The 64915-nt window shown below is 35.8% G+C and overlaps 2 protein-coding genes across 2 annotated transcripts; one reads left to right on the forward strand and one right to left on the reverse strand.

Moving 5' to 3' along the window:
• The first annotated feature begins 11069 nt into the window (after positions 1–11069).
• LOC149155675 (BTB/POZ domain-containing protein At3g50780-like) lies at positions 11070–53975 on the forward strand. Its single transcript, XM_089445876.1, has 2 exons — positions 11070–11989; positions 52752–53975. Exons 1-2 carry the CDS (start codon positions 11201–11203, stop codon positions 53730–53732), a joined length of 1770 nt encoding a protein of 589 aa, XP_089302002.1. The 5' UTR covers positions 11070–11200; the 3' UTR covers positions 53733–53975.
• LOC149155676 (alcohol dehydrogenase class-3-like) lies at positions 33426–35614 on the reverse strand. Its single transcript, XM_089439437.1, has 9 exons — positions 35575–35614; positions 35324–35460; positions 35149–35195; positions 34559–34884; positions 34356–34438; positions 34143–34218; positions 33928–34001; positions 33607–33690; positions 33426–33443 (listed from the first exon to the last, which is right to left on the reverse strand). Exons 1-9 carry the CDS (start codon positions 35612–35614, stop codon positions 33426–33428), a joined length of 885 nt encoding a protein of 294 aa, XP_089295563.1.
• Positions 53976–64915: the final 10940 nt, after the last annotated feature.

Raw genomic sequence — 64915 nt, forward strand, 5'->3', positions numbered from 1 at the left:
TAGACTAGGATTTCTTCTTTCAGTGGAAACAATTACTTGTAGGGTTTTGTCCATAACCCTTAGGGTTTTCTTATCAAGCCTTGGTACTTGCTAGGGTTTACAAACTCTAGAATCGAAATGTATTTGATCCATCAAGAATGTCTAATAACGATCCAAGAAAATTCTACTACAATGATGTCTTGAAGAGAGTGATCTTCAAGCTTTCTCCTTTCACCTTAGCTCCAATACCATGTTGAAATTCAAGTGCAATCTAGAATTTATGATCTTGATAATTACTTGTGACTTATTTATATGTTTCCTTAGAGCATTTACTTCATTCAATTATGTCATCAAACAACTATACATTTAAATATGCAAGAAAGTAGAGATAACAATACATAAGAGACATAAGAAATTAGGCCAAAGGCCAGGGAAAAACCCACAAGGGGAAAACCCAACAATCTTCTTTCCTTAGAGAACCAATCCAACAAGAGATATCAAAGTCAAGTTACAACTTCACCAAGTTTTCAAGTCAGCCCTCTGTCACAACTAACCACAAGTTCATACCTCTATCATAGGTTCATATATTTGTCCCAAAATTTACCACAGGTTTGGACCTCTGTTCATCACAGGTTTGGATTACAGACTCAAATTAGGTGTTATCACAGGCTCAAATCACATACTTGGATCTTTGTTCACAAGTGACATCACAGGCTCGACCTTCTAGCCCATATTTTAGACCTCTCTTCTAAGAATCGAACCACATAACATAATTTCGACTTGCATATATGAGATAGTATGTTATCTTCGTCCTTCTAGATTAGATACCAATTAAAAATATACTTTATAACTTCTACGATCTACTTCTTCTTGATTCATATGCCGAGAACTATGTATTTCTTGCTTGTGTGAGTTGTTCCTTTGAGTGGGACAAAGTACCTTTATTTATAGTCATTTATGAATTCGAATGGGTGTGTGTATTAGCTGAGCCAATTCTTAGAAGATGGAGAGCCAACTTTCACACTTGGGAGCCAAAACCAAAACTTTCAAACATTTAAATTTTTGTTCTTTTGATAGATTCAAAATTTTGATTTTCTTATGAACAAGTATATCAAATATGAAGATCGGCCATAGCTATAAATTCAACAGGCACAACATACATATGCTTGGAAAAACAACATAGGCACACACCAAATCTATGATAAACCATATTATGATTCAATGAGGTTCTCTTAGATTGCTTCCAACTAGATAACCACCTTGACATATCTTCAGACTTATTTGGATAGAAATAAGTTGCATGTTATGGGAAATCAATTCACTAACTACTTCTCTCATTCGATGGATTGTAAGTACAACCAAATAGGTACTTGTCAAATCTATATTCGTCGAGCAAGGGAAGTTCAGGTAGAGTTCAAAAAGTTATATCTATTGTCATTTTTCATTTTTAACGAGTAAATAAATGAATATATAGCTAAATTTTTATAAGAATGTGTATATATGATCCAACTAACCATAGTCCAAATTTGGTTTTCATCTGCTTTATTATGTATTTATTAAGCCAAAAAATTTATTAAAATGTGGTAGGATGAGCGTGGAACAGTGCTAACAGAGTTAGAACAAGTAAATGATTAACAATTTCAATTTACATTGATGTCCTCCTTTCTCAATTCATGTCCAAAAATAAAAAAATAAAAAATAAATATTTGAACTAGTTATATAACTAGAACCGTCATGTACCATATTATGAAACATACTTTTTATGATAAAATTTATTGAGATGAAGTATTTTGTGGCTATGATTAATGAATGAATGAATGACTGTTATATGTTCATGAATGATTGCTATATGTTTATTTATGTACAAAACCACATATATTTCTTTATGAATTTTTTATTTTGCTAGTGTTTATGCATGAACCTTAATGTGTTTCTTTCAACTATTTTCTAGTAGATAGATTGGGTACTGGGGAATTGAGATTGATGTGAAGAGGGGGGGGGGAGGAGCTATAAGAGCTTCCACCTTCACGTGGTTGGCCCTATTTAGTAGTGAATAAATTAGGATTCGAATAATTTTGTAGCAAACGTCTCTTGATCCAATAGAGCAACAACAAAGTCAATGTTGAGTTTGACTTCATTGCTCCTTCGTCAAATCGAGGGAGGTTTGCTCAAAGATTAGACTGCTCCAATAAATTATTCTTGAAACCAAGAGGAGCTCATTCAGGTATTCATGCACTCAAGCCTTTTTAATTATTATTTAACCATAAATATGTTTGTTAATTTATTTCATTATATTGTTAATTCTTTAAGTGTTGGTTGAATCTGAGTAGAACAATTACTAGGTGACATTGCACTAGGAAGTATGGGCGTTGATTATTTTATACAAGCCCCTGTTATCTATCCCCTAAACCCTGTAACTTCAAAATGGCAGAACGGGCATAAGGAATCTCCATATCTCCTTTGTTGTCCTCTCCCTAACAAATACTTCATTCAACCATTATATCATCTCCACAATCATTATTGATAAATTCATGAGATATCATAAGCTCTTAATAAATTCTACCTTAAATTTTAACTCAATTTGCTTGATTTTTCTCAATCAACTAGTAAGATTTCATTCCTTTCTTTTCAAATCACTAAATAGTTTATTAGGAAAAATCACTATCAACCTTTATTACAAATATTTAATTTGATAAAATATAAATTCTAGGTATCTTGTTAGGAAAAATCACTATCAATCTTTATTACAAATATTTAATTTGATAAAATATAAATGCTATGTATATTCCAACCCAATTTTTTTCTTTTGTTTCATAAAGTTAAATACTTTTCCCCTTCTTTTATTTTTTCATGTCTTGAAACTTAAAAGTTTACATAGAGAGCTTTGTGTGTCACCATGAAAATATATGCAAGCCTTTTGTTAATTCTTTCCTTATTTTTAAATTTCTTATTTTTTTCTTTCTCTTCTTTTTTTTTAAATTATATATATATATATATATATATATATATATATACAAAGTTTTTAAATTATATATGAAAAATTTTAAGCAAACCAAAAATATGCATGACTCATATGTTATAATTACTTTTTCCCTATTTTATATTTTTTCTTTCTTTTATATTTTTATTTATTTTCTTTACCTTTAATATTTAAAATTTTCTATTTACCTATTTATCTTTAATCAACATAAATAAATAAAATATTACAATGAATTAATACTTTTGCATATTAAAGAATATATACATTAATTAAATGATTAAAAATATATAGTTTATTAAAATTAGCTTAGATGTATTTTAATTCCAGATCTACCAAGTGTGGAGAGAGATTAAATCTCTTTTCATTCTAAAAGATGTTTGCATCTCAAAGGATTTGATCTTAGACTTAGTGAATCCAGAATTAAGGATTTGATCCTCCCACTTGGTAGATCCGAATTAAGATGGATCTAAGCTGACTTAATTTCCCCCTTTAAATAGGCTATATTCCACATAAATACCATGGATTCTCAATACCATCAATTATTTTTATTTCTATTATTACTTAGTTTTATAAGATTATTTTATTTTGACAAAGTTAAAATATTTACATTATATTGCATTACATCTCTACCATAGAAGACTACATAACTACCCTTACCCCAACCCAATTGTCTTTACACTTAATTTCAATTACATTAAACTATTAAAAAAAAAAAACCCACTAAGTTTTAATAGAAAAATAAAAGCACCCCACTTTTTCAACCAACCAACTAAACTTTCATCAACAATTTTAATTCAAGAGACCCATGCTATTTTCAATCTTGTACCAAATTCTAGAATATTTATTTAAAAAGCCTCACCTTATTCTTTTGGCTTTTCATTACTTATGTGATTTTTAAATTTGTATAGACAGTAAAGCCATACCTAAGTAATATTTTAATTAATCCTTTTAATTATTATGTCCTTTTATTTGAGGATATCACATCTAATGATTACAAATCCGGTTCACCACCATGGAAAGGTCAATGGCATTATGATGCTTTGGTATAATGGTTCTGTCACCAGGGGAACAACTCTTCATGTGGGGTTTTGATGAATAACAGAGCATATAACATTGTCGGTACAGTACAAATCAATTTGTTAATGAATTATACTATTTATTTATTTTAATTGGGTAATTATATGGAAAATAATTAAATCTATATAAATTTATAATTAATTTTATTAAATATATACTTAATATAAAGTATAATTAAAATTACATAGGATGATAACCATGGATTAAACTCATATATATATAAATTAAATAACTTGTATTATGGTTTAAGGAATTAGTTTAATTAATAATTAATATGATTGAATATTTAATTAATTTGATGAAAATAAGTATTTTATTCAAAATTTTAAATTATTGATATTAATTTAAATTAATAATTTTATTAAGAACATTATTCATAAATTGAGATTAAGTATTGTTTTTAGAAATATTTTTTTTTCTTTTTTGAATGTGCAAATTTTTTTTTTTTTTTTATTAACGAATTTTTGTCTATTATAATTCACAAATGACTAATTATTTGATCCTTTGTATATTTTTATTCACAAAGATAATGATAGTTTATTTACGATAGATTAGAATTTTTTTCTAAAATAACAAAGTTTTGTACATTAATTTGGTAGAGTCTACGTTATTTGAGTTGTAATCAACATTCTCTTAACATGGTTTGGTGTAAGTGTCATTTATAGATATCTATCTTGATATTTATTGTATGTTTTATTTTGATGTTAAGATCTCATTCTTGTGAGTAAAAGTTATAAAGTTATGAGTCTGAGCTATATTCACTAATTAAAAATGCAAGTTAAGTAGAAATTCTTTTCCAAATCCAATAAGAATTTTCCTAAAAATTATTGTCATGCTTTATTTATGGGAACATTGGCCAAAGAACTTTGGCCTCATAGAATGAAAACCATTTCAAAATGACATCATTAGAATTAAAAAAAAAAATAGTGAATCATACCCATAAATCATTACATGCGAAGATAAAATCCTATACGTATTTAGAGATCAAGAAAAATTAATTGCTTAATATCATTAACACATGTTTTAGGTAACCTGAAATAAATAGCAAGTGTATTTGATACAATAGACTAAAAATACCTAAAAACAATGTAAAGAAATATATATAAAAATAGACTAAAAATACCTAGAAACAATACAAAGAAATAGATATAAAAAACACTAGCCATAGTTATAATTCCATCTATTTTATAACAATTTTCTCAATAAAATTTAACTTTTGTATTCAAGTTTCTATGATCCATAATGAATTAAGCAAAGTCTTTTAGTAGAAATCACATAAGAGAATTTTTTGGCCAACGCGTTTCGAACCAACAAGTGTGGTTTATCATCTGGTTCTCATGATGAACCACACTTGTTGGTTCGAAACACCTTGGCCAAAAAATTCTCTTATGTAATTTTTACAAAAAATTTTTGCTTAAAAATTAACTTAAAAAATAAAATAAAATAAAATAAAAGATAATATTCCATTTTTAAACTCAATCTTCAATTTAAAAATAAAAATAAAAAAATAATATCTAATTTTAAACATTTATGAATTATTTATAAAAATACATATTATAAATGTCACAAGTCAATCTAAAGGTGTCAAAGGCCCTACACTCCCCTAATACATACTGTCAACACATGGTTTCACTATTTTCGCTATGCAAAGTCAATATCATTTCACTGCTCAAACCAAACGAAAGTACAGTTTCCTGAATTTTAATTAAAAAACTATAATTCATTAACAACTTTTCCTACTTTACTTCACTTCAACCGAAATTGTCCACTGGTCCAACGTACATTCCATACGAAACCAAAGTCCCAAAAGGGTTAGTAAATGAATATAAAGTAAATATGATAAATATTTCTTTTATATAGTTTCTTTTATTTAAGCCTTTCAAACCTTTGAACACATTGAAAAAGCAGGCGTTGCATTGCATTGCAAGGAAAATATCCCATATTTGAAGATTCCTCCATGCAAAAAAATATTGTGGCGCATTTTATGATAAATATTACATTTTATTTGTTTACTTTATTTTATAGTTTTAATTTTTGTTTAAATAAATGGTTATGAATTTAATTAATATATATATAATTTAATTAATTAAAAAATCTAAAATATATGCAATTTTATTTATATAAAGAATAGACATAATTTTGGATTTTATTTATATAAAGAATAGACATAATTTTGGATGATAAGAAGGAGTTTAACTAAATGAAAGCCTTTTCTATTTTAATGGGGTAATATTAGGTAAGAGAACTGTTATTATATGGGGTTATTTTCTAACATGGATTTCTTTGTTTTACAAAGTCATATGAGTAAATTGTAATAATTTGATCACCAAATAAATCTCTAAATCAATACATACTAGAATAAAGTTTTGTGTTAGTGTCTAGTCATGTACATTGACATTGTTGGTCTAGGTTTGGGATTTTCTTTTTTAGTCACTTCTACCTAGTGTCCTTGTTGTCCCTAGAGGGGTGTCATGAGCTCATGCAATTGGTCTCCTCCATGGCTCCTTCTTTTGGGCCATTGTCAAGATGATGTCTTCCTTTTCTTCTTCTTCCATAATTTTTACCCAACTCCCTCTTCCTTTTGATTTGCATAGGCAAGAAATGGTTTGAGTGACAAGGGCATAATTTGAGGAGAGGACATCAATAAAATTTGTTGTGAAGTTTCTTATTTGGACCTTTCCCTCGCTGACTTTGTTGGGTCTCTTAATGAGGGGGCGTTGATTGGAGTACCACACCCCCCTTCTTTCCGTGATGTGAAGCTACGAGGGATTCTTAATGGGTTGTATGGTGAGCTTGCTTATCTTCTTCCTTTTGGGGAGATACATCCTCATTGATGAGGCAATGTTTCTTCAGGGCATTAACCCACTTAGTTAACAAGTTTTGGGGGTTCTTCTTAATCAACATTCTTTTCAAGCCTTTGCACAATTGGTTGCTAGGTGTCCTCTTTCAAAATCAAGTCTATACTTGAATGCAACTTGCTCATACTAGTGAATATTTTAGGGGCTAATATTTGTAGGTAGGCTAATTTTCCATGCTTTTTCCAAAAAAAGATTTGTTTATCTTCATTCTTTCTAAAAATGATTTCCCCAAAATTTATAGTATGAAATTATTTTATGTTAAAAATAGCCAAAATTGTATGCATATTATCTAAAATCATTAGAAATTTGAATATTTTAACAAACAAATTTTCGCATTTCACAATTTGCATATTAAGGACTAGTAAGATTCGATAATGTTTCTAAACTCTAAAATAAATTTACATCCTTAAAATTTTCCTTGGCTCATACTTAAGAGGTTGAGTGCATGTGTAAGCTTTGGCCACCAACTTGACTGTTAGTAGAAAGCATTTAATTAAGTCCATGTGTAGTCTTTTGCCACCAATGTAACGTTTCCTCTCACATTTACAAACTCTCCAGAGTAAACATGAGCTAAGTGTCATTATGATATGACTCGACCTCCAAGTTCCAATTATGAAAGTGGGGCCTACTAACAGGAAGTAATCTGGCATCCCTCAGAGACTACAAATTACTCAGGAGCCTACAAACCACCCCAGGTGATCAATCCCTGAGTTGGAACTCTTTGTCACTAGGTGTACACCCCAACTGCTAGGGAAAATTTTAAGGATGGAAGTTCTGCTTAAAGTTTAGAAACCTTGGTGGATATTACTAGTCCCTAATATGCAAATTATAAATTTTTGGGTGATATTTTTGTAGAAATATTTAGATTTCCAATGATTTTATATTAGCCGATATAATATTTTGGCGATTTTTAAGATAAAATAATGATGTACTATAAAATTTGGGCGAATCATTTTAGAAAAAAATGGAAACTGGAGAATCTTTTTTTTGGAAAAGGCATGGAAAATTAGTCCACCTACAAATATTAGCCCCTAAAATTTTCCCTGCAAACTACACCCTTGGCACACTGTGCATGTGGTTATGAGGCTCCAACCACACCCATAAGCCTGCCTGCATGTGATTGTGACCTAAATTCCTCAGTTCAATGCATGCAGTCTCAAGATCTATGCCACTTTTTCAGGCTAGCCTCCAGACCACTGCCCAAAACTTCTTGTAACTTTCCATAATCATGACAATGATGATAACAATGCTAAACAATAAAAACTTGAGCAAGATCTTGACCTAGACATGCCTAATGCAAGATAGACATTTTGTCAAACAAATGGTAAACATATAAGCTACAGGTCATGAATGCATATCATATCATAAACTTTTGAATTTCATTTGAAAATCACCAAGAAGGCTCAATTCCCTCTCAAGGTAGTTGCAAGAACACTTCTTAGTCCATGTATTCATCAACCATCGAATAACTTATCAAATCAAAAGAGCCATAACTAGAGCACATCATAAAATCATGCATATAACTGAAATAGAAACTATGATAAATCAACCACAAGATCACCATAATAACGAGTATAAGTGCTCATAGATCACAATAGGAAAATAACACATATTAACATATGAAAAATCCAACCAAGTCAAGGACTTCTATGTACCACCCGACCATAGATTGGGCTGAACCAAATCTTTCTTTCATCCAATCACCCCCATGCCATATTCTAAGCATGAATATGGTATCATAACGGTTGAACCAGAATAAACCAACTAGGGCTTCCAGAGGCCAAACCACCTCAACCCTCAACCATAGTGATTTCACCTATACAATCCATAAATCATTAACATCAATCAGATTGGTCTATACCCAAGCTTTCTATGACTCCAAGAACTGGTAACTCAACCCACAACCTCCAGGGAACCTAAGTTGTTTTAGAGCTCCAAAGAATTTGTCCTAACCCACAGGCTCTAGGGACTAGTAACTCAACCCACAACTTCTAGGGAACCCAAGTTGTTTAAGTGCTCGAGAGAATTTGCTCTAACCCACGGCCATAGGGAACTTGAGAACTAATCAGAAAAACCAAGTGGAGAACCCACTATACCATGGCTATCTAGGAAATGGCAAGGCAAGGATGAAACCACTATCAATATAGGAAAATATCATGTCAATGACCACACATAACCAAGGAACCACATGCATATACCATGCATATATGATGAAGGAGATCACACATGTAACCCGTTACCTACGAAGTAAGGTTGTTGTAGCTGTTGATCCAACTGTCTCCTTGTGCTTCCTTGCTTTCTTTGCTTTCTTTCTCCAAATCCAAGTGAATGCTAAAAATGCTCTAAGTGTGTAAGAGTATGAGAGAATGAACAAGAGATCAACTCAAAACTGTCAAAATGTTGTACCAAAAGCTAAGCCAAAAGCTGAGCAAAAGTTGTGAATTGTTTCTTTGATGCCTTTTTATCATTGATGTCTCCCTTTTCTTTCATTTTTCCTCTAATTTCCCTTGCATGCAAATTTGTGTCTCTTCACCTTCCTCTTCTCCTATCTTCCTTTATTTTCATAATTAAATGTCATTTATTGTCTCTCTGCCTTTGTCAATGCCTTTGCCAGTTTCCATAGGCATTAATAACCACAAGTGATGCCCACTATAATGTTTGTCCACCATTCGGCTTGGAATATGTGTCCCATGACCTTGGTCTTATTTTATTTACATGAAAAATCAACCAGGGGATGTTACAACCAACTTGACCTTCACTAGAAAGCCTTTATTTAAGTCCATGTGTAGTCTCTAGCCACCATATTGACCTTCACTAGAAAGCCTTTATTTAAGTCCATGTGCAGCCTTTGGTCACCAACTTGACCTTCACTAGAAAGCCTTTATTTAAGTCCATGTTCATATAATCCAAGGGTACATGGTGATATGCCTCCTTGTTGTTTCTACTACTCTAAAGGAGAACTTATCAATGGTATTGTTGATGCCTTGCAACAAACTTGAATCCCCAAAACTAGAGAGGGAAGTTGGGGAGTCTAATCCATACTGGGGTTGAGGAGAGAGTACCCATGGTACAATCAAGAGGTCAAGGCAAAACTTCATGCATAACCTTACCTTGACTTAGAACCAAGACCTAGATTTGAAGATATGATCTGTTTGTTTTGGCAAAGTGAACTCTATATGAAGAACCATTTTGCATAAGCTTTAAATCAAAACCTCTTCTTTCATTTTTGACTTCCATGTGTGGAGTTTTACGAGCTTTGGCCAAAAGCCATTGAATATGAAAATGAGGTCATTGTCCTTGAAATATATAGCTTGATTAATAGTAATTAAGATTCTCTAGTGAATCCTTGCTAAATCATTATGATAGCAATCACCAATGTTAATGTTGCTGCAAAAGGGGTGGGGAGAGGAATACAATGGAGTAAGAGATCATGGAAAGTGTTGAATTTCAACAAGAAAATGAAATTTTGCATATAGGTAGATCAAAGTTGAGTCTTCTTTGATTTTTGACTTTCATATATTATTATTATTATCCAATTTTAAGGTCACGACCAAGCCAGACACCAAATTGGTATATGAGACCTCCTTGTTTGTGGGACAAGGGACCCACCTCCACTAACTCTACGAAGGCATACATACTCTATGCCCCTTTGATTTTGAACCTGTAACCTCTTAGGAAGAAACACATACTCTTAACCATTAAGCCCTATATAAAATTTTGAACACAAATGATTGAATATGCAAATGAAGTCATTAACATTTGAAATAGAAGGTTGCGAAAAAGTTGATAAAAAAATAAAAAAACAAAGTTGAAAAAACCATAAGGCAATAACTATATAGCTAAGATGAAATCCAACGAGCACTATCACAGCTCCACATGTCTCTATGTTGCTCAATTTTTTATTTTTTTTTGGTTAAATTTTAAATTTTTATTTCAAGAGATGAAGCATACACACTCAAAAGAAATTGAAATCCCCACATCTCTAAAGAAATTGAAAAGCCTAGAAAATACCCCATCTCCTCTAACGAACTGTTCTAAAGTCACGACAACAATAATTTTATGACAAAGTGGGAAGCAAAGTGGGTAGACAAAGCTAGTGGAATCAATGATGAGGGCAAAAACAATAAAAAAATTGAAATCGCAATCATAAAAGGGGTTTACCAAATAAACATTCAAACCCACCCAAAAATCAATCCCTCATGGTCGTTCAAACAAAATGATTTCAACGTCAACCGACGGGAATTATTAGACAGAAGCACGCAAGTCTTACTTCTGTCAATTTCCTCGGCCGGCATCGCATTCATTCATGGCCGCTGCGGCTTGCTCTGAAGGCGAGCGCAGAGTTCGAATTAAAAGACTTCAGAAAAGAGAAGCAGCAGCATATCCGTCAATAGCCGGAAGGACAGAGCGTCGAAGCAGTAGCAATAACAGCTCATCCACCAAGGTTCGAAACGCGCCCCTTGCAGTAGATCCTGAAGGCGTCTGGTGCTGCGCTCCATTCCCTTCTCCCATCTCTGTCAACACAAATAACATCAAATCCCTTCATCGTCGCTCTTCACAGAATTCGAAGCCAAAGCAGAAGCCGAAGCCGAAGGCAAATCCTCCACCTGTGCAGCCCCCGGAGTCGAACCTGGGACCTCCTCAAGATGAAAGTAGGCCGACAAGAATGGATTCCGAGGGGCCGCCGTTGAGAATTACGGTGCCCTCAAAGATGCAAACCGAAGAGCAGACCAAGATCAAGATGACCAGAAATGGCAATAACGACAATAATAACATTTGTTGTTATAAATTCAATGACCCAGAGACCAGCGATGCGAGGGTGTCGCTGTCGACATCATCGTCATGCTCGTTGAATTTGAATCTTCATACGCAGATTCTCATTAATTGCAGCAATTTGTTCGCGGCCAAGCTTTCTGATCAACAGAAACACAATAATTCTCTTCCTTATTCAATCGAAATTGTGGACTGCGTTGATGTGGAGATGTATGTTGAGACTCTGCGTCTCATGTACTCGTACTGCTGCAGCGGCGGGGATTTGAATTTGAAGCGGAGGTTGATGGGAGAAAGTGTTTACAGAGTCCTGCGGATTTTGCAGGTACGCCCTTCAAACCCCATTCCCAGATTTAATTTCTAATAAGTTAATTGTTTAGTGCTAGCACATGATCAGAGTAGTATGTGATTAGTATATAGCTAAATATGCTTCTAGTTTGTTGATTAAGATCAATTTAGAGATTAGAAATAAAATAAATTTTATTTACAAATTTTTAGTATGCTTAAGTTCTATTTTATTATCAAAATTGAAATTTTGTTTCGTTAAAATAAAAATTAAAAAAATCTTAAAAAAATAATTATACAAAATATTTAAATAATATACCCTGTTTGAAAAAAATATTTACGATGAAAAAATTGAATTTTTTTCGTTTCTGTTAGATTTATATTTAAAATAATCTAAAACTATCTAAAAAAATAATAAAAATAATAAAATAAATATTAAATCTGTATTTAAGATAATCTAAAACGATTTAAAAAAAATAATAAAACTAATAAAGTAATGTATAGTATATGACCTATTTTATTTACATCTTTATCTTTTTAAAGTTAGTTGTGCTGCAGAAACATAAATCTTTATTTTTTTAAGTTAGCTGTGCTGTAGAAACATAGGAGCTAATCTGCACTTATTTAACCTTTGCCTCAACCATGTCCAGAGAAATACTTAGACAGCATAGATTATAATCCATAATATTGATCAGATCAGTCTAAGATTATAGAAATTTTAGTAACAAAATTTGAGCTAATCTTCACTTTTAGTAACAAGGTTTTAGTTAATTTTCACTGATTTAACCTTTAACCATGTTGAGAGTACTTTAACAGAATAGATTTATTCCAAATAAATTTAAGAGTATAAATTACAGTGGCCAGATTTGAATCTGAATAAAAATAAAAATACGGGAATAGGTAAAGGAATTTATTTATTTATTAATTTAAAAATATTTATTTATTAAAAAATATATTTTTATATATATATATATATATATATATTTTAATATATTTTAAAGTTGGGGAAGAATTTTTATTTTTATTTTTTAAAATGAAAAATCATTTATTTCTTTAAAGTAGATAATTTATTTTTAATTTGAATAAAATTATAATTTTGTTGTTGTCCTAAATTTAGTGTTTTGATTTGTATTTATTTATTTATTTTAAATAAAATTAAAATTTTGTTGTTGTTGTCATAAATTTAGTGTTTTGATTTGTATTCATAAATTTATTTTTTATTTATAATATAATTTTTATAACATTTTAAATATTTTATTATTAAAATAATTTTCATTAAATATATTACTAAAAGATATTTAAATATTCATAATATATATTATACAACATAATGATTTTTTATATTATTAAATTTAATAAAAATTAAAAATAAATTAACTTTTTTATCCATAATGAATTAAGTAAAGTCTTTCCGTAAAAATTATATAAAAGAAATTTTTGGCAGCTAACCAATAAGTGTGATTCATTATCAAGATAAACTAATTTCTTTGTAATAATATTAATAATAATAAAATAAGTCAACAACTCAATCTTACTTCAATCTTACTTCTACATGACGATAAACCGTATTTTTTTTTGTCAAGTAAGAGTGGAACCTTCAATTAACCTAACAAAGATTACATATGGTATACATCTTTACAAGTGCAAAGCCCAAAAAGACAGATCCGTTGATGATCAACAAACAACAGGGTTGACAAACCCAAAACCTTCCACATATAACACAAAAAGCCCCCTGGGCAATAAACCTAAGTGTTCAGAACGCTGATCTCATTGTAGTTCTTCTCCTTCAATTCTTGTCACTCTACCTCCCCAATTCTTATCCCCTCGTCTCCACCGTTTATCTAACCTTCAATCAGATGGGTTATAAATTCTCTGATCAATGGTGATCCACCGTCGCTCTTATCTCTAATTGGACGGTTGAAAATCGCTCCGATCAACTAATTTGCATGGTGATCCTGCACCATAGATCAACACCCCCTTAATTTGACAGTCCTTGAGTTATCACTTCAGAACCTTGCACAATACTTACCTGCTTTATGGATCCGATAAAGATTAAACCCTTGATCTATAAAGAATTCAGGTCCGCTCTCCGACTTAACCTCCGATCATGTTGGAACCCGATATCCATTCGATGTCAAAGACCATCAGATCCTATGGCCTGCGACCCTTCAACTAGCACACTGTTTATCACCTCCTCAACCCTGTAGTTGACTATGACGTGAGCATTGACTGCAGGATCGACAGTTAGGATTTACTGCAGCACTTCGACCCGGCTCCAGTACTTCCGCTCTGTCCTACTCCCGCTAGTCTACCTCCTGCCCATTATTCATGATCTGGAAGTACTCAATGTCTTTGGCTGCCTGTCGATGACAATCTTCCCTCAGTTTACCAGAGGGTATAGACTCCCAGTCGTACCAGATATAGTTTTCCTTGCATATCACGCCTTCATTCGCCAGATGATCAGCTAACATATTGGCTTTTCTTCGTACATGAACAAAACTGACGGTTCTCAGGGTTCACAAGTGGGAATGAATACGTTGAAAGACCTGCGAGAGCCTCCAGTGTTTCAACACTTTTCCAGGTGCCGTTCCATTACACATTCTCTTGGCCGCATTAATGACCAACTCCGAGTCAGCTTCAATGATGGCATTGTGTAAATTTAACTCATTCAGGATTTCCAGGCACTATTCTAAGGCCATGAGCTCCGCCATGTTATTAGTGGCAGTCCCCAAATGACTGTGGAAAATATCCTTTATGCTCCCCTGCTCATCTCTTATAACTCCTCCAAATCCAGCCATCCCTGGGTTGCCCTTAGAGGCCCTGTCTATATTGATTTTCAAAAAACCATGAGGGGGAGGCTACCAAATATCTTTACCAGTAGTTGTTTTGCTCACACCCTTAACAGTGCCTAGGGGAACCAGAGAATGTAGACCCAACTGCCTCAGTATGCGTGCCTCCTAGGCCGTAGGGGGGTTCTCAGAATTTTCCACATTAGGGCTCCTACTATATCTTTGATCTGTCGTAGAATTTGGACAATGATATTCTGGGTTGATCCTGTTTTGTTCTTGAAAATCCTACCATTGTGTTCTTTCCAAACATCCTAGATAATAAAGCCTGGAACCAGAGTCCAAGCTTTGTTGATGATTTCATTACCTGAGAAGTCTTTCCTCCAATTCTTTAGCGTGTTGGTGATGTTGAGTCTGTCCCTATCAGTTTGCCTGAAGACTGAGCCCACCCAATCCAACAAGGTAGAGGTGAAGGGGCAAAGGTTTCGTAAATGCTCCATCGTTTCTTCCTGTAAACCACATAGATGACATTTGGATGAGCCAACAAATCCCCTTTATAGAAGTGTTGACACCTAATCCTCATGATTGGGTGAATATATGTAAATAGATAAATAAGTAATATGAACAGTCATCGAGAGATGAATTGAACAGTCTCTCCCTCATGTATATAATGAAGACCTACCTGATGGAATAAGACACACGAATCATTTTTTCCTTATGGAGTTACTGCCTGGCCTGACATGGTATCAGAGCCAGCTCATTTTTTAGCTTTTATGTCCTTTGTAACTCCCTATTTTGCTCCTCTACTCTCCATTCAAAAGCACTGTCCATACTGCCATTTTCCCTGTCTAATGTCTGTCCCAATTGCTATTTGTGTAGCCTGAATGACCTACTCCACGCAGTAGCCTGAACCGTTATCAGCACGAAATGACCTGCTCCGTTTGTTCAATGGATGAATTGATCATCCCATTCTTTCTCTTTTTTGAGGGCAGTGGCTGATCTTCCATAAACTTGACATTCTTCTCCACCATTTCTCGGCCATAAGTACTGTGATCTTATTCTTGTGACCTTCCATCTCATCTCATCTTCAATTTTCAGAAACTGCCTGCGAATTTAATTTAAGCACACCTGCGTGCTTCATTGTGTGGTAGTGCTTCTCAAGTGGTGTTGCTACGGAAACGTGGGATAGAATACAAGCTTAGGTGGTGGTCTGTTATGTATTTGCATGGATTGTATGAACGCTTGTCTGAACTTAAACCTGTCACTTGAACCAAGAGGAACCCATGCGTTGATATATCTCCTGGTGCATGGTGCATTGATCAATGGTGCATTGAGAGTGTTGCTGTGAGTGTCATGCGGGTGAACCCACGACCTATTACATACAAGCACTCCGACTTGCCAATACACTACACCGGTGAATCTTGGGACCGCACCTTTGACAACGCAGTGTTTTACTATTAGCGCCGGGCCCGAGCTCCTACGTGGAGGCACCATGGTGCACTAGCCGGCAGTGTCAACTGCGCCTTACAATCCACGCTCACTGCCCCTTGGTGATTGTGAGAAGACTTGTCCGTTGTTAGTGTGTTTTTGATTATGAGAAGATGCAATCGTACCTTTGTTGGAGCGCTGTCCAGTTGAATGCCCTATACAGTTTTGTGTATTTACGCTGTCCAATTCAGAGCGCTGTTCAGTTGAATGCACTGTATAGTTTTGTATATTTACAAAGTTTTGTGTATTGACACTATATTTTTCTTTCCCATTAAGAGTAAAATTTTGCAGCAGAAGTTTTTTTGTTACAGTATGCATTCAATCATATCCATGGTAGGAATAGTTCTCACTGGCAAGGAGAACTATCCTGAATGGACCCAGATGATAAAACACACCCTCATTTTCAATGAGTTGTGGAAGGAGTATGTGCCGGAGACGGAGACAATGAACCTGTACAACCTACCTCAGACAAAGAGCTCGTCATTTGGGAAAACAAGAACAACAAAGCTTATGCATTAATCACAACATCTGTAAATGAAGAGGTGAGTCGCCATATTTCGTCATATTCAACTGCCTTTGAAGCCTTACAAAAGCTGAAAGAACTCTATGACTCACATTCTGCACTTGAAGTTGTTCAACTCATGATTAAACTCTTCACTCTTGAACTGCAAAATAATGATCCTCTTGCTCTTGCATCTGAAGTAAAGTCTATAATGCATGATATCAAATCCACTAAGGTTGAATTGGATATTCCTCTTATCGCTTTTCTCAAGGCAATTTATCCTACTTACTCCAATTATCTTGAATCATTGCAAGCAAATGGAAATCTCAAAGATATCACCTTTGACTCTCTTGTGAAAAATTTTGCTGAAAGAGAGAAAGCTTTTGGAAAGAAGACAACCCCTGAATCTTCTGAAGAGGCTGTGTGCCTTGCTCATAAAGAAAAGCATCATGCTCAAGATTCTACAAGAGGAAGAGGTGGTCGAAGAGGAAGAGGAATATATTTCAGAGGCAGGGGGTAGACATTCTCAAGGAGAAAAGACAGATTTGCACTGCATTCGCTGCAAAAGAAATGGATCACATGATGCCTCTACATGCAAACTACCATGGGAAAAAATTGAGCAGAAAAGAAACCAACAGAAAGGTAAAACTGATGATACAAACAAAGGTAAAGCACCTGAATCCGCTCACTATGTTGTGGCACAATGTAACATTAGAGTAAATGAAGATTTGTTTAATGCTTCACTTGCTTCTTGGAAAAATGATTGGTTGCTTGATTCAGGAGCAACCTGCCACATGACTCATAGAAAAGATTTTTTTGAAGATTTCACTGACAATGTTGATGGAGCAGTATACTTTGCAGACCAATCAAAAATCAAGCCATCAGGGCTTGGCACAATCAGGCTTAAACTGCCTGGTCTTCCAGACTTTCTTTTGCATCATGTTCTATATCTCCCACAACTCAAGAGAAACTTGTTGTCCTTGGTCCACATCCGCTAGCAAGGTCACTCCATTCATATGTTTGATGGCAAGCTTGAGGTAAGAAAAGCATCTGACCACTCACTTGTCATGAGGGGAATAGAAGAAGAAAGGCTTCTCAAGCTGCAAGGAACCTCTGCTCGTGCACAACATTTCTCATACAATTCTTATCATGAAGAAGGTACACTTCCATCAAGTTTATTATGGCATCCTAGATTTGGACATTTAAACTATGACAATCTCCACTTGTTGAAGAAAAATGGTGTTGCTGGTTTGCCTACAATTCCTAGGAAACTTAAGCAATGTGATGCTTGCATTCTAGGAAAGCATAGCAAACAGTGTTTTCATGATTCACATTCAAGAGCACATAGAAAACTTGAACTCATTCATTCAGATTTATGTGGTCCAATGCCTGTTCCTTCTGCAAATGGAAATAAATATATCATGACATTTATTGATAACTACACCAGAATGTGTTGGGTTTATTTATTGAAGAACAAATCTGATTCTTTTCAAACATTCAAGAATTTTCATAAATGGATTGAAAATGATGCACAATCTCATATTGGGTCTATGCGCATTGATAATGGAAAAGAATACACATCAAATGAATTTGAAAACTATCTTCGCCAACATGGGATCAAACATCAAACAACTGTGCCTTATAATCCCCAACAAAATGGTGTAGCTGAAAGAATGAATAAGACAATCTTAAATATGGTACGATCCATGCTTTTCTTAAAAAATGTAAAGATAATGTTTTGGACTGATGCTGTTCTATGTGCTGCATATATAAAGAATAGATGTCCATCTAATGCTATAAGAAACAAGACTCCATATGAAATGTGGTATGGACATGTTCCTTCGGTAAAGCATCTCAGAGTCTTTGGTTCCACCTGTTATGCCTTGATACCAAAGGTACATAGAAACAAACTTGGTGCTAGAAGTCGTAAGTGTATCTTTCTGGGGTATTCAAACACCTCCAAAGCATACCGCCTCTATGATGAAGTAAATAAAAAGTTTGTTGTATCTAGAGATGTAATTTTTCTTGAATCATCCAAAACTAACAATGTTGTTGAGCGACAACTTGATCGCTTGGATAGATTCGCAAAAGCAAAATCATTTCAAGAATTTGATAATCAAATTCCACATCTTGAAGGGGGGATTCCTATACTAGATCAACATGTGGAATCTTCTTTTGAAGAATACTCTCCCCTGCATGAAACTCCAACAATGGATGATGCTTTAAGTGATGTGATTGATAGAATTGGGAGACTCAATCTTGATTCAGTCCCAACTCAATCAACGGAGCAGCCTGGACCATTTGAGAAAGGTCCCCCAAAGTGGCTAACAAAGGCACTTGAAAGTATTCATCCTGATGAGGTTGGAAAGACAAGAACTAGAAATTCAAACCGGCAAAACGGAGGTGATGTGGATGACTCTAATTCACCTGTTGATATGGATGTTTCTTATGATTGTGAATTGAACTTGTCTACAGATTTTGAACCAACTTCTTTCAAAGAAGCTGCTTCTCATGATGAATGGAAAGAAGCAATGCAAAAGGAGTATGATGCCCTCATTAAGAACGACACTTGGAAGTTGGTTGATCCTCCATTAAGAACCAAACCAATTGGCTGCAAGTGGGTCTACAAGAACAAGTATAAAGCTGATGGCTCACTTGACAAGCACAAAGCTAGGCTTGTGGCAAAAGGTTTTGCACAGAAGGAAGGGGTCGATTATGAGGAGACTTTTGCCCCCACAGCAAAATGGGCTACCATCCGGACACTCTTTGCATTAGCAACTCAGAACAGTTGGAAAGTCTGTCAAATGGATGTAAAAATTGCTTTCTTAAATGGAGATCTAAAAGAGAATATTTTTATGTCTCAGCCTGAAGGATTTGATGTGAAAGGACATGAACATAAAGTATGCAAACTTGTGAAGTCCTTGTATGGCCTCAAACAAGCACTGCGAGCCTGGTATGAAAAATTAACTGAGCATCTTTTGAAACTCAATTTCAAACATTATGATCTTGATGATGCAACTTTATTTGTCAAGAAAGTTGGCAAAACAATTGTATATCTTATGGTATATCTAGATGATCTTTTGATGACAGGGAACAATGAAAGCTACATTGCATCCATAAAGAAGGAATTGGGGAAAAGTTTTGAAATGACTGATTTGGGCTATGTTCATTACTATCTTGGCATTGAAGTAACCCAACATCCGAAGTCCATAATTCTTTCTCACAAGAAATACATTGGAGATCTGTCGAATGGGTTTGGCATGATAGAATGCAATCCTCTTACTACTCCAATGGAACAAAACTTAAAGCTCACATCTATTGAAGGAAAAGAATTTGAGGATACAACAAAGTATAGACAACTTGTAGGAAATCTCAACTACCTAACTACTACTAGACTAGACATTTCATTTGCTGTTGGAATCCTCTCCAGGTTTATGCAAAAGCCTTGTGAGGGACATTGGTCTATTGCAAAAAGAGTTCTAAGGCACTTGAAGGGAACTCAAGACTTTGGACTCAAGTATACACAGGTGGATGACTTCAACTTGATTGGATACTCTGATTCAGACTTCGATGGAGACAAAGAAACTGGGGTATATACTTCAGGATATGCTATGAGTCTTGGATCAGGAGCTGTCTCCTGGACATCACACAAACAATCAGTTCCAACAGATTCCACAACAGAAGCAGAATATGTGGCAACAGCTGAAGCAACAAAAGAAATTGTGTGGCTCAGGAAAATTCTTGAAGATTTGCAGGTAAAACAAGTACAATTAACTCCACTCATGATTGACAATACCTCTGCAATAAAGTTGGCCAAGAACCCAAAGTTCCATGATCGAACGAAGCACATCAATACTAAATATCATCTAATTCGACATCATGTTGAGGCCAAAACAGTCCATCTCTGTCATTGTTCCACAAATGAGCAAATTGCAGACATCTTCACCAAAGCGCTTGGAAGAGAAAATCTTGAACGATTCAGAACGATGCTTGGACTCACCAACATCCCTTCAGATTAAGGGGGGGAATGTTGACACCTAATCCTCATGATTAGGTGAATATATGTAAATAGATAAATAAGTAATATGAACAGTCATCGGCAGATGAACTGTACAGTCTCTCCCTCATGTATATAATGAAGACCTACCTGATGGAATAAGACACACGAATCATTTTTGCCTTATGGAGTTACTGCCTGGCCTGACAAGAAGATTCTCCCATGTGAGAATTTTCTTTTGGTGAACCAACCTCATAAACAACTTGACTTTCATCCATTGCGAGTTCCTCTAAAGGTCATTCCAAACCTGGTCAGGGTTTGGATAATCAAAACCTAGAACCTTGTGTCTGGCTTCTTTAAGGTTAAAGGTGTCTTCGGTGTTTCTACCCCATCTCAGTTGGTTAGATGAGGAAGACACTAAAATCTTCCTCTTCTCCAAGTCAAGAGCAAGGGAATCCGCCTGGGCTTTCAAAGGACTCTCTTCACTGTAACCAATATTCTTCCACAGTCTCCATTTACCATTATCCCTTACCTAATCCCAGAAGTCACTTACCATGAGTAAACCTTCGCTGTCAGTGTCATTTTTGAGAGCGATTAGTTCTTCTCTAAACACATTTGGTTCCTGCTACTAGTTATCCTCCCAAAACTGTGCTAGGTTCCCAACTCTGATCTCTTAGAAACTATGCTGTTGGACAATGGCTCTACTCTCCTAGGCAAGGTTCCAAATGGGGGAGCCCTTGATGAGCCCTGACATTTTGATATGATCCCCCTCCTGCCAATTATTTGCATATTTCTGCTTCCAAAGATTAGCCCAAGGGGTTGCTGATTCCTTGAGCCACCTCCACCAAAGTTTGGCTCCTGATACTTTGCTGAGGATTTCAGGGTCATGAAGCCCCAAACCACCATGGTCCTTAGGCTTGCAGAGCTTGTACCAAGCTACCAAAGCAAACTTCTTTTTATCTTCCCCTTTTCCCCAAAGAAAATCTCGTTGAATACTCCTGATTTGTTGTATAACTCCTTTGGGATCAGGAAGAGCTGAAAACATGAAAATGGGTATAGCCTGCAGGACAACCTTTGTAAGTACAAGACGCCCCGCTAGATTCAAAGACCTGCAGGTCCATTTCCTGACTTTATCCTGAAGTTTATTAGTTACCGGCTCCCACACTCCCTTACTCAGAGGTTTGTCAGTAAGAGGCATTCCAAGGTACTTGGAAGGTAACTGAGCCCTTTGAAACCCAAGAATTCTGGTGAGGTTCCTCTGAATAGCAATGTCAGTATTGAAAAAAGAAAAACCTTTGATTTATCAAGGCTTACCTCTGTACCAACAGCCAATGCAAAGTCATTCAGGATTTGTTTGAAAGCTCTGGCTTCCTTGACCGTAGGAATGCCTTGTAGCATTGTATCATCCACAAATTGTTGATGAGTAGAGGCAGCCCCAGCCGGGGTAAGTTCCAGACCCTGGATTCTTCCTTCAACATTTGCCATTTTGATCGCTCTGCCTAGTCCTTCCATCATGAGAACAAAGAGGAAGGGGGAGAGCGGATCCCCTTGTCTGAGGCCCCTAGAGGGTATAAAGGTTCTAGAAGGAGAGCCATTAAGCAGAATGGAGAAACTAGTCATGGATACAAGGGCCATAACCCATCTTATCCAGTTGTGGTCGAAGCCATAAGCTCTTAGCACTTCCCTGATGTACACCCAACTTAGCTTATCATAAGCTTTCGCTAGGTCCAGTTGCATGATCATACCAGCTTGCTTATTGCTCTTAAGAGAGTGTACTACCTCGTGAGCTTGTATGATGTTGTTGAGAATCTGTCTTCCTTCCACAAAACCAGTTTGCTCCTCTGAAACGAGAGCAAGAAGAAGAGACTTGAGTCTGTTAGTAATCACTTTGGAAATAATTTTGTACACCACATTACATAAGGTGATGGGTCTGAATCTGTCCAGTGTCATAGCTTTTTCCTGCTTTGGAATCAAAGCTATGAAAGAGGCATTAAGAGCTTTCAAAATCAGTTTTGGATCTCCTAGAGTCTTCCACAACCTCAAGGATATCTTGTTTGACTGTTTTCCAGCAAGCTTTGAAGAAATCCACATTGAACCCATCCGGGCCAGGGGCTTTCCCATTTTGCATCTCATTGATAACTTCACTGACCTCCTCTTTAGACACTGGCCTGTTAAGATTGTGGTTGTCTTCCCTGGTTACAAGCTTAGGAATGAACTTTGTGAATTTGTTAATGAATCGAGATCTGTCAACGAGAGGCTCCTCTACTATGCTAAGGAAGTGTTGAACTAGGATAGATTCTATATCTTTGTGAGAGACGAGCTCTTTCCCTTGAGAGTCTTTAAGTTTAGAAATTTTGTTGTGAGATCTGTGATCCAAGGTTGATCTATGAAAAAACTTCGTGTTTCTTTCTCCTTCTCTAATCCACTGCACCCTCGATTTCTGTCTCCAGAAAATCTCCTCTTGCATGCACCGATCTTCCCATTCGTTCTGAAGAGAGTCAGCCTGAATTTTCCATTCCTCGGTAAAACCCTCTGTGATGATGATCTGATTAATCTCCTGGAGTTTTTGCTCAACTTCTTTTTTGGCTTTAAAAATATTTCCAAACTCTTGTTTGTTCCAATCTTTAAGCCTAGATTTGATGTGTTTGAGTCTCTGCTGCAGCATGAACATTTTAGTGCCTTGAACGGGCCTATCTTCCGTCCACCATTTGTCAATATTGTTGGTGAAATCAGGGTGAGAGAGCCAGATATTTTCAAACCTAAAAGGTCTGTTCCTCGGTGTACCCATAAAAGTGGCTTCCAGCTGGACAGGCCAGTGGTCCGAGCCTCCAAAGGGAAGGATTAAAGCTGACATATCAAGGCTTGTGATAAGGAGGTCCTCTGAGATTATGAATCTGTCTAATTTAGAGGCAACTTGAGAAGCCCCTCCCCTCTTATTATTCCAAGTAAAAATTCCATTTACTGTTTCTGTGTCCACTAGCCCCATGTTATTCATGAAGTTCTGGAAAGTAAGGGAATCCATGCCTAGTTTTCTGGTCTCGCCTTTTTTCTCTATAAGAGATCTGATCATGTTGATATCCCCTGCTAGAATCCAAGGTATATCAAGATATCTCTCCCTCAGTTCCTCAAGGGAGGTGAGAAGCTTTAGTTTGTCTTCTAGTTTTTGAGGACCATAGACGTTAGTGGTCATGTAGATCTCCTTATTCCCCAAAGGTTGAATCACCATTGATAGATAATTCCTAGAAGCTTCAACATCCAAGATTCCAAGTTTTTAAGGATCCCATAGAGTGAGGATCCCACCCACCGAGTTATTCGCTTTAACCTTTAGATATTCATACTTGATTAACCATTTGTTGTGTATCTCTCTGATCTTGTCCATCGAACATTTTTTTTCTTGAATAAAAACCATATCTGATTTTTCTTCCTTTATTCTACTACTAAGGTTTCTTTGTTTCCTTTTACTTCCCAGGCCCCTAATGTTCCAGGTTGTAAGCTTCATTAAGATAGGTTTGTAAAGGAGTAACTGGTAAGATCCCTTATCTTACCTAAGTTAATCATAAGTTTCCCACATTCGGACAACAACTCATTCTGTTTTTTCCTTCCTCTTTTCCTACGGGGTTTTGGAAGAAAGCATCGATGTATCCTCCATCGTTTTCACTCCCCTATTCTCCTGGCTGTCATGGTTTCTTTTGACTCCAGAACACTTTGTTTGTGCTCTCCAGAGGAAGAGCTGTTGAACCCTATCAAACTCCTCTTTTGGCAGAGAGTCTACCCCTTTGGTGATTCCCTGCTCCATAAACTTTTCAAGATCTAAATTCTCCCTCTCTAGAATCTCTTGCAGTTCATGGTCTTCCGTTCCTGCCTCACTTGGGGTTATCTCGTTGTCTCTGCTGAGCTCCATCATGCTCGGCAAATCATCCATTTGTTTGTTGTTTTCTGGTATATCCTCCATATCAGCATCCCTTTCCTTCTCGGTGGGAATATTCTCCACTTCCTGGTTCATCCCATTGTTTTCAACTTCTTCTTCTAAGATCTTGAAACTATTGTGGTTCAGTTGTCCGTCTTCAGTAATTTTCTTTTGGTACTGCTTGCCTCCTTTCCCTTTACCCCAACCTTAGTAAAACCTTCGGGATCCTTGTTTGTAGTGGCTTTTATATTTCTCTCCGTCTTGTTCATTGGGTAGTCCCTATATAAGTGCCCGTGTTCATGGCACTTACAACACCGAAATGGGACGTGTTCATAGTCCACCGCTTGCACCCATTCCTCGTCATACACTTCTAAAATGATTGCATCTGGAAGTGCCCCCGATAAGTCCATTTCCACACATATCCGGGCGAAGGAAGTGTATTTGCCTCTTAGAGTAGCATCTGAGATCTTTATAAAATGCCCTAGTTTGTTGCCAATAGCCTTTAGAGACTCCAACAGCCAATAATCTAAAGGGAGGGAGTAGAGTCTTATCCATACCGGTACCGAGGTGAAAGTCTCTCGTTCTGGGATGAAGTTCATTACCCATGGTCTCATGTAGAGGCCTGCAGAAGCGTAAAAATAGGGTCCTCCCTCGAACACTCTGTCTTTGTCCTCTAAGCTTGTGAACACCACCGTGAAGAAGCCCTTGGACCCAAGGTGAAGGTCAATTTTCCCTTTTGGTTTCCAGTGGTTCCTGATCCATGCTTGTAAAGCCTTCTCCGTCGGCCAAATCCCCATAAATTTGCAGATAACAACATATTCCGCCATGTGTTCTCTGTGCACCTGCAGCGCTGGGTCACTTAAAACAACTCGAGGAATGGTAGTCGACTTGGGTTTACAGGCCCAAGATGTGCTTGGAGGAGCAACTTTCTTACTGCTACCCTCTGTTCTCTTCTCCTTGCTAGCTTCCTCATGCTTCTCTTCCTGTCCTTGAGGTCCAATGGTTCCCGATTTTTCTTTATTCTTATCCTCTGCTACTATCTCCGTTGGTTTCTTGAAGCGATGCGATCCACCTCCCTTGCTTCTGTCCGCAACCACTTGACTGTAGGAGGGAGCCGAACTCCCCCCTCCGCACCCCGCCATGGTGACCAGTGACAAAACCCTAGTTCAGATTTTCTTTTCAAGACCAAAAAACCGACAAGCGACAATAAACCGTATTATGCTAATATAAACCAAGTACAAACAATAGAAGGTACAAATATGTGGCTGATGAATGGCTAGAAACCTATAATCTTTGTTTTGATAAAAGAACCAGTTAGATAGGTTTTAATGGATCTTAGTTTTCCTTTGATTTGTGCATATTTATTTTATAAGAAAAGGTGATAAAGTGTAAATGGTCATTAAAAGTTTGATTATAAATGGTTATTTTTAAATTTGATTGGAAATAGTTATTTTTAAATTTAATTGTATTTTTGCAGTATTGAAAAATTAGTTGTTTTTAGTGTGATTTTTTGGAAGTTTTTTTGGTGGGTTTTTCTGGTCAAATTTCTCTAAAATCTAGTAGCAATTTATTGAAATCACAAGTTTGATGGGTAATCATTGCACAATGAAAGTGTCCTAGGAGTTTTTAAGGGTGTTGAATCCATATATATAGTCAAAAAAACCAGTTTAAATAACACAAATTAAAATTTCACCTTAAATATAATAAAAAAATATTATTAAATAATAACTTATCAATAACTCTCTTTCAAATTATTTTCTGATTCTAATGTAAATCTGAATTATTAAAAATAAAAGAATATTATTAAATAATAACTTGTAAATAGCTATCTTTCAAATTATTATTACTAATTCTATTGTAAATCTGAATTATTAAAAAGTTTATTGAAGAAAAATGATAATGCGTAAATGGCTAGCTTTAAAATGCAAATGGACATTAAATGGGTCTGGATCGTAGATCTGAGCCATTTAAAAGCCAAATCGTTATCAGAGGACCAGCCAATTCTTTTTATCACTAGACTTTCTATTAATCTGTATATATATATTCGTGTGTGTCGAATTTATTTCTTTTAAAAAGATGGGATGGAAAATTATATATATATATATTTTTGTGAGTGTCGAATTTATTTCTTTTAAAAGATGGGATGGAAAATTATATTGTTCAAAAATAATCATCTTAAATTTTTTTATAGCTTTATAAAATTTGGTTAGTTAAATTTTTTTTCAGTAGTTAAATTTATGTCCATTCTTTTTTAACTTTTCTACGTTTCACCGTATAAAAATGTTAAATATATTTTAATTTTTTAGAGGTGATATTATTCCTGTCTCTATATTTGCTCACTGGAAAATCTTTAAGAGTGTTAGGCTGGTCTTATTATAACTAATTCGTTTTAATAATAATAATATTTTTTTAGTAATAATAATAATTATTAATATTTATTAAAATTAAATATGGTTTAACAAATTATTTTTAATATAAATATATAATTAAAGAAGGAAAATAAATTTCTTATAATATTTATATTTATTTTTTAATTATTATTTAATTATAAATTTTATAAACAAATTTAATTATTTTTTTTATAAATTATATTTATATTCAAATTAATAATAATAAATATAATTTTAAATTTTAAAATATTAATAAAATAAGTTATATACAACCAATTATATATATATATATATACAAAATCCAGCTCGAGAGATGTTACTCTCAAGTTCACCTTAAAAAAGACTTATTTAATTTTTGCTTTTATCTTTTATTTATATATTATTATAAATATTAAAAATAATTAAATTAAAATTAAAATAAATAAACAAATACATAAATATTATAATAAATAAATATATAAATTAAAAATTAAAACATTAATTATAATAACTTATAATTATTAAAAATTTAAATAATTTATTAAGGGAGGTAAGAGTAGGGGACAATTTTTGGCTTTGAGGAAGAAATGAAGTCAAAATTTGCCAGGGATTAAGAAGAGCCACCAATAATCAAGCGGAGCTCCAATGTCTGGCAGTTTATGGGGATTCCATGATCGTAATACAAAAAATATACAAGTCTAGAGAGATCTCAGAAAAAGATCTCCCTCCAATGATTCTTAGAATTCGAATGCAAATTCAGAAATTTAAAACTATTGAGGTTTTCCACATCAAGAAGCAACATATCCAAATAGCGGATTCACTGGCTAATCAAGGTGCAACTTTAGAACAATGAGAGATTATCATGAATCATGGTGTTACAACCATAGTAAACATACCATGAATCAAAGTTCAAGGACCAAGGAAATCCAAATATATGATATATTCCATGATCACGAAATTAAATTTATTTTGGGATACCATGTCCCAATTAAATTTATAGGGAATATGATTAGACTGGAAACAAAGATTGTTAGGCCTCTTAATGATGGTTTCAATTGTACTAACATGAAGAGATTCAACTTTATAAAATAAGTGTTACAGAACTGTAATTAGAAAACAACAAGATAGGAACAAAATTCTTTAGAACAAACTTCTTTTTGTGCAATTATAGGAACAAAATTCTTTTTGTGCGATAAAAAGATCTAAGTCTAATTATAAAGATATTAGTCTACATTCCAATTGACTTAATATAAAATACTTGTTTCCTTAAAAACAATTAAATAATTTATTAATATTAATATAAAATAATATATAATTGCTAATAATTTTTTTATTTTAATTTAATAATATTAATATGAAATAATTTATAATAATTAATAGAGTTTTTATTTTATTTTAATAATATGATATTTAGAATATAATAAACTTTCACTTATTTTCTTTTTGTTTTAATCCCATCATTATCTATAATTACAATTTCACTAAAACATTTTTATGATTGTTTGAGATTATTATATAAATAGTTATTTAGAATGACAATTTCATCACAACAATATCATATTGCTTGGGATTATCCAATAAATAATATATTATAATAACATAAATCACAAATTAACATGGTGAAAAGATTTTAACTAGAGCTTATGTATCATGGTTTGATATTATCCCACTCTTTAAGATGCTTCTTATCGAAAATTGTGTGATTCAATATTATCTAGTTTTGAAAGGGATGAAAATGAAAGGAAGTGTTGAATAGTTGATATTAGAATGGAATGTTGAATTGAAGCCAAAATTGAAGGTAAGAATTGCAAGTTGGAAATGAAAGGAAGTGTTGAATAGTTGATATTAGAATGGAATGTTGAATTGAAGTTAAAATTGAATGTAAGAATTGCAAGTTGGAATATGAAATTTAGAATTGTTAGAAGTTGAAAAAGTTGATGTATATATTCAAAATTGGAACAAATTATTTCTATAATACAAAAATTTAATTGCAAGGAACCATTATAAGTGTAATCCATTAAATCAAGCTAAACTACAATGATGAAGCTAGCGTGCAACAAGGCCAAGATAACTTGAAAAAAACTAGATAATGTGATTGATTTGGGTAGTCACAAAGAAAACATTTGATAAATTTTAGTTGAGTTTGAAAACAATTCTCATCTTTTCCAAAAGTACAAACATTTGAACATATTGTTGGCCATATGCAATTGATATGATGTCGTTGGGATGCATAATGGCGATTGTTGAAAAAAATTACATTTTCATTTTCAATAATAATTTGAAGTGCATGTACAAATATAAATGTGGTCATGGCATGGGACAACTACTCCTTTGATAACTACTATAACTTATGAGCATGGATGCATGTATACTCGTATTAGGTTAGCAGACATGATTAAGACAACCTTCTACAAATCAATCTCAAAATTTTCAAGTCATTAGTGTTGAATATCAAAAGTTACAATGATAGTGAGGCAAGTAAGCTATTATAAAACCTCAATTTGTTGTTGGGTCTCTCTAAGCTCATCTCTCTATGATTGACATAAGTTTAAACTATGCATGGATGTCACATGTAGATGGAGGTACTACTAACAATTGCACCACATGTTGCAATGGGAACGCCGTAAGGCAAGAGCGTAGGAAAGAGTAGCATAGAGAACCACATAATATAGGAGAGGACATTGTTTAAAAAGAGAAGAATGGAATCTGGTGAGAGCTAGAATAGTGACATGCTTTCACAAACCCCAGTGGCTTCTTGTGGCAAGCTTATTTAGATTTGATCTCAACAAAAAGTGAAATGTTTCGATCTTGCAAAATGATAAGTTATATTTCTAAGAGCCTCTGACATACCATGGAAATCAAAACTCATTCATTTTAATAGGACTTACCTCCCAAATTTCACTATCGGAATGTTCTTCGAGTGGGTATAGATTGCTTTATATAGTTCCTTCAAATAATATTCAGTCTTGTGGGATAATTCTTAGTTTGTATCTTAAATCATGGAGTCCAATCTTTGAGATGTCAACTCCATCCATGAAAATTCTCCCTCCTGTGGGTTCTACAATACGAATTAGTACTTGAAGTGTGAATTTGCCACTACGAGTCCATTCAATTATCCCAATCTTCTCTCCTCTAGGAAATTCACATGTGATACCTTTAAATACAAATGGCAGATGTGGTCCATATCAAACCTAATTGCATGTCCATGATAAAGTCAAATTTTTAGTAGCATAAGATTTCTCTTTATTATTAATATTTTAATTGGTGGGGTTGGGTACATTCTATTGAGCATACACCTATTCTTGAAGATGAAGTTTTTGATATACATGCCTTTAGACTTACTAACTAAAATTCCCATAGTTAATATGTCTATGATGAACATATAAAGATTTGGGACTACCTCCTCCTCTTCAAATTTAGTATGCAAAAGTGAATTTGAATTTTGAGATTTAGTCTTTTTAAAGAAACCCTTCTTTTTTATTTTTCCTTGTACATACTCATACAAACTATAATTCATAAGCCACCTATGTCATTATTTCCAAGCCCTTCAAAATGCCATTCTTAGATTTTTTTTGCTTTGAAACTTCTTCGGGGAGCCTTTACTCATGGGGTCATTCAAGTAGGTAACATTATTAATTCAAATATATATGCATTATTTTTATTTTCTTAAGAAAATTTACACATCAATATTGATTGACTTACTTCCATTTAGGAATTCTCCATACATGCCCTTATCTTGCTATCGAAAGTGGTCCTCTTTAGTTATATTTCTTTAAGTGGTGTTTAGCATAACATATCTCTCTTGAGAATGTTGTATTTCCCTTTCTTTCCCCTTCTTATATGACCACCCTTGCTTACGTAGATAAATTAACCCATCGATCTTTAGCATTTATCATCTACCTAGACATACAACCTTCCTTTCATTAGTTCCCTAGCATGGTGACCCTTCTATGTTTTGGTGCCCATGCCATTCAATCATCCATATGATTAGGAGTTTATTAAGTCTACATCCTAGGGTTGAGCCTCATGCATGTCATTCAATCATCCACATGATTAGGAGTTTATTCAGTCTACATCCTAGGGTTTAGCATCATGCATCACTTCTCGGTGTGTTCATAGCCTTAACCCATAGATTCCCACACTATTGGCCAATATTTGTTGGATTATCACATAACCTTAGTTAAAAGAGGAGGATTTTTTCTCAGGAAAGAAAAATCAATGGATTTTTTATTATATTGAAAAACCAGTACATAATTCGATGTTCAAAATATCCAAAATATCCCTTTTCAAATGTCTCCATGTTCGACATTCTAAGTATATACAAATACTAACTGCTACAACATTCAATAGATACAAACTATCAAAACTATATATCTAAAGCCATATAGAAAGCATATAATGGGCCAGAGTATCCATGTGCACCCAACAAAAACAGAGAATCCGCAACGCCAACCACCGATCAGTCCTGCAAGTCATACCATGGGATAGGTAGATATCAGTAATAACAGAGGAAATAATTACATGAAGAGATTAAAACAGTAAAACCCAATGCAAATTTTCAATTAGGTGTTATTGGAGAAAATAATCGATCTCCTCTTCCACTTACCTTTGTTCTTGCTAGGGCGACAGTTAAAATACTACATAAAAAATGGAGAACTGCCAGCATAAAGATTGGGTCAGTGGAAGCTGCTGTTATAATTCCCATTGCAGTTTAAATCTTTAGAAATGGCAATAAACATCCGTTTTCCTAAGGTCGAACAGTCATAGTTTTTAAGTAGTGTTAACATGCGTTGAAACCTATATTGAATTGACTTGGTGTTTGTCTCTTCAAGGTATGGTTTTGACAGTGAGATAAAGAGGGTACCCTTGCTATAATAAACGTGGTGTGTGATTTGCTGATCCGTGGGTCTGCAGCCATGGGGAAGCAGAGAAAGAGAAGCAGGAATGTGGAAGGATCAGGATTGGGGATGAAGTGTATGGGGGCTGTAATACAGAGAGTGTTGTTGTTGCCCCTATTGTTCTTAATGCTTGTTATATGTCTTTGGGTTATGACAACCCTGTTACCTGCATTTGTTCTTCATCTCTGTTTTTCGAACTGCAAGTTGAATGTATATTGTGTTTCTGCCAGCACTACACGTTTCCCAGATCAAGCAACTCTGTTTCATGATGACAAGTTTAATTTTGGTGGCCATGAGATTCAAGGTCTCAAGGTGGCGAAACATGGCTTGAATGTTGCATCACCATTGCTAAATGAGTCTGTTAATGGGCATGGAGTAGTGGCTCTGAAACGGGAGAGACCAACTACCCATATTGAGATTTCATCACAGGAGAAATTTGAAAATGGATCTAGTGAATGGGCCATAACGGGAAAGAAGAAAACTAATGCAAATAACGCTACATTTTCTCTGGATGCAGTGAAAATGCAAATGGAGGCCTTTAGGTCTACTTCAATGCCTGCAGGCATGAAGGATCCAAGCTAGAAACAATGCAAAGGAAGGCAAATATATGTATATGATCTGCCCAAAATATTCAATGCAGAACTGGTAGAGCAATGCCACAACCTGATTCCATGGCTCAGTCTCTGTGATTATTTTACCAAAGGAGGAATGGGGAAACCCATTGAAATTTTTTATAAGCAGTGGTTTCAGACTCATCAATTATAAGTAGTGGTTTCAGACTCATCAATATGCGCTAGAGCTCGTATTCCATTCTAGAATCTCTAGGCATGTTAATTTTAAGTGTGCCTTTCTTTCATTTTTGGAAAATTCATCTTATACTTCATCAACAAAGAATACATCAAGAATTATATATTATGGAGCTGATGCTTGAGCTGACAGGTTACCCTTACCTACATAGATAAGGAGTAATAGTCTATCAGCTCTGACACCAATTGCAACAAAATCTTTATCTGCATATTTCTTGAAAATGCTATTCCTGAACGAAATCTGGATAGTCAATTATGAATGAGTCTTAGGCACAGTGGTCTCTGTATTCTGAGTTTTAGCAATAGGATGTTCTATGAGAAGGCAATCAGTACATGGAGAGATGGTACAGATTACAATAGGATTCAACTTGTTGTGCAGTGTTTTCAATGTGTCTGGCTTCACACAGCCTGAGATAATAAAAGACTTGAAGAAGCTAGTGAAAACAGATTCTCCATTTGGTTGGCTTTCGGTGTTTCTGAGAATGGGGAGTCACCCTTTTAATGCAGTTATTGCTCATAGAAATTTTAAGCCCATTTGAATATGCGGCATAGTGCTCAGGAAGTCTATTAAATAAGGTCTCTGAGGATTTCACTGGAATTGGGCTACTTTGATTTCATTGGAATTGGGCTTCTTTGCTCAGGTAAGGGCCTAGTCTAGAGCTCTGCTAAGTAATCATAAAAGAGAGAGATGTACCACATGGGTGCATGGTCAAGATTCCAATATCACTGTTTTCCCCATACCTGCAATGAAATCACAAAACATGTCCAACAAAATTGTGATCACAGAGGAAGCCAAACTTAATTAGTCTTTTATGTTCTTGTAAACACCTAGTTGGATCATTGAAAAATAATTGCAATTAACATACGAAACGTGAAAAATCATTTAGGATACAAAAAACCAGACCGGGTGAGAGCATTGAAGTGCGCAGAGCATAAGTTCGACTCTTCCAACACATTCGTAGCTTGAATATACTCCTCCTTTAGTCATCTCTGTAATCACGTGCTATTAGCAATGCATTTTACTTAGTGAGAAAAAAGGATAGGCCCATATTTTTAATTAACGCCTCGTCATCTATTGTTTTACATCAACAAACACAGGTCCCATTAATATTGTCACACTCGTAATAGCTGTAGTATTCATTAAATCCCAACATGTTATTAGCATCAGTAATGTTCATGCCCTTAAATCCAGTCTTATAGACCCAAAAGAACTAGTGTTGGAGACTTTATAGATTACCTCTTGAATGGGTTTATCCAAATCGGATGGATTAAGAAACTCAGTGACCCCAAATCGTTTAGCTGTTAGGAAAGAAAATGGCAGTTATTAATTTCAGAACAGCCATACCCATGTGCAAAAGTTAAAGGGAATCAGCCCAAAGCATTCTGGTTTATATACACTCTAGTAATAGAGGTTATTGCTGTGTATGGTTTCCAACCCACATATTTCTTCCTTTCGTGGGTCGATGTCAATTCCAAGGATTCTGGAAGCTCCAGCTATTCGAGCCCCTTCTGCAACCTGAACAACGCAGGATTCACTAGTAGACAACAATTAGAAAGACACAGAATGCAAACTACTCTCTGCGGCACAAGAGCAAATCTTTATGTAAATATGTGTATGTATAGTTGTTGCTTGAGATATTCAGGAAAACTTACAGCCAAGCCAATGGTGCCCAATCCAAAGATTGCTACTGAATCACCGGGCTTCACCTTCCCAGCGTTCCAGGCAGCTCCTAATCCTGAAATGAAAAACTAGGCCCCATTTTATGATGCATCGACCATTTTACTTTTTTGTATTTTTGCAGGGAAAGGATCTTAGATCTAGGTGTATTTTAGTGGAGAATGTATGATTATACTACCTGCTGAAACTCCGCATCCAAGCAAACAGATCTTTTCCAATGGAGCTTCAGGATTCACTTTCGCTACACAGGATGCATGCACCACTGTATATTCACTGAATGTGGACAGCCCAAAGAAATGATAGATGGGTTTTCCATTGACAGAGAATCGGCATTTTTTGTCAGTGTAAGCAACTCCGCTCATGAAGTTGAATCTGAAAACTTGACAGATGTTGTTCTTTCCTCGATGACAGAGCTCGCATTCTTTGCATTTCGCCATATATTGCAGAATCACATGATCGCCTACTTTCAACTCTGTAACTTCACTTCCCACGCTTTCTACAATCCTGCGTGAGTGAGTCATACATTATTGTTGGCTGAATAATGTGTCATAATGATAAAGCTAATCAATACTTAATTTCAAAACTAGGGCAGATGAAGAAACGATATATTCATTTTAACCATCAAAATCCTAGGAAACAGGGGAAGGGATTAAAAAATGATTTTTTTTTTGTGTCAATTCCCTGTATCAACTTAAAGACATAACACATCTATAAATACACTTCAATTACCCTTATGCAATTGAAATATCATATATAAAATGAACATACCCAACACCTTCGTGACCCAGAATCCTTGGAAACCAAGCTCCTCCATCCTGCAATGTTTAAATACATTACATTAACCAAAGATGGAGGTGAACCCTTAATAAAATGAATGAAAAATGGGATAATGAAACTGAACCTTCAATACAATGAATGAAAAATGAGATGACGAGAGTGGTACCTTTCCTTTCCAGAAATAAATATCAGTATGACAGAGAGAAGTGTGAGTGATTTTGATTCGTACTTCTTTGTCCTGGGGAGGAGCCACTTGGATTTGTTGGATAGATATGCGTTGCCCTGCTTCCCATACTACACCAACTGATACGCAGTTCATAGAAGGTTAGATGATCTTTATAACTAACTACATAAATGAGAATCTTTGACCTGAAGAATTTAATTCATATATGTATAAGTTTTCTTTTCTGTTCTCACCCTTGCAGCTAATGACTTGCGCCGTAGTAGAGGATGCCATGAGTCCCTCTTGCCTTTTGCCCTGCTACATTTGAAGTGATGAGAGACACAGGATTCTGGGAAGCAGTGGGATTTCACCAGTTATGCCTATGGGACTGAATAGAGTGATAGTTACAGTAATGATTCGACATTTACTGAATTGGAAAATCAAATTAGGTTAGACAAATGGAAAAATGAAGGATTTACAGATGACCAAAAGGGATAATAGAAATACACCTAAATGCAATTTTTTTTCTTAGAGTCGTTGATTTTTTTATCATTTCATTTTGATAAATCTGAAATATCACTTGCAACTGTCTGTGTGTAATCGAGCCATCCTTAGTTATAAATTCAAGTTAGTTAAAGACCCAGGTTCCAAGCAGTAAAGAGACAGTAACCAATTGATTTTGTTATTCACCAACCATTAATTAAATATTAATAATTTTTACCTAGGTCACAATTTCGTGTGCTGAAATCTCACTACAAGCAGGTGAAAATAAAGTTTAAAAAATTAAAGGTTGGAGTGTTTGAAGCTACAAATGAAAAACTGTTATCAAATAAAGAAAATAGGTGAGAAATCACTATTTTATTCGAAGCAAAAAAGGTTTTCTTACCGTGAAAGGTGAACGCAGCCCATTAAATTGCCTCTCCCCTCCTTTCTTTGCAGCCTTGTTATCATTAGCCATTAGCCAGTCGAGTTCGAGCTTAGTCCAAAGAATAAAAAAAAGGAGAGAAGATGCACCAGTTGCACCACTAGAGGTGAGGTTTCCAGCAAACCATTTCCAGTAACCATCTCTGTCTTTCTTGAAATTAAAGAGTCTCTTAAAATAATCCTTGAATGCAAAGTTCAAAACCTGAGTGGGAAAATAACGGATAACATTTGTAGTGTTTCCTCTTCATAACGCAATGATACCTTTATCCTTCATTGTCTTAGCAAAACAATCCCGATTCCTTTGTATGGTTCAACAAGACATCCAGACTTCAACATTTCATCCTATCTTTTTATAAATAATTTGACACGCTCAATAGGGGGCAGCTGCAGTTTTGGATACTGCAGCAAAAACCCCTATAATGAGAAAGTCAATCATGAAACCAGTAAAACATCTCTGCAGGCGCTGGAATAAAGACAGATGAATGGTCAAGAGCCAAAGCTACATTGCTGGCACGAGAAGCATGCAAAAATGCACTCTGCAAGCCACCATAACTCTGGACAGGGGCCCTGCAACCACTGTTTCAGAAACCCTAGAAAATGGCGCTGTAATAAAGACAGATGAATGATCGGGAGCCAAAGCTACATTGTTGGCACGAGAAGCATGCAAAAATGCACTCTGCAAGCCACCATAACTCTGGACAGGGGCCCTGCAACAACTGTTTCAGAAACCCGAGCAAATGGAAGGTGAAGCGCACCACACTGGAGGGGTCAGATGCTACCTATCCTATTCAGTTGAAACTGTAAACCATGATGGAGGTTCAATCAGACGGCAGACGATGGTTCAATCGTCTAACAATTCATCTGACGGTTCAGATCCATACACCATGTTAGCTGGGGCAATTATTTTCAAAGGGGAACACCTTATGACGTAATAATAGGTAATCTTACTTTGTTAACATACCGACTACTTCTTTTTTCCACCAATCTCTACATATTAACCACTCATCTACTATGCATTCTTTGTTGGAGGCATTAATTAAGAATGAAATGATAATCAACATATACTAACAACTTATATACTATGCATTCTTTTTTGGAGGCATTAATTAAGAATGAAATGATAATCAAGGGAGTGTGGAAGGTGTTCATAATAATTACGCCGTAAAGCGTTCCCCTTTGAAAAGAATTGCCCCAGCTGACATGGTGTATGGATCTGAACTGTCAGATGAATTGTTAGACGAATAACCATCGTCTGACTTCTGATTGAACCTCCATCATGTTTTACAGTTTCAACTAAATAGGATAGGTAGCATCTGACCCCTCCAGTGTGGTGCACTTCACTGTTGGGTCCCTATAATACTAGTGATTACCCCATTACTATTGTAGTTGTATCCCTTATTAATATTGTTGTGCCCCTTTTGTCCCCATATTGTTATTACTGTGCCCCATTGAATTCCTCCATTGTTATTTTTGTGGCTTTATATTATTATTGTTAGGTCGGCTGGGTTATATTGTGACTCCTTAGACTCCTATATATAGAAAGGAGGTTTTGTCATTTGAATCATCCAAGAATTGTTCATTTATGTAATGTAAAGGAGGTTGCCCCCTCGAAGAGGCTGAATTCTAAGGCGTTAATCTATCTTTTCTATCTTTTTCTTGAGCTAGTTTCATAACATTTGGTATCAGAGCTTTGGATTCTAGGGTTTCGCTACTCCAAACAGGTCATTGTGGCATTTTCGCTATAACTTTTTTTTGCGACGTTTCAGAAGCTAAAAAAAAACCCATTTGAGAAGAAATCGCGCTGAATCTTGGGTTCGAATTTTAGATCTTTTCGCGCTATATTTGCGGAGATATGATCTGAGGAAGTTGGTCTTTTTGCAGACTCCTGAATTACATTTCAAACAGGTGACTTGGGGAAAATCGTCATAACTTTCTCTCTGAGCATCGTATTGAAATTTTGTAAGAAGGTAAAGAAAGAGGACAGACTGTAGTTTCTTGTATATCTTTTTTAGAGCCAAAGGTCGAAACAGGGACACGTGGCACGTCGTACAAGTTCGCTCTACTGAACTAGTCTATAATCAGGTCACTGTGGGAGATTTGACATAACTCTTCCTTGGAGAATCCAATTGGGATCAGACTAGTGGCATTGGAAAGAGGACACAAAGGGCTACTACAGATTGCAATTTTAGAACTAGATGATCAGAAATTACAGAGATACTTCAGAGGCAATATCGAGCTCCTACAAAGTGAAAAAAGGTGTGTAGATTTTTTTAAATTTTTGCTTAAGCTTGGTTTGAAAAATTATTTTGAAGAAATTCAAAGGGCATAGTAGAGCATTGTTATCGGTAACTGATGCCCCGAGGAAAGAAAATGCAAACACCTAGTAAGCAACCTGAAAGCCCTAGCATGACTCATGAAGAAGAGGAAGAAATGCTACATGATATATCAAAATTACAAGATCAAGTGCAACAAATTTCACTCTCACAAAAGCTAACAGAAGCTAAGATAAATGGTGTGGAATCTAAGATAAAGGACGTGGAAGCTAAGATTGACGATTTGAAGATAGATTTGAAGACAGATTTGAAGAGAGACATGGCAGATTTGAAGACAGATTTGACAAATTTTCTACAAGAAATACTTACTAATGGTGAAAAGGTAGTAAAGGAAACTCATGATGCGAACAAAAGAAATGTTAATTATGATTTCATAGACTCTAATGTGGTATCGAAGACCCACCATATTCCAAAAATCGATATGAGGAAGTTTGATGGCAAGGATCCCGCAACATGGATATTACAAATGGAGCAATTTTTCGATCTCAATAATGTGCAAAACACACAAAAGGTACGTATTGCAACTTTATATTTGGAACCAAATCAGTTTGTATGGTATCAATGGCTTTGCTCTCGTAAACAAATTATCACTTGGGCAATTTTTACGGAAGAATTGACAACACATTATGAGGATACAAAAAGCAACACTTTTTTTAGCCAATTGATAAGTCTCAAACAAAAGGGTTCAATAATGGAGCACATTGAGGAGTTCCAAAAATTGAACATAAGGGTAAAAATATTCCAGAGGAACATAGGATTGATGTGTTCATAGGGACTTTAAAGGATAATATCCAACATGATGTTCGCCTTTGGGAACCTGATTCATTAGAGAAGGCATTCAGGTTAGCAAGAAAAATGGAAAGCAAAATTATGGCAACCAGGAAGCATACCACTCACAACTAGTGTTGCCCCTAGTCTTCCACAACCTATAAGGTTGACACCACAACAATTGGAAGAAAAAAGAGCAAAAGGGCTTTGTTATAGTTGTGATAGCAAATACACTAAAGGTCATAAGTGTGCTGAGAAGAAATTATTCTACATAGATTGTGAAGAGGAAGAAGAAAAGGAGCAAGAAAGGTTAAAAGAAGAGGATATACTTCAGGAACAAAGCCTAGATAAAGAAGAAATGAATCCGACCATATCTTGTAATGCATTGGCGGGAATTACCACTCCTCAAACCATCAAGATAGAAGGACAAATCAAGAAGAAAAAGGTAATAGTGTTGATTGATTCAGGAAGTACCCATAATTTTATTCATTGTAAGGTAGCAAAAGAATTGAATTGCTTCTTATATCCAGCACCAGAGTGTCAAGTGATGATTGCAAATGGAGGAACAATAAATTGCTCGGAAAGTGCCATAATATCAAGCTATCCATGGGAGAATATGTATTGACTAGCCCAATGCTTTCCATTCCAATGGGAGGTGCTGATGTTGTATTAGGAGTCCAATGGCTACAATCCTTGGGTACAATAGCTTTTAATTTTCAAGAACTTTTCATGAAATTTTCTGTGGAAGGAAAGGAAGTTGAATTAAGGGGTATTGCAGGGAAACTGAGAAAGATAATAAGCTCTAACGGTATGACAAAGCTTCTAAAAAGAAACAAAGAGGTGTAATTGCACAATTATGTTCGCTAGATGTTTCCACATTGGAATCATCTATTTCTCCAGATCTCCAAAAAGTCTTGGACAATCATTTCAAGGTATTTGAGACTCCCAAAGGTCTCCCACCTATTCGTGATCATGATCATGCTATTCATTTGATTCCAAGAAGTGTTCCTCCAAACATCAGGCCGTATAGATATCCTTATGCCCAAAAGAGTGAAATTGAACGTATGGTTGCAGAAATGCTAGAGGCTAGTATAATTCAACCGAGTCAAAGTTCTTTCTCTGCTCCAGTAGTATTGGTGCACAAGAAGGATGGATCATGGCATATGTGTCCGGATTATAGGGAGCTCAACAAGCTCACTATTAAAGATAAGTTTCCCATTCCTGTCATTGATGAATTACTGGATGAATTGCATGGATCAATTTACTTCACCAAGTTGGATCTTCGTTCAGGATATCATCAAATCAGAATGAAGATGGAAGACATTCCGAAAACAACATTTAGAACTCATGAGGGTCATTATGAATTTTTGGTCATGCCTTTTGGCCTTACCAATGCACCTTCAACATTTCAAGGTTTGATGAATTCCATTTTCAAACCATTCCTTAGAAAATTTGTGTTAGTATTTTTTGATGATATACTAATCTACAACAAGTCTTGGAAGGATCATGTTGAACATGTTGACAGGTTGCTACAACTATTGGAGGAGAAACAATTATATGCAAAAGGATCCAAATGTTTCTTTGGAGTACAGAGGTGGAATATTAGGTCATATTGTATCTCATGAAGGAGTTAAGGTAGACCCTAGAAAAATTAAAGCCATTAAGGAATGGAAAATCCCCACATCCATAAAGCATCTGCGAGGATTTCTCGGGTTGACAGGGTATTATCGCAAGTTTGTTAAGAATTATGGGAGAATAGCAGCACCTCTAATAACATTATTGAAGAAAGATGCATTTTCATGGACTCCAGCAGCAACAAAGGCCTTCGAACATCTTAAAGAGGCAATGTGCCAAGCACCGGTCTTAGCTACACCGGACTTCACAAAAACCTTTATTGTGGAATGTGATGCTTTAGGAAATGGAATTGGTGCTGTTTTAATGCAAGATGGAAGACCCATTGCTTTTGAAATTCATCCAATCAAGGGAAAGTTTTTACACAAAGCTATTTATGAGAAGGAAATGTTGGCAATACTCCATGCACTTAAGAAATGGCGACCCTACCTAATGGGAAGACACTTCAAGGTAAAAACTGATCATGATAGCCTTAAATACTTTTTAGAACAAAGATTATCCTCTGAAGAGCAACAAAATTGGGTCACAAAGATGTTGGGTTATGACTTTGAAATCATCTACAAAAAAGGGAAGCAAAATGTGGTGGTAGATGCACTCTCAAGAAAGGATGAGGATGTGGAAGCATTGTTGTGCGCCATTTCTATTATCCAACCAGATTGGATAAACGAAGCAAGGGAGGAATGGAAGAATGACGAAGAAGTGTGGGCACTTATTCGAAAGTTACAACAAGATTCTAGTACATCTGATACATTTAGCTGGCAAAATGATTCGTTATGGTACAAAGATCGCTTATACCTCTGTAAGAATTCCCAGCTAAAACAAAAGATTCTTATGGAATTGCACACTTCTCCCTTAGGAGGGCACTCAGGATTTTTAAAAGCTTACCACAGGGTTAAGAAGGAATTTTTTTGGGATGGCCTTAAATTAGATATTCAAAAGTTTGTGGCGGAATGTTTGGTTTGCCAACAAAATAAAGTTGAAACAATTAAGACACCAGGGTCTATTACAACCTTTATCCATTCCAAGCCAACGTTGGGAAGAGGTTTCAATGGATTTTATCACAGGTTTACCCAAGTCTGAGGGAAAGAGTGTCATCATGGTGGTAGTTGACAGACTTACCAAGTATGCACACTTTTGTGCATTATCACATCCATTTAAAGCCAGTACAGTTTCTTCTGCATTTATGGAAACAATTCAAAAGCTACATGGAAACCCAAAGATTATTGTAAGTGACAGAGATCCCATTTTCATTGGAAATTTTTGGATAGAATTATTTTCTTGTCTTGGTACTCAGTTAGCTCATAGCTCATCTTATCATCCTCAATCTGATGGGCAAACTGAGATAGTAAACAAATGTTTGGAAGGATATCTTCATTGCTTTGTATCTGATAAACAGACATAATGGGTCAAATGGTTGCCTCTGGCTGAATGGTGGTATAACACTTCCTTCCATACAACAACAAAAATGACCCCATTTATGGCACTTTATGGATATCAGCCACCATCCATCACATCATATTTAAGAGAAAATTCTAAGGTTCAAGCAGTGGAACATCACATCGAACATCAACAACAAGTCCTCCAACTCTTAAAGGATAACCTCGTGTTGGCACATAATAGAATGAAACAATAGGCAGATCAACATCGCAGTGAAAGAAGTTTTGATGTAGGTGATTGGGTATTCCTACGACTACAACCATATAAGCAAATGTCCCTCAAGCAAGCTAAGAAGGATAATAAATTATCACCAAAGTATTATGGTCCGTACAAGGTGTTGCAAAAGATTGGTACTATGGCATACAAATTGGAGCTTCCTGCAGCTTCTCGATTGTGCCCAGTTTTCCATGTTTCATGTTTAAAGAAGGTTATAGGCGACAAGCTCCCAGTTCAAACAATATTGCTAGAACTTGATGAGGAAGGAAAAATTATATTGGAACCAGAAGCAATCACAGAAACAAAAACTCGACAGTTACGAAATCGATCAATTTCAGAGTATCTTATCAAGTGGAAGAACTTATCTGCTGAAGATTCCACATGGGAGGATGAGAATTTTATACAGAAGCATCCAGAACTACTCAAGCGTTGAGGACAACACTTTTTTGAAGGAGAGGGGCATGTTGGGTCCCTATAATACTAGTGATTACCCCATTACTATTGTAGTTGTATCCCTTATTAATATTGTTGTGCCCCGATTGTCCCCATATTGTTATTACTGTGCCCCATTGAATTCCTCCATTGTTATTTTTGTGGCTTTATATTATTATTGTTAGGTCGGCTGGGTTATATTGTGACTCCTTAGACTCCTATATATAGAAAGGAGGTTTTGTCATTTGAATCATCCAAGAATTATTCATTTATGTAATGTAAAGGAGGTTTGCCCCCTCGAAGAGGCTGAATTCTAAGGCATTAATCTATCTTTTCTATCTTTTTCTTGAGCTGGTTTCATAACATTCACCTTCCATTTGCTCGGCTTTTGAAACAGTTGTTGCAGGGTCCCTGTCTAGAGTTATGGTGGCTTGCAGCAGAGTGCATTTTTGCATGCTTCTCGTTCCATCAATGTAGCTTTGGCTCTCGATCATTCATCTGTCTTTATTACAGCGCCATTTTCTAGGGTTTCTGAAACAGTGGTTGCAGGGCCCCTGTCCAGAGTTATGGTGGCTTGCAGAGTACATTTTTGCATGCTTCTCATGCCAGCAATGTAGCTTTATCTCTTGACCCTTCATCTGTATTTATTCCAGTGCCTGCAGAGATGTTTTACTGGTTTCATGATTGATTTTCTCATTATAGGGGTTTTTGCTGCAGTATCCAAAACTGCAGCTGCCCCTTATTGAGCGTGTCAAATTATTGATACAAAGACAAGATAAAATGTTGAAGTCTGGACGTCTTGTTGAACCATACTTCCATCAAAGTTATTATTATTCCACAAAGCAAAAACTGATTCATATATTATTCCATCAGATAGGTCTTTGTTATATACAATAGGGAGAGACTGTTCAGTTCATCTCCCGATGACTATTCACATTTCTAATTTAATTATTTACATAAATTCACCCAATCATGAGGATTAGGTGTCAACATTCCCCCCCTTAATTTGAAGGGATGTTGGTGAGTCCAAGCATCGTTCTGAATCGTTGAAGCTTTTCTCTTCCAAGCGCTTTGGTGAAGATGTCTGCAATTTGCTCATTTGTGGAACAATAACGGAGATGGATTGTTTTGACCTCAACATGATGTCGAATCAGCTGATATTTAGTATTGATGTGCTTCGTTCGATCATGGAACTTTGGGTTCTTGGCCAACTTTATTGCAGAGGTATTGTCAATCATGAGTGGAGTTGATTGTACTTGTTTTACCTGCAAATCTTCAAGAATTTTCCTGAGCCACACAATTTCTTTTGTTGCTTTAGCTACTGCCATGTATTCTGCTTCTGTTGTGGAATCTGCTAGAACTGATTGTTTGCGTGATCTCCAGGAGACAGCTCCTGATCCAAGACTCATAGCATATCTTGAAGTAGATACCCCAGTTTCTTTGTCTCCATCGAAGTCTGAATCAGAGTATCCAATCTAGCTGAAGTCATCCACCTATGTATACTTGATTCCAAAGTCTTGAGTTCCCTTCAAGTACCGTAGAACTCTTTTTGCAGCAGACCAATGTCCCTCACAAGGCTTTTGATAAACCTGGAGAGGATTCCAACAACAAATGAAACGTCTGGTCTGGTAGTAGTTAGGTAGTTGAGACTTCCTACAAGCTGTCTATACTTTGTTGCATCCTCAAATTCCTTTCCTTCAATAGATGTGAGCTTTAAGTTTTGTTCCATTGGAGTAGTAAGAGGATTGCACTTTGTCATGCCAAACCTGTTCAACAGATCTCCAATGTATTTCTTTTGAGAAAGAAATATGGACTTTGGATGTTGGGTTACTTCAATGCCAAGATAGTAATGAACATAGCCCAAGTCAGTCATTTCAAAACTTTTCCCCAATTCCTTCTTTATGGATGCAATGTAGCTTTCATTGTTCCTTGTCATCAAAAGATCATCTACATATACCACAAGATATACAACTGTTTTGCCAACTTTCTTGACAAATAAAGTTGCATCATCAAGATCAAAATGTTTGAAATTGAGTTTCAGAAGATGCTCAATGAGTTTTTCATACCAGGCTCGCGGTGCTTGTTTGAGGCCATACAAGGACTTCACAAGTTTGCATACTTTATGTTCATGTCCTTTCACAGCAAATCCTTCAGGCTGGGACATAAAAACATTCTCCTTTAGATCTCCATTCAAGAAAGCAGTTTTTACATCCATTTGATGGACTTTCCAACCGTTCTGAGCTGCTAGTGCAAAGAGTGTCTGGATGGTAGCCCATTTTGCTGTGGGGGCAAAAGTCTCCTCATAATCGACCCCTTCCTTCTGTGCAAAACCTTTTTCCACAAGCCTAGCTTTGTGCTTGTCAAGTGAGCCATCAGCTTTATACTTGTTCTTGTAGACCCACTTGCAGCCAATTGGTTTGGTTCCTAATGGAGGATCAACCAGCTTCCAAGTGTTGTTCTTTATGAGGGCATCATACTCCTTTTGCATTGCTTCTTTCCATTCATCATGAGAAGCAGCTTCTTTGAAGGAAGTTGGTTCAAAATCTGTAGACAAGTTTAATTCACAATCATAAGAAACATCCATATCAATAGGTGAATTAGAGTCATCTACATCACCTCCATTTTGCTGGTTTGAATTTCTGGTTCTTGTCTTTCCAACTTCATCAGGATGAACACTTTCAAGTGTCTTTGTCACCCACTTTGGGGGACCTTTTTTAGATGGTCCAGGCTGCTCTGTTGATTGAGTTGGGACTGAATCAAGATTGAGTCTCCCAATTCTATCAATCACATCACTTAAAGCATCATCCGTTGTTGGAGTTTCATGTGGGGGAGAGTGTTCTTCAGAAGAAGATTCCACATGTTGATCTAGTATAGGAATCCCCCCTTCAAGATGTGGAATCTGATTATCAAATTCTTGAAATGATTTTGCTTTTGCGAATCTATCCAAGCGATCAAGTTGCCGCTCAACAACATTGTCAGTTTTGGATGATTCAAGGAAAATTACATCTCTAGATACAACAAACTTCTTATTTACTTCATCATAGAGGCGGTATGCTTTGGAGGTGTTTGAATACCCCAGGAAGATACACTTACGACTTCTAGCACCAAGTTTGTTTCTATGTACCTTTGGTATCAAGGCATAACAGGTGGAACCAAAGACCCCGAGATGCTTTACCGAAGGAACATGTCCATACCACATTTCATATGGAGTCTTGTTTCTTATAGCATTAGATGGACATCTATTCTTTATATATGCAGCACATAGAGCAACATCAGCCCAAAACATTATCTTTACATTCTTGAAAAAGAGCATGGATTGTACCATATTTAAGATTGTCCTATTCATTCTTTCAGCTACACCATTCTGTTGGGGATTATAAGGTACAGTTGTTTGATGTTTGATCCCATGTTGGTGAAGATAGTTTTCAAATTCATTTGATGTGTATTCTTTTCCATTATCAGTGCGAATAGACCCAATATGAGATTGTGCATCATTTTCAATCCATTTATGAAAATTCTTGAATGTTTGAAAAGCATCAGATTTGTTCTTCAAAAAATAAACCCAACACATTCTGGTGTAGTCATCAATAAATGTCATGATATATTTATTTCCATTTGCAGAAGGAACAGGCATTGGACCACATAAATCTAAATGAATGAGTTCAAGTTTTCTATGCGCTCTTGAATGTGAATCATGAAAGGACTGTTTGCTATGCTTTCCTAGAATGCAAGCATCACATTGCTTAAGTTTCCTAGGAATTGTAGGCAAACCAACAACACCATTTTTCTTCAACAAGCGGAGACTGTCATAGTTCAAATGTCCAAATCTAGCATGCCATAATAAACTTGATGGAAGTGTACCTTATTCATGATGAGAATTGTATGAGAAATGTTGTGCATGAGCAGAGGTTCCTTGCAGCTTGATAAGCCTTTCTTCTTCTATTCCCTCATGACAAGTGAGTGGTCAGATGATTTTCTTACCTCAAGCTTGCCATCAAACATATATATGGAGTGACCTTGCTGGCGGATGTGGACCAAGGACAACAAGTTTCTCTTGAGCTGTGGGAGATATAGAACATGATGCAAAAGAAAGTCTGGAAGACCAAGTAGTTTAAGCCTGATTGTGCCAAGCCCTGATGGCTTGATTTTTGATTGATCTGCAAAGTATACTGCTCCATCAACATTGTCAGTGAAATCTTCAAATTTTTTTTCTATGAGTCATGTGGCAGGTTGCTCCTGAATCAAGCAACCAATCATTTTTCCAAGAATCAAGTGAAGCATTAAATAAATCTTCATTTACTCCAATGTTACATTGTGCCACAACATAGTGAGCGGATTCAGGTGCTTTACCTTTGTCTGTATCATCAGTTTTACCTTTCTGTTGGTTTCTTTTTTGTTCAATTTTGTCCCATGGTAGCTTGCATGTAGAGGCATCATGTGATCCATTTCTTTTGCAGCGAATGCAGTGCAAATCTGCCTTTTCTCCTTGAGAATGTCTGCCCCCCCTGCCTCTGAAATATCTTCCTCTTCCTCTTCGTCCACCTCTTCCTCTTGTAGAATCTTGAGCAGGATGATTTTCTTTTTGAGCAAGGCACACAGTCTCTTCAGAAGATCAGGGGCTGTCTTCTTTCCAAAAGCTTTCTCTCTTTCAGCAAACTTTTTCACAAGAGAGTCAAAGGTTATATCTTTGAGATTTCCATTTGCTTGCAATGACTCAAGATAATTGGAGTAAGTAGGATAAAGTGCCTTGAGAAAAGCGATAAGAGGAATATCCAATTCAACCTTAGTAGATTTGATATCATGCATTATAGACTTTACTTCAGATGCAAGAGCAAGAGGATCATTATTTTGCGGTTCAAGAGTGAAGAGTTTAATCATGAGTTGAACAACTTCAAGTGCAGAATGTGAGTCATAGAGTTCTTTTAGCTTTTGTAAGGCTTCAAAGGTAGTTGAATATGACGAAATATGGCGACTCACCTCTTCATTTACAGATGCTGCGATTAATGCATAAGCTTTGTTGTTCTTGTTTTCCCAAATGATGAGCTCTTTGTCTGAGGTAGGCTGTACTGGGTCATTGTCTCCTTCTCTGACACACACTCCTTTCCACAACTCATTGAAAATGAGGGTGTGTTTTATCATCCGAGACCATTCAGGATAGTTCTCCTTGCCAGTGAGAACTATTCCCACCATGGATATGATTGAATGCATTCTGTAAAAAAAAATACTTTTGCTGATAGAAAAAATACTTCTGCCAATATACAGTAAAATTGTACTCAAAAGGGCATTCTCAAAAGATTTCAAATCCACCATGTGACCCACATAAATCCATCATTATATAAATCCACCTCATATAAATCTCATATAAATTTTATATAAATCCACCATATAAATCTCATATAAATCCACCATATAAATCTCATATAAGTTTTATATAAATCCATATAAATCCACCATTATATATGCATATGGCATACGTCCCCTTTTAAAAAAACCATGTGACAGCGTTCAAATGGCATACGTCCCCTTTAAAAAAAACTTAATTACCATGTGACAACGTCCAGCGTTCAACTATGTAACTGCGTCCAGCGTTCAACTGTATGTGTTGCAGAACTGAGACTCAGCAAACCTGTGTGTGGCAGCAAAGTGCAAAACGTAAATGTAATATGGGGTCGCGACAATACACACTCGAACTCGCCTTTTTTTTTTTCTTTCGGCGCTCAGGTTCCACACTGGACCCCTCTTGACGCGCAACCGAAAGCCTGTTACCATGTGGGCGCGCGCATATATGTGAAGAGGGCAGGCGGAAGCGCTGGTTAAAAGCGGAATAGTGGAGAGCCGAGAGGACGGGGAGGAGCAAAACGAGCGAGCGCTCAACAAGCACCTACGATCTTGTGGAGCAGACGCAGTATCTGTATGTAAGGGTTGAGAAGGCCAAAGATCTGCCCGCCATGGACATGTCGAGGTTCGCCTTGGCAACTATAAGGGTACCACGAAGTACTTTGAGAAGAAATCAAACACTAAATGGCGCTAGGTCTATGCTTTCTCGCAGGATAGAATCTAGTCGTTCATGGTGGAAGTGGTGGTTGCTAAAATTATGAAACGTTTATGGACAAAGAGCGCAGGTAAAGGAATATGGCAGACAAAGCGCAGGTAATGGAATATGGATGCATTGTGTTAGTAAACGGACGCATTGCCAGATTTAACAGATCCTCGAGAGGCGGTTAGTCCATGTCATGAAACACACGGGGAGTGCTGGATTATCCAATGCCCAACAATCTCCCCCCCAGTGCGAGCTGGGTGTGATTCGAACTCGAGACCTTTGGCTCTGATACCATGTCAGGCCAGGCAGTAACTCCACAAAGCAAAAACTGATTCGTATATTATTCCATCAGGTAGGTCTTTGTTATATACAATAGGGAGAGACTGTTCAGTTCATCTCTCGATGACTGTTCACATTTCTAATTTAATTATTTACATAAATTCACCCAATCATGAGGATTAGGTGTCAACATGTTTATTGGATGATTTATTCCGTTTAGCTTGTTCCCATTTATTTTCTGGTTCTTCTACATTTTCATTTTTTTTTTTTGAACATCTATTAGCAAAGTGACCATATTCATGACATACCTTGCATTTGAATGGGATTTGTTCATAATCCAGCTGTTGAATATGTGTCCATTGATCCACTTTGATCTTTATCGCTTCCAGTAGCCCTTTCCCAAGATCCACTTCTACGCATATTCTGGTGCAGGAATGCATGTTCTCCTTTGGTTCACATTTGTCTATGTATTTTCCTACTGCGTTTCCAATGGCCTTTACTGATTCATCTCCCCAACAATGAAGAGGAAGGTGTGGCAGCCTGACCCATACTGGCACAACGCTAGGTACATCCATTTCAGGATCGAAGTCTAGAGTCCATCGATTCAAATACAGTCCTCTTGTGTCCATGAAGTATGGGCCGTTCCTGAATATTAGATCTCGGTCTTCCTTGGTTTCAAAATGGAAGGTGTAGTACCCTCTTCCACAAAACCTTATTGATATTTTCCCATTGATCGACGAGGTCCAATTTCTTTCAACCCATTTCTGAACTGTCTTGGGTGATGGCCATAGTCTAGTAAACTGCCCAACAAGGCCGTTCAGCAAGAGATAGCGCTGCTCTGCGTGGAAGGGAAGGTGGGAGAGAGATTTCAAGAATGTCATCCAATCTTTCAATGAAATTGGTTACAAATGCCTTGTTTTTTGGAGGTCCCATTGCAAATATGAGAGATTCAAAGGCATTTACGGAGTCTTCAGGTCCCTGATGTTGATCTGGTGGGGCTCTCCATCCTCTGGAGGGTCCATTTGCTCCTGGGTCTCAGTAGCAGGGGGCTGCTGAGAGGCAGCTGCCGGCTGGGCATTTCCAGGCTAGGTCACGCAGTGCAACAACGATCCACTATTGTAACCCTACAATGTATTAGTATATATAGGGTAAAATAATAAGAAGAGAATGATCAGAATCAATCATTTTTTTTTTTTATCTAGATCAATGTTATGGGTGAATTATTGTGATCTATAATTTGGTAGCAAAGGAGAGGCTCTGCAGCTGAGTGTGTAGAGGCATGGAGAAGAGTCTGCAACTGAGTGCGTAGACAACCTGCAGCTTAGTGTGCAGGCCAAGAATTGGTTGTTGTTCAAAGATTTAATATATTAAGCAATAGTGCTTGTGGGCATAGCGCTACACTAGGGTGAACCAAGTTAATTTGGTGTTTTATGTGTGTATTTGCTTATTATCTGTTGTAGAGTAGCAATTATTACAGTTACATTTTACTTCATCAGAGTGTGGTGTATGGTTTCATATAACATGTTTAAGTGATTATTATAATGGCACAATGAAGTGATTTATAAATGCTAAGAATAATGTAACATAAAAATACCACATCTCCTAGTCACTGAAGGCTGCAGAAACTTGGTTTTGCATCCTCCCATAATAACTTCGGGTGAGACTGTGATCTGCTTGCAGGTCATTGCCGAAAGGGCTAATGATTAAGGGTTTTGTTGGTGCGCAGTATAGATTGAACCCCGGTCAGCGCAAATCGAGCCAACAAAAGATAAGATTATGTATGTTATTACACTTTTGGAGATCTATAACATGCTATTAACAAAACTTTTACTTATGGGGGATCCATGGTATTTGCAAATCAAAATCATAGACAATCATCCTCAAAGTTAAGTGCTTATTGTTTCATGTTCTTGAGGCAAAATATAAACTAATTGTTTCCCTAGCAGTGACAAAATGATAAATTTTTAAGGCATTCTAATAATTAAAAATTATTTATCACCTAGGGATAAAATAAGTTTAAAAAGGATATGGAAAATTTTAAAAATAGTGGTATTTTTTGTTAGTTTGTAGAGGAAATTCTTTTGAACATTTTTTACTAAATAACTAACTTGTGTATGTATGTTTGATGAAAGGCTTTATAAAATCAAAATTGAGTCAATTACACATAAGTTATTTTTGTTGAATTGATTTATAATGGAAATATATTATTTGTCATTCATCTACATGCTTTTAGAGTGCAAAAATTGGAGTAATCAATTTGCAAAATCATTTTTATAAATGATCCTTCTAACTAAAAAAATCTAAGAACTATTTTTTGAACCGTTTATCTTAAAAGTTCATTACACTAAATTATTTGTCAATTATGTTTGGTTAATTATTGGATGAAATGCATCCAATTTTTTTTACTAAATAGTTGCATTTTAGGTGGAGAAAAGTTATGGAATATATTTTTATAACAATAATAAAATAAAATGGAAAAAAATAACATTTCATACCATGCTAACTAATAATTATAAATTAATAATATTATATATATATATATATATATATATATATTAAATATAGATAAAATAATATAAGTAATATAATAAAATGGGAAAACAAGTATTTTGAATATTTAATTAATAATAATAAAAAAATAATTGCAAGGATAGATAATTGTGTAAGATTTAAAGTATGATCTAAATTTGGTTAAAAGTTCATTTTTGTCATATATAAAGAAATAGGTAACTGCCCAAAACTTAGAGGTATATGACGAGTAAAAGCCCACCTTTATAGACACAAGGTCATTCTAAATTATTATTTCCATAAATAATAATGACAAATCAACTAAAAAAATAACCAATAATAATTTGAAAACTAACTTATAATAAACATTTGCCACTATATAAAAATATTCAACCACCTTAACTTCCCTCCATATCATTATTATATTTTTAAATTATTGAATTAAGACTTCTGTGATGATTATCAAATTTTTGAGATATTTTTTCCGGAATAATCACATCCAAATTCATTTATAAACGTGTTTCTATTATCACCACCTTGACTTCCCTCCACGTCAATATTATATTTTTAAATTATTTGATAAAACCAAATCCTTCATAGAGCTATGATTCGATTGTCCGTTATCCTCACTTATAAAGAAACTCCTGAACATTTTTCTGAATCCCATTCTGAAAATTCACCAGGTTGATAATATCTCACCATCGGCATTTCTTTGCTGCAATTAAGAAAATCACTCCATTTGATCTAAACATGTCTCCGTTTATTATAGTGAAATATTTTCAGTCACCCTGACCTTTTGGATGGAAGCTCTGCAAATGCTGCATAAGTCATTTCTTCTCTAACTATATGGCTGGGCATGCAGGCTTCAGTCGCCGTTGCCTTTGAAGCGGGCGTGTTGTCATGCTTGGAATACTTGGAAGCAGTGCCTTGGACACAAGAAGAAGAGGACAAGGTACTTTCATCTCTAATGCAACTGCACCATTTGAAAGATGATAGCAGTATGCAGGGAGCGGGCCAGGTTTTGAAACGGGTATTGGCATCTGGAGATTCAAGTAAAGTAAATGGGTCTGACCAAGAAGAAGTTCTCCTCCATGTTCTACAGCTGGTAATGAAAGCAAACAACGAAAAAGCCAGACGAGAATTGAAAGCCCTGGTTTCCAAAATGCTGAGAGAAACAGCAGCAGCTCAGGGGTACTTGAACTCATCTGATTTGAGTACTGCAAGTCTTTACCATGCCTGTCGTAGCTGCCTGGATCTACTCTCCCATAGCTTTATGCAAGCTACCAGAGCTCAGTTCATGGAGTCCAGTACTACTTCCAGTGAGGACAGAGGTTCAATTGCTCGTCAAATAGCCAGGCAAGCAGACAATCTCCATTGGCTGCTTGATATTTTGATTGATAGAGGGATAGCAGATGATTTTGTATGCATGTGGGCTAATCAGTCAGAGCTAGCAGCCATGCATGGGGAGGTACCAGCAATGTTTCGTTACGAAGTGAGTGGTGTTACTGCAAGGCTGTGCATTGGGATAGGGAAGGGGCAGATGTTGGCATGCGGGTCTGATATTCGGGTGCTCTTGCTCCAAAGGTGGCTGCAGCCCCTGGTTGATGACTTCGGTTGGATGCAGAGGGCCTGCAAATCTCTGGACATGAAGGTTGTTGAGGAGGGAATATGCCAAACAATTCTCACTCTGCCTCTTAAAAACCAGGAGGCCATCTTGATCAATTGGTTGAATCACTTTCTCAACAATGCCCATGACTGTCCCAATCTACAGAAAGCATTTGAGGTGTGGTGGAGAAGAGCCTTTATAAGGCCTTATTTCACACACAGCCATCAAAACTGTTAAATAGATGGAACCATCCTCACTTCTTGTCAGTATGGAAAGTGGATTCCCATGCCTTCTTTTTAGTAGATAGAAATAATTCTGGTTAAATATTTTAGTGTATAACTAAATTATGAAAATTTTCATATATGCTTTTGGCAGGTTTTTCAGTCCACATGGAAACATCTACAGTTGTCTATATATTGTGAGGGAATGTGATTAAATTGATACCCATTAATAACAATGATGACCTTACATTGAGCTTTACTCACGTACTTGTAATATATATAATTTTATTTTATTTTTAATTTTTTTTGAAAATTTAAATAAAATAATCTTATAAATTAAAGATGATAACTTTACATTAGATTTTCAATTTTGGCAGAGCATTATTATAATTTTAACCATTTGAGTATGTCCCCAGGATTTTTTTTTAGCAGTAGGTAGTATAATATTGAATTGTGTTTTTGGAATGGATTTTGATTTATTTGGAGAAGAAGAGTTGTAATATAATTTTTGTAAATTTAAAGAGGAATTATTTTAATATTTTGATTTATTTGGAGAAGAAGAGGATTGTTGTCCTATAAATTTTGTAACTTTAAAGAGGAATTATTTTAATATTTTGATTTATTTGGAGGAGAGAGAAAGAGTTATTTTAGTATAAATTGTATAAATTTATGGAAGAATTATTTTAAAATGATTTTTATATATTAAAGAAAATGAATTAAGTTTTTAATTTCAATATTTTTTGATAAGAGAGTTTTGTTATTAATGTTTTTTCAAAATTATGATTTGTTTAATTGGATCTTAAGAAAAGAGTGATCATCACTACTTATATCTGTAAAAAAAATATAATGTAAAAATTATAAATTGACTATGTTATTTTTGAATATTGTTTTAGTAATATTTAAGTACAAAAAAATTTGTAGTAGTATTATTTTTATTTTTTTTGAAAAAAAATCAAAATTAAGTTTATTATTTTATAATTTTATTTTTATTTAAATTTTACAAATTCATAAAGAACTATTTTCTTTTCATTGTTAAGTTGTGTATTTTGTATTATATATTTTTAATTAAATTAGAAAATAAAAATCATATTTCATTTTGTAGTTTAAAATTAATTTTTGTTTAATTTGCATTATTTTTAATAGTTGGTGTTATTACTTTTAAATTTCACAAATTGATTTGCATGATTGAAAAGTAATATCATAGCATATATTATATAATGATTGATGTAGTTTAATTTTCAATTGTAAGCATATAGTATAGGAAAGATAAGTGTTAAGTTTAGGTTAATACCATTCTCATAAAAAATAATAATAGCATGTGCTATATGATCGGAAAAACACAAACTAATATCAAGTTCTATTTTACACCACTAAGCCAATGCAACAAAATGATTTCATTTAACAAAAACAATATACCATACATACACACACCACTCCTCATAAATAGAGATCAATAATGTTAATAATATGCACATGAAATAGTAGTATAGGTTTCACTACTATCAATTTATTTATAATATTAATATATGAACTTGTAAATAATATAGATAGAAAAATTATATAACATTATAATTATACCAAAAGGAATGCAAAAATACCATGTTTATTAGAAAAAAAATTGCAAGGTAGATAGAGTTACATATTACAACAACTAAGACTTTAGCGGTCACAATATCACACTATAAGACACCAATGTACTCACTCAAGAATACTAACAACTCTATGGTTCATAATGTGAAAATAGCCTAAGGCTTGCAAGAGATTATTTCTATTTAGATTAATCTTCCATACAACAATATAATAGGTTGAAGTAATATCATGACTTACATAACTAATTTTTGAGGCCTTTTAGAGTTGATATTTTTGCAATTAACATACCATTTGGCAACTTTAAAGTCAAGAAAATGAGAGAAATAGAAACAAGCAACAACAAGAAGACAACTTATTCACCAAAAGATATCACATGAATGAGTAAATTTATGTTGACAACTAGAAAATATCAACAAAGGATGCTCGACAAGTAGGGTCGACATATGAATTGGGATAAATTCTCCATACTAGGAAAGAAATACAAGAAAGTAAGAAAAGTTATGATGAAGAGATGAAATGGTTAATATTCCAAATTGAGACCATGGAAACTTTTGACAAGCCTCCATTTGTTTACTAAGGAAAAATGGAGAAGCAATAACCTTTTTACCTATTGTGTGCATGATTGCCAATAATTATTATAAGAGCTTTATGCATGGATAATGAAGTTATTATTATTCATCATTTAACAAGGTTTTCAAAAGAAAGAGAGAAAAATTTGTTCATTGACAACAATATTGTAGCACTAGTTTGGTTATTAATAGGTAATGGTATTGGGAAGAATTCTTTAGCATTATAAATTTACTTCAATTAAAGACATTATGTGTCTAGATATAATAATTTTACTTTGATGACCTTGATGGATCAAGTTTTCAATTTTCCCTTAGGTACTTGGATGTTATGTAGAATATAGTGGAAGATGGAGTTTAGTGAATATAGTATGAAAAAATTGCCTTGACAATTTCCTCGATTGTCACAAAACACATTTGACACAAGAGATATCCTAGGATTTCTAAAAAACTTTCGGTAGAAATATCATCTTGAAGGTGAGGTTGCTTTGCTCTCTTTCTCTAAATAGAATATAGCTATGAGTATAAAGAAGTAAGGAATGTGGCCCTTGGGTGACTACAATGCAAAAATCCTCTTTGTGTGATCTCTCCCTATCTGTCTTAGCTACTATGTTCATCAATGGAACAAATGAACTCGAAAAGAATGGAACCCCTTTTCCTCTTAGTGGCCCAGTTATAACATAGCCTGATAGCCTATTAGTGGTTAGGTTTGACTCCCTCAACTCTTAACTAGAGTTACAATATGGACTCTTCTAGAGTCTTCTTCATCATGATCACATGGCTAGCCCATTTCCATGAAAAATGGAGGCTGACATGGCATTCACTCCAACTATGGTGGCTAAAACAAGAAGGTCAACTTATGAGAGACATAACCATTGCATACAAACTCCGATTGAAGTGATTCTTGTGTTGTTCGAAAGGTATTTGTGTGTAGAATATGAAAACTAAAGGTGCTACATTAAAGTGAACAAAATTTACTCGCAAAGAATGTTGTTTGATGCCTCAAAATTCTCCTGAAAGGTTTCAAACCCAAATTTTCCAAACTGGGTTCCCATCGGTAAAAATGATCCTCTAATTTGATTCCTCCACACTCTAAAAGCATCAATATGGATGAAAAAAAATATAGTGATCAAATATGGATCACACCTCCCCATTTTGGAAGGATTTTGGTCCCTAAAAGCTTCTACTGAATGAGGCGAAGACAAATTTCCTCCACCTTTTCTCAGGTGTACCATTTAGCCTTGCCTGGAAGTTGTACTTTCAACCCAATTTTCCAAAGGTCATGCTACCCCTTTCCATTAGTTATGGACCTCTTTTGCAAAATTGTATCTTCTATCAACTCTACCTAAACATCTGGTGCCAAATCCTCCACAAAAGGTAAGTCCTATTCCTCTTCCTAATCTAACATGGATTGTGTTGCCGCAAAATCTATCAAGCCTTGTCGAGTACCCTATAAGGAAATCACTAGAACAAGTGACATAAAAAATGTAGTAGCCCACTATCACCACAGCTACTATCCATTTCTCTTTGTGGATTTTCACCAATGGGAGGAGTCCCAACATGTAGGTCACTTGATAGATATTCTAGGTTTAGGGCTTCAAGGTGACAAAATACCACTTAAGGATGGCTTGGCTTCAGAACAAGGTTCAAACTATGAGATAAGGCGATTCTCATCCCACATAAAGGCCAAATTGGGGCAATGTAAGACTTAGGGTTTGATTGATATGTTGTGCGTTGGGATAACCTGAGGTCAAGATGGTAAGAAAAGGTTTCCAGTATTAGCAAGGTAAAGGCACATGGAACCTTTAGCAAGCCCTCAAGTTGAAGTGATAACCAAACTAGGGTTTTTATCCTAGGGAGAGCACTAGGGTAAAAAAATTATGGATAAAAATAGAAAGAATTCCACCAAATGTAATAATTTTGAGGAAACCACTACAACCCTTGATCTTGAGACCTTCCAAGACCAAATTTTTCTCTTACTAAGCCAATTTGCACTAAGCCCTGGTTGGGATGCTTGGCATTAAGGATGCCTAATTATAGAAGAGAGAAAATTGAAATTTATGGCTTGATCACCAACTAAACAAGGCCAGTTCCTAGTCCTTCGGTAGATGGAGTCTAAGGATGTCTGAGATAAGCTATAACTTGCAAAGGAGTAAGGATGTTTGATGCCAAAACACAAACCCTAATTATTTCCTTTGTGAGGGATCAAAGTCCACTTGGGAGAGCTATAATCAAGATACATGAATGGGATTGCAATTCACATATCATACATGAGTAACACACACAATAATGAGATCTATATTCTATACATATGATTTTCAATAAATTAAAGCACAATAGAAAAACCCTAGATCATCAATTTATTCCATACATCAAACATAAAATCAGAAAAATCTCAATAAAAAGGCTCACTTACAAGAAAAAATGCATGAACAATTTTTTATTGATCCAAGACAACGTCTCCAAAGTTAAGAAAATAGCTCCAATAAACAATAACAATCCAATAGCTCACATATTCACCAAGAAAAAGAGGCTAAAATCTCTTTAAGGAGGGTCGAACTAGTCCAAGAGATGACGATGATAATGAAATATTACTTTGTTTATATGAGGAAGAGTCATAATTATTATCCTAAATCCCCTACTAGGAAGTAAAATTACGATGAATCCCTTCGGTTGAAATTCAACCCAACTAGCTTAAACATAAAATCAAAAGAAAGGTCGCATGTGTGAGACGTGAGGCCTTCTAGGCCGATGTCATCAATATAGAGGATCCAAATGCCAAGTGTTGGTGCTGCAGCATTCCAAGTGTGATGTAGAAGCACCTAAAAATCATCCTTTGGTGGTTGGCCTTCAAATCTTTGTTAATGGATCTCTGTAGTCCCCAAAATCTAGGGGCACCACAAAGGGGTCTCTTGGGTCTCCAACTGGTCATAATGGCCATCTTTTCTCCAACGTCAAGGGATTTCTTGGTGGTACTATCCCTCCCAAGTCTTTAAAGATGATACCATCCTCATATGGGCCCTAAATTAGTTGTCATCCCTCATAAGGTGCTAAGGCCGACTTGGGATATGTTGGGTCCAAGTGTATCATCATGAAGAATCATCAAATGTAGTGTAGAGTGGAAGAATGCCCTGGGTGCATGAGGTGCCCATGGGTATGTGTGATGTGTTTTTGTTGCTCAAAGACCCAAGGCTCTCAACGCTTCACTTGTGGGTGAAAATATACATCTTTGGGGCCTGGGTACCTGTGGGTAAGGTGCCCAGGTCATGAGCTGTTGAACCACCTCGTAATCAAAACATAAATTCTAGTGAAATTAACCAGTCATTAGGGATAATAATATTTTTTGCATCTAAGTGAAACAATCTTGAATGTAAAGGGCTATTTAATAATTCAAATAAGGATTCCCTTCCAAATTCACGGCCTTGAACTCATAGTGGTGTTTCCTCCCTAGGTAGGAGTGGCTAAAGGAAAAACCTATTAGGTGTTTCCAAACCCCAAGGGGAAGTAACATTTCCTCATTCCACCCTTCAATTGATAGGTGTTAGTGAATAATAATGATGATACAGAAGGGAAAATATTTCATGGCCAAGTGTCATGGTAAAAGGGACCAACATGATGGGTATCCACATCGTAAGTGTATATATGTGGCAGGGGAGAAATTATGGATGCATGAGTTACCAAGTTAGACTTTTTTTCCAAAGTTGTGACCTTTGATGTGTGTGGCCTTGAATGCATGTCAGTCAACTTTTTTGTGTTTCCCTTCTTATACTTGATCACTAAATGAAACTGTTGTAGAGATCCCATCCACTTGTAATGCGTAGCCTATTGTAGCTTACTTTGGCCCTGCAAGTACTGTAGTGGCTGGTGCTCTATGTGGATGACTATCTCCTTTTCCATCAAATAGTGATTCAACTTCTTCAAAACTTGCACAAGGGCATAAAGCTCCTTGTCGTAGGTAGGGTATTTAAGAACTACCCCATGAAATACTTCATAATGATAGCATACAGGTCTTCCTCCCTGCATCAAGGCTACTACCATAACATACTCAATCGCATATGTCTCCACCTTGAATGGTTGTTTCAAGTTTGGTAATGCCAAAACTCGTGCTTGACTGATATTCTTATTTAACTCCTTAAAGGCCCTTTATTGACCCTTCCCCACTGGAAACTCTTGGCACTTGTTTTTATGTTATGGAGTGGTGCTGCTACAACTGACAATGAGGCCGTGAATTTCCTTAGATATTGTGCCACCTCAACGAAACTCCTAACCTTAGAAACATTAGTAGGCATCAACCATTTCATGATGACCTCAATCTTATCAAGATATGTCTTCAACTTTCCTCCACCAATCACATACCCCAGGACTATTGTGCAAAGTCACACTTCTTGAGATTTGCTAGCAGTTGGTGCTTCTTTAATGTCTCCAACACCTATGTCAAATGTGACATATGCTCCTCCCAGTTAACATTATATAATGGAATATCATCCAAATAAATAATAACAAATGAATTTCTAAAAGTGCACAATATAACCTCATAAATATAACTTGTGCATTACATATGTTGAATGGCATGACTAACCACTAATACAAACCTTGCATGGTTTTGAAGGCGGTCTTCTAGGTATCTCATTCTCTAACTTCAACCTAGTGATATCTAGACTTTAAGTCCAACTTGGTGTGAAGTATTTCACTTGCTGTAACTAATCCAACTGATAATCTATCCTTGGAAGGGGTACATGTTTTTTAGCTTGTTTTTTTTTCAACGTCGTGTAATCTAAACACATTCGCCAAGTCTCATTCTTATTTGGCACAATAATAATGGGTGACCCACATGGTTATGTACTCGATCAAATGAAACCCTAGTCCTATAAATGCTACAATTATTTCATCACCTCACCTACATCTATAACAAACTACCTATATAGCCCAACGTTTGGCAATGGGGAGTCCAATAATAGCTGAATCTCATGCTCCAATTCCCTCTTGGGTGGTAACCCTTTAATATCTTGAAACATATCCCTATATGTGTGAAGAAACTATTACAATTGTTGTTTATGTTTCTTAATACACCCCTCTAGGGATGCCTTGCCTCTTACTGAATCTTCTATAGACTGATTTTCTTGTAGAAATAGTAGAACATACTTCTTGCTAGAAATGATCAATTTATTGGCTTGGTTGGCACTTACCAATGAAATTTTTAACTTGCTTTTGTGCACGTTGATGGTGAATGATTTTCCATCCTTGATGATTCGGTATTGGTTGGCTCTTTGCATGAAGATTACATCCCACATATACATGTAGGGACTTCCAAACACAATTCCACATACATCCACAAGGGCTTCACTCAATGAACCTCTAACATATCACATGTGTTCGTGACATACTAAATAATACCATTAATTTGACTACATATTGGAAAATAGCCCTAAAAATCACATTATTTAACCTCATACCAATATGAATTCAATGCACCTTCCCAATTTAAAGAGACCCTACTTTCACTAGATATTGTAGGTCTCCATTTTTTTATACCTATCAATATAAAAACCCTTTACCCCCTTTATATGCTCAATATATCATGTATTTTTTCCTCAATATATACTCCCCAATATGAATGCACGTGATATCGTATTTCCCCCTCAGTGAAAACCCCGCGCATACATCAAGGGGAACTACATCTAATTCTACGTCATCAATAAAATCAACACTGATAGAAAATATAATTTTGCACTATTTTCTTACGTTTAACTCTGAATCCTTATTTACCCATCCTAATGGATACGAGGTTAGATGATCATGAACTTTTCCAATCCCAATTTGTTGACCAACTATGTTGTAATGATATTTGCTTGCAATCCTAAGTCAAACAAAGCATCAATATTTGTCTTCTTAACCTATATCTTGATGTGGAAGAGTTTGGTACTTGCTTTCTCTTCCTATTATTGAAGGCTACTTAGATTCATCTCCTTCTTCACTGACATATAGACAATATTCTCATCCACATCTCAGTTTCTTTCAACTTTGCTACTCAAATTAGTGACCATGTGATTCTTCTTCTTATTATCTTTCTTTTTATTCTTCAAGTTAAGCTTTGGATGAAACTTCTAACACTTATTCTTTGTATGCATTTCAATATTATCATCATTGCAGTGGTTGCTGGGGTCTTTGCACTGGTGTGTCGTGGCTGCCATATTTTTATCTTCCCCCTTTCCACCTCTTCTTCCCTTCCTTGGAAGCGTCTTGTTGCTTCTTCTACTTCAATACAATTGATTTCCCTTTCTCCAGGCCTATGTTATCTAGGTACTATGTGTTCAAAATACTAAGGGGGGGGGGGGGGGGTGGGGGTTTGAATCAATTTTTTCTTTCAATTGTTAATTATCCAGTTAATATTTTTTCTTAAATAGAAGATACCAGAACACATAAAATAAAAATAAAAATAACTTATATAATGATTGTTCAAAGATGAGGACACCAATCCTCTCAACAAATCCAAGCACCAACTTGGTCAAAATGAGGAATCCAATCCTGTCAACAAATACAAGCACCGACATAGACAAAACGAGGATTCCAATCCTCTCAACAAATACAAGCACCAACTTGGTCAAAACGAGGACAACAATCCTGTCAACAAATCCAAGAATAACTTGGAAAAAATGACTCACTCCAATCCTCCTAGGCTCCAACCTTTCCAAATACTTCAAATAAACTTCAAAATCAACTTCTTCAAGATGTCTTCAAAAAGGCTTTCCAAAGTTAGTTCCAAATACACTTCAAAAGAGGTCTTCAAGATATTATCCAAGTCTACTCCAAGAATTCTTCAAGTCTGCTTTACAAAGGCTTCCAAGGTTGCTACAAATGGTCTCCAAGACACTCCAAGGAATTCTTCAAAATCTGGTTCAAATCTTGCTCCAAAATTTTACTCTAGCAAGTCTTCAAGAATGCTTCAAAAGTTGCTTCAAAAAGGTCTTCAAGAATGCTCAAAGATGCCTCCAAAGTATGAACTAAAATTGTCACCAAAGTATGCCTGAAATCTGAGTCACAAGTGGGATGAAACCAAAGATAAAGAAGGGCTAATTCTGCTCCTTATTACATGAAAAAAATTCTTACTCAAGACCCAAGTTATGCTCTTTGTTGCAGGGCTGAAATACCACAGTTTGAGTCATAGGTTTGAGGTTTTAAATACGGTCGAGGTATTCTATAAGGTTGAGGTTTGTTACAGGCCTAATGCCTCAGGGCCAATCGAATTTCAGACTGTCAAGAGGTCAAAATATGTTCCTTGCCAAAGATCTAAATTAGGCAGAGTTTTAGGCCAAATTTTGTGCCACAAGGAGGCCGAAGTAGTACTCCAAGGATAGTTCCAATTATGCTCCAGAAGATGCCACAAAAGAGGTCGAATTCCAATAGAAGATAGCTCCCAAAAACTGATTAAAAAAATGACCAAGAAGCCTTAATCAAAACAAAGATAGAAAACCAAGTCTTGCTCCTTCAAACAGCTCCTAGGTTCATGAGATATGAACCTTTTTACTTCTCCTTTAGGTCTGAATCCTTCTTGTCTTGTCTTCACCAAGATGATATGACCGAATTGGGGAAGAGCATGACCTTTATTTATACTATTCAATGACACTCTGAATAGACATGTACGTTTGGGAGGGGGGCGACTTGTTCTTAAGTAGGTCGACTTGACATAGGTAAAAAAACAAGTATTTTTTACTTGAAAAAATAATTTCTACTCAATGGACCGCCTCCCTCGAAAGGGGGAAAACCCCATCCCATGCCTTTCGATGGTACGGGTTACCTTGGTATTTCGTTCCTCAGTAAGGTAGGAGTAATCCCCACCAGATCTGGGTAGTGGAGACTAGCTCTGAATTCGAATAGTGGTAGAAGTGTCACTCCCCTGTGGCTGGTTGTGAATGAAGGATATTTTATAGGATGCGTAGTATGGGTAATGGTTTTTCTCGGTGTTTTGGGGCCAACCCGGAGAGGTAATTCAACGGGACCTGAACAAAGATGTTTTTATGTCAGCAACAGAAGCCCAAGCTTATGGCATTGTTGATGTCGTAGCAGAAGGTTGATCTCATAGCGGAAGATCCTCTTTTTAATTTATTTTATAATGAACTGTAAACTGTGATCTCTTTGTTCCTTTTCAAAAAAAGGGGGGGGGGGGGGGGAAGTGATTCATTTCATAATCACCTGATATGGTATGGTTAGGATCAATCCGAACCAATTGATTCCGCATACAATACAAGTCATGAAAATACTTGTTTGAAAGGGATTAAAGTGTTCTTCAAGCCTATGAAATTCTTTTCTTCAGTTGATCATCCTTTGACATCAATAACAAGTTATTTCTCCAACATTGTGCCTAAACACAAGCCTCATGCAGAAATTTGTGCTTGAACAACATCACTTGCTTCCACGGATGGTTGTGTAGACCCTATGGATAGTTGAGGAGTACATCTAGGTTCTTTGGGGAGATACCCAACATCATGCACATCTTTCTAAATTATGTGATGTACTCATATACACTCTGCCCCTATTTCTTCCTGAAGTAGTGCCATTGAATCCACTAGTTCTCTACATACCTAATTGATAAAAAATAATTAACAGAGCAATGAAACACATAAAATATTATGGAAACATAAACACAGAAACACATAAAACAATAGATACAAAGATATATGTGGTTCACCCAATTTGGGCTACACCCACTGAGAAACATCCAGTCCTTCCTTTTATTTTCAACAAAATGAAGAGATACAATCTACCATAGATCTCTTTTAATTTCCTCTTCACTCACACACAATCTCGTCTCTCTTTCTTTCTTAGAATAATAATACACAACCGCAATACAATTCCCTCATATAAATTGAGGGTTTCCTTTTAGGGCAAAAAGCCCTAAAATAACATAACTTGTACTGTTAGATCATCCTCCTAATGAACAATCCATATTGAACATTTTACAAGGAAAATTTTCATCTATTTTTAGCTTCAGGGATGTTTCCACCTAACCCCTGCTATGGGGGGCTCGATGACGATCATATGGGTG

The sequence above is a fragment of the Pinus tabuliformis genome, chromosome 9 (assembly GCF_031772625.1).
Source record: "Pinus tabuliformis cultivar Carrire ecotype Pingquan chromosome 9, CPIR1, whole genome shotgun sequence".
Lineage (NCBI taxonomy): Eukaryota > Viridiplantae > Streptophyta > Pinopsida > Pinales > Pinaceae > Pinus > Pinus tabuliformis.

What these genes read in the sequence shown, in the direction of transcription:
- LOC149155675 (XM_089445876.1), top strand. Translation starts at nt 11,201, where the DNA reads ATGGCCGCTGCGGCTTGCTCTGAAGGCGAGCGCAGAGTTCGAATTAAA. An exon ending in GAGTCCTGCGGATTTTGCAG is followed by an intron (nt 11,990 to 52,751) that starts GTACGCCCTTCA and finishes CTGGGCATGCAG; the next exon opens with GCTTCAGTCGCCGTTGCCTT.
- LOC149155676 (XM_089439437.1), bottom strand. Translation starts at nt 35,614, where the DNA reads ATGGCATCCTCTACTACGGCGCAAGTCATTAGCTGCAAGG. An exon ending in CCCACGAAAGGAAGAAATAT is followed by an intron (nt 34,002 to 34,142) that starts GTGGGTTGGAAA and finishes CTTTCCTAACAG; the next exon opens with CTAAACGATTTGGGGTCACT. An exon ending in TTCAAGAGGTAATCTATAAA is followed by an intron (nt 33,691 to 33,927) that starts GTCTCCAACACT and finishes GTGATTACAGAG; the next exon opens with ATGACTAAAGGAGGAGTATA.